The 72,089-nt window shown below is 37.9% G+C and overlaps 3 protein-coding genes and 1 long non-coding RNA gene across 4 annotated transcripts; 2 read left to right on the top strand and 2 right to left on the bottom strand.

Annotated features, from left to right (window-relative positions):
* Positions 1-37,687: 37,687 nt before the first annotated feature.
* On the top strand, positions 37,688-38,738 carry LOC128866922 (glutathione S-transferase 1-like). The gene has a single exon (XM_054107976.1). The coding sequence runs from the start codon at positions 37,758-37,760 to the stop codon at positions 38,424-38,426; it is 669 nt and encodes a 222-aa protein (XP_053963951.1). The 5' UTR covers positions 37,688-37,757; the 3' UTR covers positions 38,427-38,738.
* A 4,194-nt stretch (positions 38,739-42,932) lies between these two features.
* On the bottom strand, positions 42,933-43,522 carry LOC128866924 (uncharacterized). Its single transcript, XR_008454967.1, has 3 exons — positions 43,415-43,522; positions 43,077-43,354; positions 42,933-43,022 (listed from the first exon to the last, which is right to left on the bottom strand). It is a non-coding gene; the product is annotated as an uncharacterized LOC128866924 (long non-coding RNA).
* Positions 43,523-52,493: 8,971 nt separating this feature from the next.
* LOC128867084 (eukaryotic translation initiation factor 4 gamma 2) lies at positions 52,494-59,087 on the top strand (the record flags this gene model as incomplete). The annotated part of the gene is made up of 5 exons (XM_054108180.1): positions 52,494-54,320; positions 54,560-55,503; positions 55,585-57,250; positions 57,557-57,743; positions 57,874-59,087. Coding segments are annotated over 5 exons (4,803 nt in total), but the record flags the coding sequence as incomplete, so codon positions are not given.
* A 3,273-nt stretch (positions 59,088-62,360) lies between these two features.
* LOC128866921 (glutathione S-transferase 1) lies at positions 62,361-63,638 on the bottom strand. Its single transcript, XM_054107975.1, has one exon. The coding sequence runs from the start codon at positions 63,279-63,281 to the stop codon at positions 62,562-62,564; it is 720 nt and encodes a 239-aa protein (XP_053963950.1). The 5' UTR covers positions 63,282-63,638; the 3' UTR covers positions 62,361-62,561.
* Positions 63,639-72,089: the final 8,451 nt, after the last annotated feature.

Below are 72,089 nucleotides of genomic sequence, written 5' to 3'. Positions count from 1 at the left end.
GACCGGCCGGGTCGGTCTATCAGATCTTAGAGGGAACATTACAGTATTCGTTATCATTCAGGCAACTAGGCTTAAAAGAGACAAACGTCTGCCCTTTTTCCGAGCTGGAAAATGAAACTCCAGAGTATAACCTCTACGAATATGCAGCTCTTACAAGACGAGGACTCGCACACAGAGATAATACAACTCTAAATTCGTTATTAATGTGAAACAAAAACCTAAAGAGGTGTGCAAATTCAACAAGAGTCTTGAATGATAGACCCGCGGGAAAGCACAATAGGCCACTTTAGTGTCCCGTGAACAATAATAATAGTCTGGAATAATAATAGTCGTACTTCTGACGGCTCACAATGTCAAAAATGTAGGTAACTATTGATCCATGTATTATATAAAATACAGCTTTCAGATAAATTTCATAGACGTTCGAGAAAGCTGTTATGCTAACTGAGATAATTCAAGACTTGTTGAAAGGGCTATAAACCTTTCAAGCTTCTGTCCCGTCGATAGGAGGGCCATTTGACTGAGTCATCCATAGAACTTTGCAAGAATTTCCTTCTTGAGACAAAACAAATATTGAGCGGCAAACAGTTAGGAAAACGAGAAAGTAATTCTGGAAAATTGGCCTCCTCTTTTAAAACTACAAATACACAAAGGTATACAGAGGCTAACTTAATCATGAAAGCCCATTGCGATGCCATTAGTTTGGGCTCATATTTCTCTCTAATTCTCAATGTGGTGATACCATTTCGTTTCTTGGATAAACAATGAAATGTTATGGATGGTGTAAATTCCAAGACCGCCAGATATCCCAGTTAGTAACAGTCGAGACAGCGACGTCAAATTTTGGCAAGACAGAGGACAGAGAAAGTGTTCAACAATGACAGAGAAAGTGTTCAACGCTCTCCACCTCCTCCGCATTCTTGCAGCTGCGACAGAAGTCATTAGAGGGGCTTCGCGTTTGCTAATTCACCTTGCAACTCCCAGGAATGTTCAGGGACCCAGACCACGTTCATCGTGCACCGCTTAGTCAGCACATTTAAAATAATTTTATATTACAATAGATTGCCACTTTGAGTGAAGTACGCTGGCACTATAGAGATTTTATTTCACCTTGATTCTCAAAGTATGATAGATAGTGCTGCGGCAGACAGTTTTTTGACCTTCAACGCCCCTCTTTTATAGTTATTACCCCAGCAGTGGTCAGATAGCAACATACTTAGGTTCAGCTGCAGCAGTTCTGAGTGGATGCCACTTCAAACCCAATTATTTAGTCTTGGGCCGTCAGCGAAAATTTTATCCCATCTAATAATAATACATCTTTCTGGGATTCGTGTGAAAAAATTAGTTTCAAAACAGAATTGTGGAGCAGTGTAATCCAGCTCCCTATGTATTTCCGGAAGAGTCCGAGGATTTTTGAGTGCCCAAGTCTGAAATATTTTAAGTATTTTTTTTTAGTCTGATTGCGTTGTAGTTAGCCTGAAATTTGCCTTAGGTATATATGGGAAGAAGTCAAATAGAGTGGTAAGGCGACTTAACGGAGTTCAGACTCTCCTTTGAAATATGATTTTTCCTATCGCAGCTCATCATCCGAAAAAAAAGTAGTGTAGCAACATCGACACGTCTTACCGTCGGAAAAATTATATGAGTACCAGAGTGCCGACAACTTAAAAGCATTTTATTAAAGCCAGTATTTAGCCAAAAAAATGTACGAGATTACGAGCAAGATGACTTAAGCAAGTGACAGAAATTGAGGCAAGGAGGGCAATAGGGAGCGTATGATTTTGTCGGCAAGCCGCTGAGGATATCACTAAAGTTCTGTGAGAACAAACTAAAGAGGAGAAAAACAAATTAAACGAAAAAGAGTTGATCAGTGCAGTCGTGGTGAGCCAACGTTTATTTGTGGGTTGCAATGAATTGCCGCTTAAATGATTACAGACAAGCAAAAGAAAAAAAAGTATGCGATTGGTAAGCACGAACGAACGACTAAAAAAAGTTGCTAAATTAATGAAAAAAGTCAAATAGTATATATATATACAATGTATATAAACATATGTTGTATATACGTAGAAGTACAACAGCAGCCGCAAACGAGAGCAGGAACAAATAGCCGCGCGCAACGCTCAAACGCGCGCAGATGCAATCGCAAATTGAGCGGCAAATAAAATTCATGAAGTGCGTGCAGCAAGTTGAAATGCGTTGTTGCAATTTTTTCATCTACATACATTATTTTCTTTATTGTGATAATTGTTGTAGCTTTTTTTTAAATTATTTTCGATGTATCGCTTTATTCCGCGTATCGATGGCAAATGATAAGCAAAAGCGGCAGCCGTGCCGTAGCCATTTGAGACGGTCAAAACTGGTCTTTATTATTTCTCGTTGCCTTTTTTGCAAGCACACCCCCTTCAAGGGCCGTGTGGCACATCAAGTGCTTGCCATGTTGAGTTGCATCCTGCCGCCATGCGAACTAGTATATCCTGTGCCGCCTCATCGCGCTGCCGCCACCCGTTTGCTTTTCCCGCATAACCGCCAATGCTGCCTGCACGTTCTTCGACATTTTGCACCGAAGGTATTTTCTTAGTAGTTTATAAAAACATAAAAGCTACAACGCCAACAACAATAAGCATTACACCAACAACAATGGTGCACAAAAAAAAGTTGCAAAAAATTCAAGAAGCCAAAACTGCGGTCGTTCTCGGCGCACAACAAACAGAACGCTAACAACAGCAGCTGCAACAACATCAACAACACTATTGGCAGTGAAACAAAAACAGTGGCATCTGCGGAATGTGAAAAGTTCGTTCCCATGACTGCAGGCGTTCAAAGAGAGATACCGAAAACGAAACGAGAATTCTACTGACGGCTGCCGCGCGGATTCGCGAACTCAACGAACGCGGCGGCTGAGTAGGAAAATATATTGGCTGTTTTGCCTTAACCTTCCAATTGCCAGGCGGCACTTGCAGGTTTGTGTGTTTCTGTTAATTTTTACTCTTGCTGTGTTTGTTGTTGTTGTTGTACTTCAGTAGTTAATTTCGTCTCCATCACTTCTCAGCAGATTTTCTCCAACTGCTACTTCGAACGCTGAAGACTTTTCTGCTATATACAATATACATAAGTATATACATATAATACAATGAGTACCATACAGTGCATCCAAGGTGTGATCAAGAAGTGCATACAAAGCTTAAGTCTCTTCATCGATCGCGGTTAGAATTCTTCCTTCTCCTCTAAAAGAAGGACAGTCAGTCATTGATAGCACAAGTTTAAACTCTAATTCGTTGCACCATACAAGAATTGCGGTGAACAAAACAAGGCAAGATTACAATTCAGCATTGCGAAATCTCCCACAGCTCCCATCTTGTACGCCATTGCTGGGTTTGTGATTTGGAAGAAACTTCATCTCCAGATCCTTCAACATAGAGATGCCGCAACTGCCGACAAATTCAGCCTTCGCAATAAAACTAACGCACTGTAACTGAATGATTTTGCTGGTAATGGCAACATGATTGTTCTTGAGTTCAGAATGGATTCTGTGAACTTCATAGCTGCGTTGAGGAAATAATATAGAACTCAGTCACGCTGGGATAAACTGAATGCCCATAATATAGGTATTGTCGGTAATATGTGCCCATATTTCTCAGGAAACCGCAGAAAAGATGGAGCTCCATTTCTTCATGTGCTATTTCTAAAACCCTTTGGCCCCAATACGATATACGAAGGACTCAGAAAGTCCTTTGGACTCCTCGCCATTCAATTTCCAAACTGGTAGCTGTGTTTGCCGGTCATTTGACGATCGGCACACGCGTAAAAGCTAGGGTTACCATTTAACCCCGATTGCAGAAGCTGTGGGGACCTTTCAGAGAAAGAGACTGTAGAGCATTTCTTCTGTAAATGTCCGGGCTTGGTAGTTGGACGGCTAAAGTCACTGGACGCTACCTTCTTCGACAGCCTGAGGCAGTGCGCCAACCTAAATCCAATCAATCTCCTCCATTATATCAACAACTCCTGTAGATATCTGCCTGTTGGAGGTCTCATAATGCTAACAAAATGGCGCTCCAGTGCTACTTGAGGAGTGCCAGACTGGTACTTCAACCATTTCACCCACCCACCTACCGTGAGGTAAAGAATGAACTAAGATCATTTTCGAGAAAGCAAATGAAAAGGCGAAAACGCGGAATTAGAAAAGCTTCAGCAAAAATTGTAAAAAATAAAGGTATAACTTAAAGCTACGTAGGATATAATTCAAACGCTCTGATTAAGAGTGAAGATTAGAAGTCCCAGACCACAATTATAAATGACGGAAGCGACGTTCCTTCCTTAAACTATAATGGATGAAGATCATAAAGTTGGTCTAAAAACAACTAAGTGAAGAGACGAGCAATTTGTCGATAACAAAATATGTGCAAGTTGGAAGGCAAACGTGAATAGCTATTGACCAGACGCCTATCCATTACCCGCCGCACACACATTTTCATTATTTTATATTATATTTTATTATTTTTGAACTATTTTATATTAGTAAACCCTCGCTTCACTGCACCATAAATACGGTTTTGAGAGATGACTCGACTCCAACGCCACCTACTGAGTAAATTTTGAAACAAAATATTTTCCTTCGTGTGATTGGTGTATGTTGCTAATTTCAGCCAAACTTATTCTGTAAGCTTGAACTCAATTGGCTGGCTACTTTTTCAGTTAACCGGTCACAAACATGGGTGGAAAAACGGTAATATATTATTATTATTATTATTTATAGGGGATATATACAATATAACCCTAAGTTTATTAGCACTCTGGCTACTAGGGCCTTCAGTGAATTTTTCATTACTATATAATATTTGCGTTTTAGCAAAAAAAAGTGAAATACAAGCCACTGATTCCAGGTTCATAATTCCATCAGCTAATTGGTATGAAAGAAATCTTTGCACTTTGAGTTTTCAGGCCTTTCGGGAATATTCAGATATACATTTTTGGACTGGACTCATTTAAAGAAGCAATATCGATATCGACGGCTAAAGAAAAGTCGCAGAACTATTAATTAACGAGACCAGGATGAAATATATCCAGTCATCAAGTAGTTAGTGCATCCGGCGATACCATGGCTCTTGGTCGTTTTTAAAAGTTGCCTCAGGCTGTCATATATCCCTGATAAGTGGAGAGAAACCAATATAGATTTTATTATCAAATCAAAGAAGAACTTTAAATCAATGAGCTTGCCATCGTTCCTTCTAAAAGCTCTGGAACGTTTACTCGATCTGCACTTAAAAGGTTGATTGAACAGTGGTAACTTCTCGGCAGGTCAACATGCTTACACTAAGGGTAGGTCAACCGATGCTACCCCGCACTCACTTGTTGATACTATTGGGAAATATTTCTCGGTTAAAGAATATACTCTAGCAGCCTTCCTAGACATTGGGGGTGAGAAAATACTCTCTGGGAGAGAGAAAATACTCTTGGCCCTTTTTGAGGCTGGAGTCGATATGTCAGTTGGACTACTAGTGCGTAACCTACTAGATAGTCGGAAAATAAGTTCCACATTAGTTGCATATTGTACCGCTGGCACAGTTTTCAAAGGAACTCCTCAAAGAGGTGTTCTTTCTCCACTTTTGTGGAATCTGGCCGTCAAAAATTGGGTTTTGAGACTCGATGGTCGAGGTTGTGAGAAATTTCTTACACAGATGACGTAGGTCTAGCCAATAATGAGGGAAGAATGATGAGATGAGAGAAATCTACATTTATTTTGCTAGCGAAGCAGAGATTAAATCTCTTGGTGGGGTTGTCACTAATTCTATCATTGCTCGGTAATGCTGGGCAGGAAATTGTAAGGCAACAAATTAGCGAGAGTGGGCACTACCAACCACCTCGCTCTTGGTATGGAGGTTGGAAGTACAAGTAGCATTGTCACTTGTCATTGACAGATTGAAATTTACCGCTACAAAAGGATTTTGGCCAGGACAGAACGTTAGGCGCTCAAAGGCGCTACTCAATAGGTCAAGAAAAAATGTCTCTAGATTAGTTGCTTTGGTCATAGGCCGAGTCAGTGGCTAGGTCGACATGCTCAAAAATTGAATATATCTCATTTCAACTATTACAGAAGCTGCATGAATGAGAAGGAGAAAAAGTCTATCAGAGAGAGAGTCTTCTATGCCACTGTACCGTGTGGCATGCCACTAGGTTTAGATAATTTGGCTCATAGTTGTTGAATGATATTGATGACCTTAGGGATATAAGTGAGTGTGTAGCCAAGCCGTAACATACAGCTCTGCAAAAGAAAACTCAATTAGAAAAGTTTGCGGTTTTATTATAGATCTCACATTTCAGAGATAAAAATCGGCTAATTACGGCACACATCTTTTCGAGGTAACTTTTTTCAAGTTAAAATGAATTACTTAAATGTTAGGTGAATTTCATTTCGCAAACATTACAATCCTACGGGCATTACTTAAACTTTATTTGTAGTCATTGTGCGCCCTTGCTGCCATTATTTTTTATCTGCATCTCGCAATTGTTCAGCCAACAATCCCAGTTGTTATATCGAAATCACCGCCACTCTTTCAATCGGCCGCACCAGTCAGTGCGTGTGTGTGTGTGAGTGCGAGCTTTTGGTGTTGATGCAGCAAATCAGCGAACATCGATGTCGTTGCTGACTTTGGCTTTGTCTTTGCCCATTGCCGCAAAACATATTGAAACATTTTCGGATCTGCCGCAGATAAAACAGCAATTCGCGATTCTCGTCGATTTGCGCTTTGCAGCAACGCATCCCATACGAGTACACGTACAGGACATACGCATATTTCGGAATGTTGCCATAACTTCGCCAGTTGGAACCGCGAGATGAGTTCAAGTTTTTTTGCACACTACTACTGTTCTCTTCTTTACTCGCGCTGAAAGTTTTTTGTATTTTTTTTCGTTTTTTTTTTTTATTTGTTGTTGTCACATTAAATATACGCACATATATGCATGTGTGTATGTATATGTGTACGTTCAGCGGGCGTGATTGGTATTGTTATTGCATTTATTTGTTGTTGTTCGGATAAAGTATTACGTGTTAGTAGTTGATTCTATGTACGTAAGTAGTCCAATGCATACCTACTTCTTCCGTCCGCCTGCTGTCCACCAAGAAGGGCCAATAAAAGAGCTTTAAAAGGTTCGTGAGGTCAATATTAAATTGAATTGAAATTGGTTGGTAAAGTGTTCAATTAACAAAACATAACAAGTTAAAAGGATAACCAACTATCAGCAGGTTACACTCCTATAAGCATGCGTGCAGACCTAAAGTTGTCCAACAGCAAATAAAATGATTTGATTGCCAAAGAGAATTCGTTTCCCACGCTCGCACAAATATTTAGGTTAATGTTTAAAGCAGCCGAGAAATCTGCGTTGAACTTTAGTACACATTTTCATTATTTAAAATATTTGTAATACAAAATAAATAGGTTTAAATAGGAATAACAGCGAAATTATTGTAAGATTTTAAATCCAACAAGACATCTTCTTATTTTTGCATAGGCCTCTACGAATGCAGACGCTTGTCAGTGTATGCCCTTCCTAAGGAAAATGCTCCATTTATTCACTCTGAGTGACGATGCATGTTATAGGTATACCACAAAATTCTTTGAATTTGACTTTTCCATTGAGTTCATAGGAGCCTTTGTCTACTCATGCGTGCCAAATTGATTGATCTTTTCACTGATACTTTAAACGCCTTGAGTATCCTTGAGTACTTTGCACAATATCAGTAACATAAAGCAGGTCATCCAGCCATTTATTATTGTTAATATTATTATTATGATTATCATGAGGGGATTTAGCACTGCGACCTGAAAAATCTATTGTGCCCCCTTGTTGGATTCAGGGTACTTCTTGGATCCCCACGTCCTGCATAAATTGTAGAGTTTGCCCAATTTTATTGAGTTTTATTTCCTCCTCTGAGAAAATATGTTTACTCAGGCGTCAATTCCTTTTATCGAATCCATTATTGTAAAGAACTGTTTTCTGGAACTCATTTAGTACCTGCCCTTCATTGTGCCACATCCGCTATTTTTTTGTGCCTATGTATGAATTCTACCGCCAGCAAAATAACGAGCTTTATTGAAGATTTGTAGTGTAGTGGTATAGATTTTATTAGTAGGGAAAACCTAGTGGAGGGACCATTTTACATTTGGTACGAAAAACCGGCCGAACTTCACAAAGGCCACAAACAATTGACGACTTTGGTCTCCGGCCATACTAACAAATTAAATAAAGAAGAAGAAATGTAAAAAAAACAACTAATGGCAAGAGCAATCAGCAACTTTGCCTTGAGACTGGCAACATATCGTTTTTATACTAACTCCTAAGTAGACTAAATCTCTTTAAAAACGATTGTGCTGGTGTGATGTAGAAAGCCACATCCAAGGCCATGTTGCTAAGTGCAAAACAACTTTACAGGTGATGCCATTTTAAACGAAGTAGACATAAATATTGGGTTGGGGAAAAAGAAATGTCGTATTTGTGATCGAAATTTGACGCTTTATTTAACGTACTTAGAATTATCCGATTCAAGTCAAATATGCCCCGTTTTGTTCGCAAACTTGTTGCCATTTAGAAGGCAACTTCATTATCCCCTCTTTATAAAACACCCCCTCCTTATTTGCAAAAAACTCAGACAACCAGTTTTCGCAAGCCTCTTTTGAGGCCAACTTGGTATCACCAAGGGCGTTTTGGATGGACCGGAAGAGATGATAGTCACTTGGTGCCAGGTCCGGACTAAATGGTGAGTGTGATAGGACATCGCATCCGAGCTCCCGTAGCTTCTGGCGGGTCATCAAAGATGTGTGAGGACGAGCGTTGTCCTGGTGGAACACAACACCATTCATATTGACCAATTCTGGCCGCTTCTGGTCAATCGCCTGCTTCAGGGTCTGGCCATAGTTGAGCAGCTCATAGTGGATAATTCCTTTCCAACCCCACCAAACACACAGCAAAACTTTCCTGGCGGTCAATCCGGGCTTGGCGATGGTTTGGGCCGGCTCGCCGCTTCTCGACCACGATCTTTTTCGCTTGGCGTTGTCGTACGTGATCCACTTTTCATCGCCAGTCACCATCCGCTTCAAAAATGGGTCAAGTTCGTTCCGTTTTAGCAGAGAATCGCAAGCGTTGATTCGGTCCAAGAGATTTTTTTGCGTCAACACGAGTGGCACCCAAACATCCAGTTTTTTTTGGAATCCAATCCAAATGGTTCTAAACGGTTTTGTGGTCTACACCTAGTTCCTGACTAATCGAGCGAATGCTCACATGCCGGTCTCTTTGGATAATTTCAACGATTTTATCAGTCTCTACGACGATTGGCCTACCAGTACGGGGTGCATCTTCGACATCTACTACACCAGAACGAAATCGATCGAACCAACGCTGTTCTGTGCGAATCGTTACAGTATCAGGCCCATAAACTTCACAAATTTTTGCCGCCGCCTTCGTTGCATTTTTACCTCTAAGGTAGTAAAAACGTAAAATATGACGAATTTCTTGCTTGGTGGGCTCCATCTTGGACGCACTATAACTTAAGACTGCAACGTACGATCACAAACCTGTCAAAGAGATTGTCTGTAGTGCAGATTGTCGTCTTCAAATCGCCGTTTAGTGTGACCCGATGCAATAAGTACAACGCAAGATATGTTGAAATGTCGCGCTCAATTGATAAAATACGACATTACTTTTTCCCCAACCAATATAAACTGAGCAAATAAGGACAACATCAGTTAGAAAGTCATTGTTTTTGAGCTCTCTTTGTCATTGCGATGGACGATGGTTTTAAAATCAAAATTTTCAAGGAGGTCTATCGGGATTTTGTAAATAAGAAAGAATCAGCACAATTTTTGTGTGCCACATCTGTGAAAGGTAGTGACAAGCTGTGTGTTTCAAAAAACCAAACTGTTTCTTCAAGATATACTCTTTTTTCAAGAGATAACTAAAGGACTTAGTACCAAAAATTTCATTTTTTTCTGAAGAATTTTTTCCATATTAAAATTTATTTATGTAATTGATTGAAGCTTTGTGTACACGGATATTGACGTCAAATACTACTCCAAAAAATGTTTTTTTTTTTTCAATTATAAATCTAATTTAGATGGTTGCCGGAAGTTAAATAAAAATAAATAAATAATTGGCGCCTAAATTTCTGTTAAGCGTCTGCCCGATGTCGTTGCATAAATGGGGGGACCTACAATTTTATGCCGACTCGGAACGGCAAATGGTTTTTATGAGGAGCTTTTTCATGGCAGAAATACACTCGAAGGTTTGCCATTGCCTGCCGAGGGGCATCCGCTATTGGGCTGCCAGAAGTTATTCTTTTTCTTAATTGGCGCGGTAACCTCTTACACGATTTTGGCCGAGTTTAACAAAGGGAGAGTTAACTTAAAGAGAGACCAGAGTTCGCACTACAAAAATTGTAGTTGGCGCCTGTAAAACCCGGCTACTTAGTTTTGTAAAAACAATATTTTTAAAATCGGGGGCGTACTTAAATCGTAGGGAGAGAAATTCTGCTGTATAATAAGTTATGGTAGCAATGAAAACAATCCAGAACTTTTGGTCGAAACGCCTTAAGAACTTCACACTACATAATTTCTCTTCAAACTATAGACAGTAGGCCGGCCCCCCGGGGGAGTTCCAGGGGGTGTGACACTGGCATGGGTGGATCGGTCGTCCAAAGTTAGTGGGGGTCGGTCATACATTTGGATTCGATTGAAGCACTCTAAATGGGTCATGGTGAGATTTTTCAAAATTTGCCCCTACCCAAAAGTTCGACCCAAATTGGGGGACATCAGAATTCGTTTTAGAGGTATGGTTCCTTCGGCAAAGTTTCTTATTTTGATCCCTAGAATACGATTTTCACAGAGCAATGAGCGATTTTTAAATCGACCCGCCCTAATAGACAGATTCCATGACAAGGGGTCCAAGTATTTAGAACATTTTCGTAAATTTTTCTGAAAATTGGTTTAGTTGTTTAGATGTATTCTGTGTTAAAAATTCTGATATAGAGTTTTTTCAAAAGAAATATCGTTCGATCTTTTTAACACACTTATAATTTGTTTCCTTGTAATTTTTTAGGATAAAATTTATTTTTTAAAAAAAATTTTTAGAAAAAAGTTTAACATTTTTTCAATTTTTATTTTTTAATTTTGTTTTGTGCCACTCCCTCTCAGAATATTTTCTTGTTTCTGTTATTAATACTTTAGACTATGCTCAGTAAACCCTGAAAGTGCCACAGGATCGCATAATTTTTCGAATTATATTCAAATACCTGCAGGTAAATTAAAAAGAAATGTATTAAAAAGTTAAAAACAACCGAAGATAACTCTCACTCCAAATAACTCTATACCAAAATTTTCAACAATTAATAAATCTGAAAATACTTAAATTTGTTTATTAATTTTTTCGGTTTACTTCTTATTATATTCAAACCAACAAATAAACCAGATTTCAGGAAAATCCGCGACAAAGTCCAAAATACTTGGGTCACTTGACGTGGCATCGCTCTATACCTTGAACAGTAGTAACCCCAAACTGGAATGTTATCATCCGCCCTTGGTGTGAAGGGGCATGTCTTTGACACACTACGATTTCCACGGAATATCAGTTCTTATCTATTCTAGATGTTCAATATACATACATACAACATATTTTTATAAAATAACTTCGAAATCGTCTCACCAAACGCAATAGCTCCATAAATTTTGCGATATTACTAATAAAGGCTTCCTACATATTTTTAACCTACATTAGTCGATTATGAACTTAGAATTCACAAGCAAAAAATCACCCAACTGACAAACTTGTTTTTCTCGAGAAACAGAAACAAGCTACGCAAAAACCACCAAAAGTTGAGATACCAAACATTAAATATTTCGAAATTAATTTCAGTTTTTTCTTACTAAAATTGTCGTCGCCGGCAACCTAGAACATGCCGACGATTTCATTCGCGGACAAGCTGGATGACCGGATATTCGATCGAACGTGCGGATGATGCATTTAAGATTCTTCCGATTGGTCATTATTGCCGTAAGGCATTTGATGCAACAACAACCTGCCGCCTGTCAACCATCCACACGAATGCTGTGCAATCGTCACTTGCGCGCCCGTGCGATGCTCTTCGTATTGCAATCACCTTTTGATTGATCTACTCTTGACAATGGCATGGAAAATGATGGACAGTCATACGCGTACACTTGCATTGCCCCTACAACTAACTGCTGTGCTTAGAAAAGTGCTGAGTACTTCATTCAGTTGCGGTTTCTTTCAGCCATTGCGTCGATTTGCCGATCTTATCGTTCTTGGCGTTGTTTCTGTGCACTTGGCAGCAGATGCATTCACAGAAATGCAATAAGTAGGTACATAGTTACTCCAAGAAAGCCGCAAGACAAGTTGTTATTGGACTCTCAAAGCCAACCAGATTTTTTGTCCGCTGTTTGCTTTGTGCTCGGTCAATAATGGCCGACGTACGCACGACTGCACTGCCGTCGGTATTATTTGAAGTTTACAGTGGTTGAAATAACACACAAAATAATTATAATTAAAAAGAGAGAAATTAAACTGCAAAATAAGAAGCAAGGCTTCTAGACAACTTTTTTATCTCGGCTATACTAAGTGAATGTTGAAGCCGTCGCTCTGTGATGTGTGGCAGCAGATGTTCCGGCGGTACGTACAAGGCTGTGACTAGCACTGAAGTGATTCTGCACACTTCCTGACGGTCTCAACATGGACACTACTTTCTGACCTGATAAAAGTGCTAGTGGAAAGCAATTCTAGACGCAAAATCCGACAAAAAAAGTTGTAAATAAAATTTCTTTTAAGACGCATTTTCGCATCAATATGTACTTACGCATATTAGTCTCACTTCGATGAAGGTATAGTAGTAAGGTTGAGCTCAACTTCAACCACTGTTTCTCACTCTGAAAAACATGGCATACACGAAACGGTATAGCGAAAATATCTTCAATTTGTAACGACCACTTATTTAAATTTCGATACCTGTCATGGCACCCTACACACTTCATAAGCTTGCCTTGTGCTGCTTAATGCAACTGATTCTCTAAATGTCATTCCTGCTACTGTGATTTCGCCGACTGGCAAAGAAGTTCAAAGTTCACAGTGTCATATTCAAACCCGACGGAACAGGCATTTCAAAAAGCGCTATTTCCTATCTGACCGTAATATTTGTAGTTAGCGCTTTACCTGTGCCCTCTCGAGTCTAGCAGCGCCTCTGTGCATACCCTTGAAACCTCACTGCTTAGAGGCGGGTTGGCGTCAGGGTTACTGATGAACAGCAAGCGGACATTCACCATGATAAGCATTCGTTTGGCTAATCCGTTGGTTCCGAAGATCGTTGAAAATAAGTATGCAGCCACTTTTATATCTCATCATACGTGTCGGCACCGCGTTAAGCTCATCCAAGCCGCCATTTTTACGAGGGTAACCATCGCTCGTAAATTCCTCAATGTATTACACCTCAATCACAAAGGCGAGGTGCAACGAGCATAGGGAATAGATTTGTTTTCATTTGGAGGTGCAGTGAGTAACAATTGCTCAAATCAATAAAGATCGCACTTGCCGCAGATATCACCGAATGTAGACACGCGCGAAATGAGAGGGAAAATATTAGCTAGCTTTGTGCTAAATTTTTGCAAGCCTATCTCGATCATACAAAGTGCATTGAAAAGTAATCGAAAAATACATTTCTAGTGTATTTTGAAAAGGTACAGACTTCTTTGATGGACTGTCAAATTATGATGACATTTGGATGAATATAACCGGAGTTATTGCATTCGAAATGACAACATGTTTGTGTTATCGGGACTCGAACTAATAGGTGATACTCATATTCAGTTTTTTTTTTTAATTGTTAAAGCTTTTGGTGATAATTGTTTATACATAGTTTGTGACAGGATTCGTCGGTGGTATAAACCGTTAGGACATAAATGGACATAAATGATGAGCAGCATATGGTCACTGTGGCCATCGCGGATTCCAGCAAAACTATACGAGAGCCCATAAAAAACAGCTAAAATAATTATTCAAATTTTTTAAAAAAGGCTTAACTCCACAAAACGATAAATGTGTGGCATTCTTAACGTTGCCCAAGTTGTTCCGTAAAAGTTGATTCAAGTCAAAAAACTGCTCAAAATTAGAAGGGGAACACTTATTTAAATCCACAGACCAAGCGCTAAAGTGCACAGTGGGAGGATCTCTTACAAGTCAGCACCGCAAAACAATTCGTTTGGGGAAGTTAAATGCGAAGACGATTACTTTTACCAATCTAAAAGCAATGTGCTTAAAGAGTACACAATGCATATGCAATTTTGACCTTATGAAGGGTGTAAGTTTGTACTTGCAGCTTGTGTAGGATATTCGCCATCTCATCGATCGACATTTATGAACGAAATTATTACCAGTGTTGCCGTTTTCATTTCGAGTGGAGTGTTTCACTTCTTTTTGGAAGCTCAAATATACCAAAATAACAATCGTTATTTTTTGCGGAAATTTTACAAAAACAGCATTAACAGCTTTAAATAAGATTTGCCTATTAAGACTTAATATGAGCGCTCACGAAATGCAAAAAGTTAACACAAAAAGTTAAAAAGTTCACATTTTTATAAGAATTTCTTTGCTTTTATGAACTTTACTTCCCTAAGCCCTTTTTTTAATTTCTCTTCGCTTAAAAATTTTCAAACGGTAACAGTGATTGTGCCTAAACATCAAGTTTCAACTGCCAATCACTCTCCGTAGTTGGCTGCTTTGGTACTGTGTGACTTTAATCTTTTCAACTTAGAAATCAACCCGTAAAGCCTTTTATGGACGTCCTAAAATACATAGCCGCTGACGATCTAAAGCACTCATTTAACATTTTAAAACATACTGTATTAAATCAGAATCAAACTATTTTGTGAAAAGTTGCCTTTTAAATTTGTTGTTTTTGTTGTCTCCAACGGTTATAATCGACTTTTACTTTAACGGATTGTTGTATCTAATGAGACGATATCGGTTTGCCGCTGAATTTAGAGTCATATTTTTTATGAAAAGTATAACTGATGCTACTCGTGAGACGATTGGGCATGTAGCTACCAAATATCTATTATCCGATACTGCCTTACGACGAGGCCCCACAATGAGCAGCTGAGCGTTGTAAAAGTGCCTTTTTTAATTTTAATTTAATTTAATCTGTCTTTCGACATTTGTTCGAATCCTGAGCGGCGCCGCTCAACAATCATTAATGTTAAAGAGGTGTCATAAACATAACCATACAAATCAGCTATTCCAACCAATGCTATGGGCAACACTGCATTCGGTTAATGGCTTCAAACCATGACGCCATAGTCCGGTGGCTATGTTTTAAATTTAAAATTTCTCCCTAACCGCTGAGCGTATGAGTGGAGAGGAGACCGCGTTAGCTTTATTATTTGTCCGGGATATTTAGATAAGATGTGGGAGTGGACGGTTGAAAATCGTACATTCACAATCGAAACGTATATCAAGGTCAATGATTCGTGTGCAACTCCTCGTCGTAGATTTTGTTCACGTAACAATATTCCACCTTTACGGGGTGCCCAAGTGGAGATTGGATACGAATGTTCCGTTCAAATAGCCAACGTCCGAGGGCAGCCGAACATTCGAGAACAAATGAAAATATGAACTCGCCGCTACAAGTTTGCACGATAACCCGCGTCAGTAGTGCGCAAGACAGTGGCTGCCCTGGGACTTCCCAAACTATTGTGCATGAAATATTAAGGAAGAAACTTAAACTCCACCCCTTCAAAATTCAAATCGTGCATGTGCTTAAGTCTAATAATTACAACTTGCGTAAAAATGTCTGCGAGATAATGTTGAAGCAATTTCGTGCGGTAAACACTTTCTTTTGGAGTGATGAAGCCCACTTCCATTTGGATTCAAGTATAAAAAAGCAAAATTGCCGTTATTGGTCACCCAAAGGACAAAAACCATTATTAAAACATCAACCGACACTTCACAGTTCCAAAGTGACGGTTTGATGTGCACTGTCAAGCAGTGAAATAACTGGACCATATTTTTCTTTTTGAAAATAGTCGAGGACAATGTCTCTTTTCGGCGCAAACTAACCGATTATCTTATGCTAATAATGCGAGAACATCCTTCCTTCAGTAAACATAGCAAAATGACGATCCGATCCGATACTGAATGATTTCTTCTTTAACAAACTGGTAAGCCGTTTCGAGGTCAACATTTGCATGAAATAATCTCAAACATTAAATTATATGGACTGTACTATCGATTGTAATAAAAATTGCATGCATTTTTCTGAATTTTACGTGTGTTTTTTTTAAACTTTTCTATAGCTACCGGTCTTAGGTATTAGAGGTTATGAATATGTTAACGAAATAAAAGGTATTTCAAAAGACGCGCCTAGATGTTGTTTTAAAATAAAACATATAAAAATTTAGATTCTGTCAAGTCTCCCTATTTTTTTTTTTCAAAATACGGCTCTTAGCACTCTTATGTGAAAAATTACATCATTTAAATGTCCACTATGAGCAAGTCTACAGGCTGTCAAACGAGAATTAAAATTTCAAGGATGCGCTCAGACATTATCGTATTGAGCTCACCAATTTCGATCCGAATGTTGAGTTTCAGTTCTACGATCCTTGATGGCTTATTCACTTAGACTTCACTTTTCGAAAAACCAACAAAAGTAGGGTAGTGGATTTAGATCGCATGAAGTAACACCATTATGTCACCATTACGTGAAATTTATCGACCAGGAAGCTTAGATCGAAATAATGCAATGTTTTCCCATATTATGTCAATTGTGGAAAACCAAAAACCACACGAAACAGTACATTTTAGTGGATGTAATGGCAAGCCTCCGAGTGTATTTCTGATATGAAAAAGCTCTTCATAAAATACATTTGCCCTTCGGAGTTGGCTTAAGGGGTTACATGGGTTTCGTTGGTTCAAAAAATCGATTTATTTTTTTTTTGGCTTATTAATTTCTACAACATCTCAGGAATATTATCCTAAATTTTCAAGTCGATCCGAATAATAAATTAGGAGATATAGCTTTTGGAATGTGTGCGCTCCAAGCCACTTTTATTGTTACTCAAAACTTTAAACGCGTTTTTCTCGGAACCGTGTTTTCAAAGTCGGTTGTCAAATGTTCTCGGAAACTACTCAACCGATCTTGATGAAATTTTACACAGGTGTTCGAAATACAATTTACTCGTGCTTGAACGAAGGATTTTTTTTTTTTTTTTTTTTTCAATTACAATTATTAAAAAAAAAACAAAATGTGAAGCAAATTTGACCGAAATTTTCATTTTTTTGGAAAAATGTCTGCCAAAATTCCAATTTTTACTTTTTTTTCTTTCCTTCGTTCAAGCACGAGTTTATGGTCTTAACTAAAACACTTATTTTTGTTTGAGCCTGTCAGGAGTTATGCTGACAACGCGGAAGCACCTTTTTTTGGAGGGGTCACCGGAAATGACGTCACAATGGAGGAGTTTTAATTTTTTATTTGAAAATTTCAGTAATTATTCTTTAAATATGTATCTATAAGACAGAAAAAAGTTTGAATTAAATAAATAATTTTTTACATAGAAAAAAAAATATTGAAAATAGGCCTTTTTTTACCCGACGAAACCCATGTAACCCCTTAAAGCTGTAGGTCACTCCATTTGTGAAACAACATCAAGACGCACGCCACAAATATGAGGAGGAGCTCGGCCAAATATCCAAAACGAGTGTACGCGCCAATTATTTATTTTTATTTAATGATTTTTTCTAAAATGACTCGAGGATTTTCTTCTCCCCAGATTTGGCGATTTTGTTTATTGACAAATCCACCGAGAGTGAAATGAGCTTCATCACTCAAAATGATTTTGCGTGAAAAAACAGCATCATGTTCAAAAAACCAATTCACGAAAGGTCTGCGTTGATTATGATCTGTTGGCTTCAATTCCAGTGTTAATTGAATTTCGTAAGTATGCAAATGCAAATCTTTATGTAAAATCCGTCAAACAATAAATTCATGAATGCCTAATTGCTGAGAATGTCGAGATAACGACGTTGAAGGTTTTTCAGTAACACTTTGCGCTACAGCAGCAATATTCTCAATACAACATCCAGTTTTTGATCTGCCAGTTCTTTTTCTATCGCCGACAGAACCATTTTCTTGAAATTCTTTCAACAACCTTTGAATTTTCGACTCATTCAGACTATTATTTCCACCAAAAAAATACGAATTTTGCGATATATTGTTCTTAAAGATCGACCATTTTCATAATAAGTTTCCATAATTTTAAAATGAAAATGGTTAAAATTGTAGCCAATATCTTATCGAAAATCAGTTTGAATAGTCTTTTAACAAATTCATTCAACAAAAGAGTAACAAAAGCAAATAAATTACTTGTATAAAAAATTAGTTCAACTTTATCTATCCCATTACTAATATACTCGTACAGTATTTGCTTACTACCTGGTATTTTTAAATACGCAAACAGCAGAATTGTATAAGAGATATTACTTTCCTTATATGCACTAAATATTTTATTTTTATTCGTTAGAGCATTAATTACAAAATGTTGACGATAACCTAAATGTCCTTGCAGATAAACACGAAGATACATACATACATACGTGTGTATGCCTATCAGAGTGGATTTGCATTTTATGGCAACCCTTTTAATGTTACTCAAATAAAAAGTAATGATTAAATACCTAAAGAAAACGGAACGAATGGTCGGCAACATTTTAATTAGCGCTGACATGTCGTTTTATGTGTTGTAAATATGTGTAATTAAATATGTACGGTTCACAGTTGAGTGACGATCGCAGATTAGGGATCTCTAGCTACAACAAAAACATACTACCTAAGAATACATACATATACGTGTGTGTGATTGTATTAGCTGCGCTGCAATGCGCTTTCGCCTAATGCAAACAAATATCAACCAGGAGCATCGTAAATCATATTGGGTCACCATTTAAGCCAACAAACTGCATATCACAAGCGATGAGATAATAAAGAATGGAAAATATTAAATTTATTCGAGTGGCAAAGTGAACTGCGTTGCGTGCAAGAATAAAAAGGATAAGTTGGCGAGTATGAATGCACTTGCATCAGCATTGGCGATTGCGATGGCGACGCCGATGGCACCAGGGTACAAACCGCGATGGTATCCTAAACTATTAATTTTCACTACACGCCTCAAACAGCTTTGACCATGTCAACACTTTAACTCTTTTACTGTCCCTCGGTGTGCTTTAGCTTCGGCGCTTATGGTAGACACATACATATATTTACAAATACGTATGTATGTATGTATGTACCTAAACTTATGCCTGTGTTAGTACGCCTTTTTGGTAATAAAAATTCCAGACGCTGCTTATCGTGATCGTCCTTTTTAAAACTGTCAGCGTATACAAGTCAATGCGCAGGACATTTCGAGCGCAAAGGATATCCATGTGACTGCATGACCGTTTGCTAAGAAATGAAAATTCAGCTTAATGAAAAGACCATAAAACAAAGGCGAAATTAAGTTGGTGGACCCAAAGGAATGTTTATTATTTTATATAGACAAAGGCATAAAACGTGTGTGGGGGATAGGGGTAAAGGAGTCGACATATGTATGTGTGTATATGGTTAAGGCAAAATAAACGGGTTAAAGCGACGAAACGCCTCTCTCAACGCCTGTAGTTCTAAAACTTCCCCACAAATTTATGCTCCTTGAATGCAACTGAAATACACCTTTGCTGTGTGGAGAAAAGGGTTCACAGGTAAGTGAATAAGTGCCGTTTTATTATTGGGTAAGCAAATAAACCAAGATGATAGTACAGTGAAAGAGTTAGTAAGTACAACAAAGCAAGAATTTCTTTTTTTTATAATTCTTCTAAAATATTAAGTGTTCAAAAGGCGGCGTGTTCAAGGAAGCTCGCGGCAAAGTCAAAACTTTCAAATATTATACATCAAAAGCATTAGTTGCGTTGAGTTCCAAAAACATACAAACATATGTATGCAGAAGTAGTACTTGAGGCATTATTTTGTATTTAGCATGAGCATGTATGTACTTACAAAAGGAACTCAGCTTTAAATATTTAAAGCCATGCCAGCCACGCCGCAACAGCTCGCGAACTTAACAGTCAGTCATCCAGCCGGCACCCAACCACTTATGTGCGCTGAAAGAAAGTGAAATTAAATAATTTGTCTTTTTAATTTTGCAATAAATTCTCAAGCGCCTCTCATACCACACCATCTAGCGCAGTACAACGCTCATTTACTCCCTCATTTGCTATACCTATAGTACATCCATACGCATTGCCAGAGTCCTGTTTTCTTTCTTATGCTTATACGCGTTTGAAGGGTGTAGCGCAGTGGCATCATCACCAGCAGTATAAACAATAGCTTGAAGTCATCAGTGTCAGCAGCAACGTCCGCATCCACATCCGGATACTATTATCACCATCATAGTCATCTAAGTACAATAGTAATAGCTGAAACCAGAAGCGTGCCGAAATCACTTGGAAACGGTGCACAGTGGTTTGCTGCTAACGGATTTAGCTTAAAAAAGTAGAAGCAGTATACTTATATGAGGTACAACAATAACAAAGAAAAATATATAGTAATTTTCCTTGCATAAATTAAAAGAAAAGTAAGCAGCAATTGCCGTTTGGTTAACGATGAAATGGCCGATGGGACTCTTAGTGACTTTCTCTGCAGCTTTTCAGGTAAAACTTACAAAAACCAAACATGACTAGAAACTCTGACCAAAATCAGGATTTCAAGAAATATAATTTTACATATTTGCATACATATATTCTTTATTTTTACAAATGACACCATGCAACAGTGCTTCTCAAAAATTAGAAAACTGATAAAGGTGCGATACTTTTACCCAAGGGTTATAAATCTGTTTATTTAGTTATTCACCATCCCGTCAGGACTTTGTTAAGGGACCTCAAAGTTTCAGTTAAAACCCAGCATTAAAAAGTAAAGTAAAGTATCCAAATTCTATAAAATTATATGACATAGGCATATAGATATCAAATTAAAGAATAATGTCTATGCCAAAAAATTAAATTTTTTTTTTAGGGTTTTTTTTTAATTTTTGTTATAGTCATGTGGCTATCAAATGAAAGAAGAACTTTAAAATAATTCAAAATAAGCTTTTTTCTTTACAATTCTTAACAAAAACTAAAGAAATTTTTTTTTTGAAATTCTTGTCATAGTCATGTGGATATCAAATGAAAAAAGAATGCCAAGATTTCATGAGATTCTATGCTAAAAAATGTGTAAAATATTTTCTGAAATTTTCATCCTTCAATATCGTTGAAGAATTTCATAAAATATATTCCCAAAAAAAAAATTGTAATAAATTCTATTATGAACCGGGTTCACAACCATAAGTCAACTAAGAGATTAATGTTAGTCAACCTCTTTTAATTTCACAGTATCAATTTGACTAATGGTTGGCTGTAGTTACATTCACGATGTACAGAATGCAGAGGTATGGCCAAGTTCAGACCGTTAACCGACTCTCAGCCATTTTGAAGGAATCAGCTGATTTGCTGATGTGACCGGAGTTATGACAGCGATTTGTTTACGAAAAAACCGAAATTGTGTTGATGATATAAGAAAAAAAAACGTAATCTCGTCTTCTGTTGCTTCGTTACTGTCTCAGCAACGACTGATGGGACGAGAGTGAGAATACGTGGGAAATAAGCGGCAGGATTTTGCGGCCGAGTCTCCGGTGGCGTGGCAGTCGAAGTTATGGCCTTTGGTGACGGTCAAGCATTGTTTGACAAGAACTTTATATGTGTGCGTGTCGGGTGCTTGACGCTAATATCTAAAATTTTTGATTTTTACCGACAACAAGTATGTGTGACACGACGCCACCCGACTGCACTAACACATACAAAGCTCAGTCAAGCATGCTGTATCGTCACCAGAGGCCATTAGTCTCACAATTTTGCTTCGGATGGCATAATCTTGTAATCTATTATTCTTAACCCTTTGCACTCGGAATGCCAGCACTGCTGGCATGAGCATTTATTTCGGTAATTCGAAATGCAGACTCTAGATAAGATGTGAAATTTTATAAATTTTCTCAATAAATTCCTGTAAAAATTATATATTTTAATGTTTTATTTTTTTAACTAAAAACGCATTTGATGATGATAACAACAACAACAACAACAACATTTTCGATGATAAAATATATATCATTATCGAGTTGTTGGAAGGAAATGTGAAAATGGTCTCCGAGTGCAAAGGGTTAACACCCATTCGTTAACCAATAGTTAAAAGCAGTTGGATACTGAGGGGCACCGACAATTTATTCTTACTTATTAATTAAAGGTTGATTATTTAATTGCTGATGATCGACTAGTTGCGAAAATCAAAAAAATATTGTAAAATTAAAAAAACAGACCTGTTTTACCTTAATCACTTATACTCATATAGCTTCCCAAATACTCAAGAGCTTCCGAAAGGAGTGAAAAATAGCACCGCATAGTCAAATTGGCAATGGGTGTGCGAGTTATTATGTTAGTTTTCCATTATTTGCCGAGGGGAGACCGTTATTAGAAAAAAACCCTTTATATCATGTGATGATAAATTCATAAACAATCCTATAGTGCCTTTGCGCGATGAAGTTACTCCTGTGCTAAAAATCTGTAGGCATTTCAAGATAACTATTTTAGTTTGGGGCACTCGGGGCATTAAACATAACACGGAAATCTGATATGAAGCTTGCGGATGATAGGGCTGGTGCGGATGTGTGTGGGCCCGAACTTTAATAGATCGTTACCCATGGGAGCGTATGTCCCATTTGAAATTTGCAGATAATGAGTTGGGCATGAAGGTTATGACGGCAACGACCAGGTGAACTGCCTAGCGAAATTAGGCGCTATACAAAAATTTCATGGTCCATAACGTTTTTGTGGATTCACCTAAGCCCACATAAAGGAATTTATGAAAGACTGGGAGGGCAAGGGATGCACACTACACTAGATGGAGAGTCCAGATCAAAGACATACTAAACAGTTTCTTCAGAGCTTATGAAAAGAATCAAGTTCTTATATTTAGTTCAGTTTTTAAGAGCGTTCGAAAGATTTAATCAACAAAGTATGAGGAAATAAAAAAGAAAACCAATGAAACTTTCTTTTAGTAAGAAAGATAGATACACAAAATTCCAGGAGTTGTAGTACCCGAAGATTAATAGAATAACTGTGATGCCCAAAACGAATGAACCACCTAGTCATTCTGAGAACTGAATGAGTCAAAAGTAGCAGTAAACATAAATATAAATCAAAATAAGTCACTTTTTTGTGTCATTAAAAAGAATCTAGAACTTTTGCGGCACTTTTTAAGAGTAAGAATATCTTCTACTTTTTGTCTGAGGTTTTCGTCTACAAACATCTAGTGGGGCAGTTTATTATTGCGTCTCTTATAGAAATCAAGTTTAAGTACATTTTACCGGCCCTAGTTACTGGTTGGCTTGTGTCTTTACTTTAACTCTCTGCCAAAAGGGCGCAGCAATGTTTGCTCTTGTTATCAATTCCCAAATTTAAAGAGGAATAAGAGAGTGTGGTACGATTCTATAAAAACCTAAAAAGTACTAAGTTGCTATTAACGGCGTTCTCCTTATCTTCATGGGTTGTACAGTACCACCCATCAACTGATCCCGAAAAGTACACGCCGTCTCTAAATAAACTCCCCTTCTCGTTTCTGGAAGCAGGCGATGGCTTTTGAATATACGTTTAATAGAAAAAACGTTGAATAGAAATAGTTTTCTATGGTTGCTAGCTACCCGGCTGGTCACAATCGAGGACGATGTATATGCATATCTGGTGTAATCGTCCGGCCTTTGTATATGCGACGTTTAAAAATCAAGAATTCGTCTACCAACAATTTTCTGACTTTCAATAAAGAGTTTAAAGATTATTTCGGTGTGTCAGCGACGTGTTACTTTTATATAAATGATCTTTTACGTCACTATGTGATTCTGTTCTGCTAAATTTTCTTGGGGGTATCAAGGCATTTTCATTTACAATACATTTTCATCATGCTGAAGTTAAGCAGTTAGAAATTATTAAAAAGTACTACCAAAATTCGGCTGCCCTAGCCGAATGGGTTGGTGGGTGACTACCATTCGGAATTCCGAAAGAACGTAGATTTGAATCTCAGTGAAAGACAAAGTGAAGAAATAGCGGTCGCCCCTCGGCAGACAATGACAAGCCTCCGAGTGTATTTTTGGAATGAAAAAAAAGCTCTTCATAAAAAATATCTGCCGCTCGGAGACGGCTTGAAACTGTAGGTCCCTCCATTTGTGGAACAACATCAAGACGCACACCACAAATAGCAGGAGGAGCTCGGCCAAACACCCAAAAAGGGTGTACGCGCCAATTATATATGTATATATATTTACTACCAAAATCCTGAGTCGGTAGTCGCCACATTAGAAGCGCTTACGCATAATAAACGTCTCACCGATAGGCTGTGTGGCAAAATGAGATTCAAAATATTCACTATTGAATATTCCTGTCCTAATAAGGTCCGACAGCGAAGTACCAAATACTCGCAGAACACAGTTTCATAATTTCAGTTCAAAATAGACTAAATCACTCGACTCCATTCCTTTCACAAAAATTGGAAATCTCTGAGTTTAAATTTTTCGGGAATTATTTCCGAAATTGTGGCCTATTGATGATTTTAACCGCCGAAACTGCTCCGATTGAGCCATTTGAGGTTACTTAATATTGAATACCTATGTCCTGCTAAGATTAAAAATTAGTTCATCTCATTTCTTCTGATTTCTCTTACTGAAAATGTGTTAGAACCCACACAGTTGTAAGACAAATCATTTATTTATAATAATATTTGTTAATGGAATGGAAGGAATTATTTAATAAATGTTAGCATTTTACCAATAAAATTTTCACTCAAAAGCCTAGCGAAAAACACTGTACCAATTCTTACTCTTCACAGTCTACTCTAGCAACACCACAAAACATACCCAAAACCTTCGCCTTTTGCTACACCCAACAAAACATATTGTATTTTTCCAACAAATAAATATATGAATAAGCAAATGAAAGAGGGCGATTCATTATTTGGCACTTGTGCGACCCCATGAATGTAAAACACAAATTAAAGATGATATGGCAATCATCAAGAAGTATTTTTATTAAATTCACCAAACACCCGAAACGTTTTGGCACAAAATAATACAACAACAACGCCGTACTGCTAATGGTATGTAGATTTATATACATATAGTTATATGTGTCTGTCTATCTGCCTGTCGATCGCCCATATAAAAATTTGCGCTTAAAATTACGCGCGAAATCTATTCACCCCCCTTTTGCTCAATGGGAAAACACTTCAATGACACTCTCATATAATCATTTACAAACAAATTTCATCACCACCCCAATACGTCCGCTCTTATTATTCGTTTTTTTGTTTTTTAATATCCTCGGTTCTTTGTTCTCCGCTTTTGTGAATATTGCTGTCACGTGGAAGCGTTTAAATAGTGCAAAAGACCGTTAATCCTTGTGTTGAAAATCGTATTGTTGGCAAATTACCATCATCCCTGCGTTCGTGCGCCTTTCTCCATAAGCATTGAAGACCGTCTAAAGACGATTACATACATTCATATATGTATCTGTGTTTATATGTATTGTACAAATCGCGTACTTGTACCCGAACGTTTACAAATGAAAGGGTGTCAGCTTAGCTGACTTTTGATATTACCGAGGATATTATTTACAGCGAAACATATTACAACAGCCAAGAAATGTCAAATGATTTTACTGAATGCATGAATGGGTGAAATGGAGTGTAGCATACACTGAAAAAATCACGTTGTCATATATAATTTTCGAGAGCTTCAGTGCGTAGACGAATAGTTGTAACCGTGTATAGTGCAAGATGATATCAAACTGTGATTTTCTAAGTTAAACAGCCAAGTTAGTTTATTGTTAAGCTAGCCTACGAGGAATTTACTTCACCAGAAGCAGGAGTGAAGCATTGATGAAATTCAATTTGACATTTGAATTTGATGTAACAGCTCTACGTAACGAGAACGATAAGGCTATTCAAAATTTTGTAGAGAATAGAAGACTTTTATTTGTACCAGCTTTTGTCTTTAAGATATAAAACTTTCAATAGGAATATTTGCTCAACCAAACTCTGATAACACAGTCCTGCGAGGGTGAGTTTCTAGAATGGCTGTACTTGTTTCTTGTAGTTTTTTATGCGCTGAAAACGAATCTGACCTTCAAAATGCTCCATCACGTCAGGATTTTTGGTAAATGAAGCCTAAAAGGTCAAAAAATTGCCATTTTAGCCATTTTTGATAATTTTTTTTGGGATAGAAAATTTTTTTTTCAATTTTCGACGAAAAGGTTGCATAGTACAACTCTTTAGCTTTAAAACCCATTTTTTTAAATTTTTGTACGATTTTTTAAAAAAAAGTTATGACATTTTGAAATTAACAGTTTCAGTTACGTATACGTTGGGTATGACGTCTATTGGCGTAACTGAAACTGTTAATTTCAAAATGTCATAACTTTTTTTTAAAAAATCGTACAATAATTTAAAAAAATGGGTTTTAAAGCTAAAGAGTTGTACTATGCAACCTTTTCGTCGAAAATTGAAAAAAAAAAATTTCTATCCCAAAAAAAATTATCAAAAATGGCTAAAATGGCAATTTTTTGACCTTTTAGGCTTCATTTACCAAAAATCCTGACGTGATGGAGCATTTTGAAGGTCAGATTCGTTTTCAGCGCATAAAAAACTACAAGAAACAAGTACAGCCATTCTACAAACTGAAAAAAGTTAAATTTCGCAGGCCTGTGTAATTTGCGTAGCAATTCGTTTCCGAAATTCACGTTTTGTGCATTAAACTCAAGTAGCACTTTGTCTTCTTCTACTTAATTGGCGCGATAGCCGCTTACGCGATTTTGGCCAAGTTTAACATAGCGCTCCAGCTGGACACACCAAGTGAAGCCAAGTCCTTCTCAACCTGATCTTCCCAACACAGAAGAGGCCTTCCTCTTCCTCTGCTACCACCAGCTGGTACCGCATCGAATACTTTCATTGCCGGAGCTTTATGTGTATGTCATCGTAAAATTCATACTGCTCATCGTTCCATCGTCCACGCTTTAGCGCCATACGTTAGGGCGAGCATTATGAGCACTTGGTCTACATGTGGAAAATATTCATCCAGTAAGTGGTCATATTATGAGTGCCGCAGAAGTCATCGCCCCTGTCCTCTTTTTAGAGAAGAATTTGAAGCAAAATGTTGGGCTACACCCAACCAAATACCCAATTGGTGTAGAAGTTGAAACCACCGTTTGTGTTGCGAATTGAATGGGCTAAAAACAACTGGAAATTCTACAGAAATTGTTTGGAAAATTATTGCGGGGTGAATAGGTACGCCACTCACGAAACCCCAAAAAACAGCAGGAGTGATAGAATATAATATTGCGCAGATTGAAATAGAAAAATTAGAGTATTTGCGTTTGAAACCTACTGAGGGCACGAAACACCAAAATGATAGAGAATGATAGCATCTATTGTTATTTTCCTGACAGCATTGTCAGGTGTAAAGCCCGGCTACTTGACTACCGCAGTGTCTTTCTAGCTAAGTTAATAGCTATAAGGGTGGCTAAGTTGTAAGTCAGGGACTCGCCCGTCGTAGCATAACCGATCGCTATCTATTCTGATAATCAACCTGCCTTTGAATTTCTACAGTGCCAGGGCGCATCATCCAAAGTAGCAACCGAATGTAGAAATATCCAAAATGAGCTGGCTTAGCGCACACAAAGACATTCCTGGAAATTGCATCGTAAATAAGCTTGTTAGAAGGAGAACTTATCTTAAATCAATTTCGCCCACTATGTGGGCATCGCTTTAACTTCAAGTAAACTATCGGCAGGCAGGCAAATAGTAAAAGAATCACGGAGCCCACTTGTGAGGTAATAAGACAAGTCTGATCTAGAAGAAATGAACACAGAACTAGACCCCTTATCAAGCTATAGCGACCTTCCATTAGTACAACAGTTCGTAGAATCGCCGAGCAGTACCTAATGAGAACGTATACGAAACGTACGGGGTTTCCCTCCAATAACTTCTGTTGCAGCTGCAGAAACGAGAAGAGATGGAAAGTGTTGAAGACCTCCTCTGTCACTGTCCCGTCCTTGCCAAAACGATATGTCGCTGTCTAAACTCTTACTTTTTTGGATGTCTGGCAGACATTTTATATTTCGTTTTAGACGAAATTGTTTCACCAAATTGGGAATTAGAGGCTGATCTTTAGCCCAAATTAGTGGCATCTCAATAGCTGGAGGCCTTAGTGAGCCCCCTCTCAGCCCTTGTGGCTAGTGGCAATCACCCAAACCTAAATCTAAAAACCACGTGTTGTCCTCAAACTGAAATTTCGAATGAATTTAAATTCGTTTACGACTGTTGTAAGTCAGCTTACGGACAGCATTCGAATAAAAAGCTTTAGAAATCTATATCCCGCTTTAAAAAATTTTAAATTTTTTTTTGGTCAAATACAAACAACAAAAATAAGTAATTAATTTTTTGCATTCCTGCGCTTTTGGGAATTTCATTCTCTTTACTATAATTGAAAATTTTGGCTGACTCTATACAGGGTTTGATTGCAAAGTAATGAGCCTTATTTTTTTAAGCAGTTTTATTAAACCTTTTGGGCTTATACAACTAATATTCTTCAAAATAGGACCCTTGAGCGTCAATACACCGCTGATAGCGGTCTTTTCACTGCAGGAAACATTTTTTAAACTCATCCGCCGGAATCGCGTTCAATTCGGCTGTCATAGTTTTTGGGATCGTCTCGATGGAGTCGAAACGCCTCCCCTTCAGCTTTCTTTTCAGGCGCGGGAACAAGAAGAAGTCCGGAGGGAACAGGTTTGGGCTGTAGGGAGGGTGGGGAAGCACGGAACCCCCATCTTGGCCAATGCAGAGGTGCAGAGAAAGGCGGTGTGCGCCGGCGCATTGTCGTGATGAAGGGTCTAATTATTGACGAGGTTGGGCCGAACCCGGGCGACGCGGTTTTTCAGCAGAAGGAGCACTTCTTTGTAAAATTCCGCGTTTACAGTGCTTCCTGGAGGTACAAACCCCTTCACGAACCCGGTTCACATCTTCGTCTGTTTGCGTCGTCGAAGGTCTTCCAGATCGCTGTTCGTCTTCGACGTCCTCCCGGCCTTCCTTGAACGACTTGTGCCACCGTTTTACCTGGGCACTGGACAGAGATTGGTCCCCGTAAGCCTCCTTGAGTAGCCCAATAGTTTCGGTACTCGTTTTGTTTAGCTTTACGCAAAATTTGATCGAGTAACGTTGCTCCAACGATCGCTGCATTTTCGCCACTGCAAAATCTTAACACACTTTTAAAACAGCTTTCACGCGCGTTGACTGCACCGCTGTTGCCAGCGAACTGGGACCGGTTTCTAGTGGAAGGGGAAGGTCCAACGATCATTTTCCCCCACCAGCCGATTCGGTTGATCGCTTGGTAGACGCTCCACGCGGGAAGGCTCATAACTTTTCTATCAAACCCTGGTTTTTCCCAGCTTGAATTTCTCGCTATTAAAAACTGGTCTATAAAAACACAGTGTAGCAAATATAAGTGAAATTTTTTACTGTGCATAAAAATCTTAAACGGACCTGGCTTAAACTGTTATGCCAATGTCTTTTGCCATTTTGCTTCGATTTTGTGCGCAGAAAACTTTCCGACCCTTGATTTTTGTAATCGTTATTATTGTTGTTGCAACCAATATAAGATTTTGAAAATGGCCGTGGAGAAATGAAAAATGACAATTGTTAATAGTCACGACCGAAGCAATGCGCTGCGTTTACCCAGCAGCAATCCAAGGATCTGAAAATTGAACGACAGAGTGATTGAGCAACTGAGCTATAGACAATATTGTGCGAGGTCACCTCATCAACCGTCGTGCTGCCACTGAATGCTGTCCAATGGGGGTAGTTGGGTTGAATGATGCTTTTCCTGCTTCGGCTTATGTTGATACGTATTGCTGGTGGACAGCCAAAGCGATTTCGCATGCTGCCGGTCCTGTGCTTTACTTTTGGAAGATGGAGATGAAATGAATGAAATGTGAAATTAAATGATAAAAGATGCTATAATGCGTCGAACACACGTACAACAACATACGAAAGCAAAAACGCTTGGAGTGAAGGTAGCAGTGGGTGAGGGAGAGGGATACGGCACATGTACACATGCGAGCATGGACCACGCCAAAGGTCGGCAAGCACCTGTTTTATTAAAAAGCAAATCAGCGTCGACGAGCGGCTGGGCTGTGCAGCGGTGCAGTCAATGTACGATAAGCTGAAGGGAAGTGCTGTGAAGACTATGAGCAAGGACATTTGTGCTTCTATTTAAGTTTAGCCAAGGGTTTGGGCTGTCAAGTGGTTGGTCGTATAGCATAATAATTGTGCATATTTGGCTTTTTAATAAAACCGAATCGTCATGGCATCGCTTCATCAACACAGCGATCACCGGGTGTTTGGCGTGTGCTAAATGTAGTGAGATATGTATGTAACTGTGAGGGGTGGCATTTGGTCGACTCGATGAGCAATGAAATTTAATTAAATTTCTAAACACTTGATATTCCAGTCCACGCATACGGCATATGTACACATGTATGTGCATACACGTACACAAGGAGATGCATACTCGTATAGATATATTATATATATAAGTATGTATGTAGTAAATACTTCAATGCATTCAAACAGGTTTATTGTAAATTTTGAGTACAGCAAATCTTTGTTTGGACTCATTTGAAATGTTTAAGGGTGCGCGAACACGTGTGCTTTCTACTTATTTATGTTTTCTTACAGCAATGAAAATTCAAAATAATTTCATTTCGAGGTCAGTTTTGGTGTAATTATTGTTGTTTTTTTTTTAAATTGTGTGTGCTTATTTGCCCGTCGCAAAATTACAAAATAGGCCTAGTGTATCACAGCAAACTGCATACTAGTTTGATAAGGCTTGGCACCTTCAGATAAAGAGGTTTTCCAATAACAGGTGTTATTTTGAATAGCCCGCTATTTCGGTAGATGTCTCTTTTGAAGCTGCCATTTTTTGATATTTGACAAGTAGAAACTACGCCATTAATAAAAATGCAACGATGCACGCTTTAACAACGCATTGAAATTATTAAAATTCACTATAAAAATGGTGAAAATTTGGCAGGACGGTTCGTAAAATTCGAACATTTTTCGGTCATCGTGAAGCATCTTGTCGGACCGCAATACAGAAATTGGTGAAAAAATTCCAGCTGTTGAGACAAGTTAGTGATGTGAAGAATAAAAGCCGTGCACCTCGCTCAAGAACAGCCGAAAATATTGCTGTTGTAGCCTAAAGTGTTGAAGAAAACCCTGGTTTGTCTATTTTTCGTCGTACTTTGGAATTAGGCATTCCACAAACGTCGTTACACCGTATTTTGCATAAAGATTTGGGTCTTAAGGCTTATAAAGTTCAGTTAACACAAGAACTCCAAGAACTCAAGCCGGCCGATCATCAACAACGTCGTGACTTTGCTGATAGGGTCGCTGAAATGCATGAAAATGATACGGAATCCCATCGAAAAATCATCTTGAGTGATGAGGCGCATTTCCACTTCGGTGGCTTCGTCAACAAGCATAATGGTCGGATCTGGGGCTCAAAAAATCCAATAGTTATTGTTGAAAAGCTACTGTGAAAAAGCGGTCAACTTCGATTATATCTGTGATTTTAGCGACATTTTCTACGACGGGCCTACATGTGCCAGGTGCATCTTTAACATAAAAAATGCCTAAACGGAATCGACGAAACCGAAATTGCACGCAAACAGCTGTTACAATATCGGCAACATAAACAGCATTCACAGTTCCAGCGGCCTGGCTTATATTTTCGTCTTTATCAAAGAAAAACTATAAAATGTACCGAATTTTCTCTTTGTTGACTTCCATTCTTAAAAACCCTGTAATGGAACAAACAAAAAACAGCAAACGATTTTTTTATGTCACCTTGAAAACGTGCATAAACTTTAAATTTTATTTTACGAGATATCGATCACTACAGTCATCTGCCGAGATAATGGATTTCTTTTTCACCAAACTAATATTATTTGAATGCCTTTTTTTATTATAATCTAATAGATATTTCATGGCACTTACTTTTTGAATATGATATCCGGCATATGTTCACCGCGACTCCGAGTTGCATGGTTTATGCGATCAGTTCAATACTTGACTACTTTTTCCCATAAATCCGAATGATAAATCTAAATGAGCCCAATCAGCAAAGATGCGACGTGAGCGATGGTCATATGGCGTGAATTCTTGCACGAGCTGTATTTTATAGGCACGTAAGAGGAGATCCTTAGGTAAAATTTTCCACGTAGTCGAAGGACAAAGGCCAATAGTTGAAAAGGACGACGCTTTATGAGCTTCGCGAACAGATTTAATTTTTTTTTTTTTCAAAGTCAATTTCCACAAATTGGAAGCGTTGGTATGGCGATGATGACTTACCCAGAACACAGTTTGCCATTTTCAGCTGTCATAGTTGTCAATGTACATAATTCTCATTCAGCTAGAAAAAACACCCGATAGTATGTACTTGCCCTAACTACTATTAATTCGGACCCTTACGATTTCTTCTCATATACACAAGTTGAAAAATATAGTTTTTTTATAAAAATATAGTTCATACTACAACAAAAACCATGTAATGCAAAATTTCAAACTTTGTACAAAATTGTTTATACCTACTTTCAATTGTTTAACCAGAACTTTTAGAATTTTTCCGGGTCTGCCGCTTTATTGTTCATTGAATTTTAAGGCCTCTTCTTTTCGCCACTTTTCTGGTCGCTATCTTTATGTTCGATTAACTGGACGAAAAAAATCCAAGGGGAAGCAACAACAAAGTTATCGAGCAAGATTCGCCGCTAGCAAGTATGGCCATACCTCATTATACTGGTATAATTCACAATCTTACAAACGCATGTAATTTAAGGCAGCTCTATTTCTGCGTTGCCAATATACGAGGGCGGTTCGGTAAATACCCGTGTTTGATAACAGAAGGCGTTACTGAGGGAAGTTGGTATTAGCATCGAGTGCTGCCGTCTATCAGACTGATTGATAGGTTAGTTGGGTTTTGGCAGCTATTCGAGTAAGACGAGTTAGGAGGGGGAGTTAAAAGCAGAGTTGGATGCTGTCTATGGGAACGCTTCGCCATCTATGGCCACAGTTAGATATTGGTTCTACGAGTTTAAACGTGGGCGAACATCCGTTTTTGATGAGGAACGACCAGGACGCCCAGCAGACGTGGTTACCGAGGAAATCATTCAAAAAGTCCACGACATGATTCTCGCTGAACGACGAACGAAAGTGCGCGAAGTAACAGAAGCCATAGGTGTGTCGACCGAAATGGTAATTAATATTTTACATGATAAGTTGGCGATGGAAAAATTGTCGGCCCGAGCTTGACTTGTTTACAGTAGCACAGAAAACAAACTATGTGACATATCACGCTGAAATTTGCCATGTAAGCTTATAACAGTCCTACCATCCAACGAAAAATTTATTTTTGCCATATGTCATCCGCGGACCGTTTTATTGATAACGTCTCGTTCATATTTGAGCAGAAGGTAAAGCTAACTTCATTACATATTATCTCAGGCCGATATATTTTAAGGCTAATTGGTGTGCCCTTCAAAAATTGTAGCGAGATTTAAGGCGAAGTGAAATTAACTGATTAAATTTATAGGAGAGCAGCTGGTTTTAGTTTATCGGCAATACAAACCCCGAAGATAGTTATTGGCATGAATTTGAGAAAAGTGAATTCTTACTACAAAACTGAAGCATCTGAATGTTGCACATAAAGTAATTGTTTGGTTTTGCGAAAATTTCCAAACAATCATCCGCTCTCCAACTAAAAAATTAGCAAAATAACGGCCGCCGTAGCCGAATGGTTTGGTGCGTGTCTACCATTCGAGAGTGCGTAGCCTCGAATCCCGTGTATGTAACAGCAAAATGATAGAAAAATTTGTTTCTAATAGCGGTCGTCCCTCGGTAGGCAATAGCAAACCTCCGAGTGTATTTCTGCCATGAAAAAGCTCCTCATAAAAAACCATTTGGCTTTCGGAGGCGGCTTAAAACTGTGGAACAACATAAACGGTTCACTAGACAGGGCGAGTTCATAATATAGAGACTACGATCGAAAATTTTATTTTTCAGAATCCCCTTAATATTTCTTAAAAGTATACACAAAAGTGCGTGATAATCACAAATGTAGTCGATCGATATTACATGGGTTTTAGGCACATACATACATATATACGACATGTACAAGATAAAATATCAATTCGTCATGCTGACTTTGATAACGAAGGCAGTGCGTATGTGATTTTAAACGATTAGTTTATAAATATTTCTTCGTTTATTCCTATGCATATGTATTTGTATAGATACTCAAATTCACGCATATGTATAAGCAAGAGCCTCACGATTGTTGGGGCTAATGGGGGTCAATTGAGAGTCACATTATAAATTTCTAAAATTTCTCCGTCGGAAAAATCACATCAAAAAGCTTCTGCTACTAAACTACCATTAAAGTATGTAGTAGTACATATTTCAATGAGGGTTGGGAGTTCTCATCCGACACGCTGATTTTATTTTCATTGGGAGTTTCTTTTTCACAAGGCGGGTTCCAAACCTAGAGCACATCACACGCACATCACATATGTTAAGTTTGCTCCCAAACTGGTATTCGGAAGATACCCAGAGTGGTTGCCTGTACCGCAGCCTTCTAAATATCGCGCACAAGGTTCTATCGAGTATATAGTGCGTAAGACTGAAGTCATCGTCAACCAACAGATTGGACCTTATCAGTACGACTTTGGCCCTGGAAAGTCCTAAATTAACCAGATATTCAGAATACGCCGGTCTAGGAAAATATCCATGAAAGAAGAAGAAATACAAACCATAATTTCGTCAATTTTAAAGCTGCATTGATATTGACATCATCAGAACGCGCTGTTAGTTCTGCTTTTCTATGCTAGATAAAGAGGCAAAGCGAATGAATCTGTTGGTGAACAAGGGCAAGACGAAGTACCACCTGACATCAAACAAGAATCTCTTTTGCCAACAAGTGCAACTTTGAACTAAGTTGACAATTGAGTAGTAAAGTCCTCTTTCGACGAGCAAAAGAAGCACTTTATAAGATTCTAAGCATTCCCGCCCTATTGTATGCCGCAAAAGCTTGCACGATGACAACATCCATTTAGGCCTTCTTTGGAGGGTTTGAGAGACCAATTTTGCGTAAAATTTTTGGACCTTTGCACAGTGGCGACGGCGAGTATTGTAGGCGATGGAACAATGAGCTGTATGAGCTTTGCGGCACATCGACATAGCACAGCGAATAAAGAATCAGCAGCACCGCTGGCTAGTTCACATTGTCCGAATGAATACAAACATTTCGGTTCTGAAAGTATTCGATGTGGTAGCTGCCGGTGGTAGTAAAGGAAGGGGAAGGCCTCTTTGCGTTGGAGATATTTAGTAGAAAAGACTTGGCTTCATTTGGTGTGTTCAACTGGTGTTGGCTAGCACGAGAAAGAAACGACTGGAGCGCTTTCTTAAATTCAGCCAAAATCGACTTAGCGGTTATCGCGCCAATCAAAAACTCAGGCGAGCGAGAAAAGTTTGTGTTGATGTACTTATACAAGGTGGTGCAAAAGTAACCATGCGATGTTTTTTGGCTGTAATTAAAAAAAAAAATGAAAAACTTTGATTCTTCTTGTGGATTATTTTTATTTGGTCTTTTAATTTTTTTTACATCAAGTCGAGAATATGATGACATGTAAATGGCCGCCGCCACAGTTGAGTGTCATTTGAGCCCTTTTTATGGCATTTTCCATCACTTTGGCCAAAACTTCCGGCGATAGGTCCTCACATTCTTGACGGATATTGTCTTTAAGAGCTGGAAGAGTCTGAGGCCTGTTGACATAAACCCGCGACTTCAAAAAGCCCTAGAAAAAGAAGTCTGGAGCGGTCAAATCAGGCGATCTTACTGGCCAGTGCAAATCGCCAAAACGGGAGATTAGGCGCCCGGGAAATGCATCCTTCAGCATATCGGTTGTGGCACGTGTTTTCCAATCCCAATACATCAAGTTGCGGCAAAAAGAACTCGTTGATCATTGCTCTGTAGCGCTCACCATTCACAGTAACCGTTTGGCCCGCGACGTCTTCGAAGAAAAAAGGTCCGATGACTCCTCCAGCAAAACCAGCAGACCATACAGTGACTTTGAGCGGGTGTAATGACTCTTCGTGGGTTACACGCGAATTTTCAGTGCCCCAGAAGCGTAAATTTTGCTTATTTACGTACCCGCTAAGATGGATATGGGCCTCATCACTTATGATTATTTTTGATGAAAAATCATCTTCCTCTTGGTGGTGATTAAGGATGGCTTGAGCGTATGTTAGACGCGATTGGCGGTCAGCAGCTAACAGCTGATGCACCGTCTGGACTTTGTACAGAAACATCTTCAAATCTTGTACCAAAATTCGCTGTAAAGACCGTCGACTGATACCCATTTGCGTGGCACGTCGTCTGGTCGATATCGACGGCGCTTCCATGACATCCTCGGCTACAGCTGCAATATTCTCTGCAGAACGGCTACTCCGGGGTCTGCCACGCCTGGCAGCATCTCGTGTTGTACCAGTGTCTTCGAGGCGAGCGGCTAAACGTCGCAGTGTTTCACCAGTAGGCGTTGGATGGCGAGGAAATCTGCGACGAAATTCACGATGTGCCAAAGTCACCCACCATTATTGGTCAAATAAATAGTCAGCAATATTCCGCGTTCTGGAGCAGTGTAGCGTAACATTGTTTATTAACGTGTATTTCGCATGTGTTTACTACACAAATGTCAAAACAGAACTGACATTAGGGGCCAATCGCAAAATTTATAGCATGTTGTGATAGGAAGATTACTTTAGCGCCATCTGTTATAAAACAACAAATAATAGAAAAGGTTATTTTTTTCAATTGCAGCCGCCTTTCGTCAGGCAATAGCAAACCTCTAACTACATATCTAACATGAGAAAGCATCTTATAAAAATAATCTGCTATTCGGAGATGGCATTGCTCGACCAAAGGCTACCACCGCCTGTCTAGTGCATCGTATAGACGATGGCGTTCGGTGACTACACCGCACTTAGTGGGCTTGATGCACTGCTATAACAACAATAACAACACGACATCGAAGACAATTTTTGTAGGGGAGAAACATCAAGACCAGCCACAATTTGGAGGGGGAAAACGACGCTCACACATAACCAAACTGCATTCTTCGCTTTGAAAATACATGAAAAAGTTCCACAACAGGTTAAGGAGTTAAATGTCAATACAGTTTGAATAAAGTTAATCCCCTTGAAAAGTTTCTGGGTCCGCCATTGCATTTATGTAGGTATTATATATTTGTAAAAGTGAGTGTGTGCTAATCGGTTAACATACATATCTCACCGAAAAATGGTTAAATTCTAATCGAATGTTATCTCAGTACTCCACTCACTCAGCAACAATCCAACTTTAGACACTTGCATAGATAAGTAATTATTAATTTTACAGGAGCCGCAATCAATTAGTCGTTAGTTCAACGTCAACGTACGCATATCATTTACCTACGTTCATCAATACTCGTACTCGTATTTACGGAATTCGACAATAGCAATGGGAAAAATAGTTTTGTATGCCATAGGTGGAAGTGCGCCGAGTCGGGCCGTTTTGCTTACACTGAAAGCGTTAAATGTGCCTTTTGAATATAAATTTTTAAATTTATTAACAGGAGAGAATCGTACGCCCGCATACCTTGCCATTAACCCACATGGCACAGTGCCAGCACTATCTGACGATGGTGAGATACTCACTGATTCACACGCTATTATCACATATCTAGTTGACAAGTACGGCACAGATGATTCGCTCTATCCAAAGGATCTAATCAAGCGTGCCAAAGTCAACCAGTTTTTATTCTATGAGGCTACTGTGGTATTCGACCGCACTTTTCTTAATATAAGCAGACTGATTTTTAATAAAAACAATGTGATTACATATGCCAAAATTGAAGCCATCTATCAAGTCTATGAACGACTGGAGAGTTTCTTGAAGGAACACGCTTACGTGGCTGGAGATCAACTAACAGTTGCGGATTTCTCACTAATCGCTACAATAACCACTTTGTTCAATTTTGCCCAACTTGATGGTGGCAAATACCCCAAAATTGCTGAGTGGGTGAAGCGTTTGGAAGAGTTGCCCTACTATGCCGAAGCGAATGGCGAAGGATTAAAGCAATATAGTGATTACATTAAGTTGATTGGCGGCTTTAAAGTATTGCGTTAAATGCGATTAATTTTTGTACAAATGTTAACGAAGAAACATACTTTGCATACTTTGCGTACGTATGGATGTGTTTTCGTGTACTTGTATGATTTCTAAAACAGTCGAATGTAAAAAGTTAATCATTGCCGCTTAGTGTTAAAACGTAAATATTTATTTGTTGTAGTATTCAACCTTCTATATACTCGTATGTATGTATGTATGGATGGATGTATGTATGTATTTAAATATTTTATATGTAATATTTCCAGGCAATAATATAAATGTTTGAAAATGGACTAAATAAAGTATGCAAGGATTATTGAACGAAATGCTGTTGCGGACGTTTTTAACATTATTTTCCGTTCGGAACTTGAATGAATTGTATTATATGCATGTATGTACATATGTACAATATATATATACAGTGAGTGACGCTGAAAATGTCAATCTTTACTCTTTTTGATTAGAAAAAGTGTAATTCGTATTCAAAATACAAAAAATAGTTTAAATAAAAATTCCAAAACTTAAGAAAAAACAAAATTTACATCGTAAGTTCAAAAATATAGTATTAATCCGAACTGTTTTGGGTGTGTTTTTTTCTTACTCGATAAATTTTAGTTTAAAACGTTTGAGAATGAAAATTAGTTTCTCCGAGAACCTAAAGCCTTACAGCTTCTAAGCATTAGGGAAACTCTAGAAACTTCCGATTTTGGACGAAAAAGCGCTATCGTTGGAAAGATGGAGTCCTGCACTTTCCAAATATACTATGCGTGGCCTGCCCGCATGACAGCACTGTCTGCCACAAATATGCTCAAGACTATAAGTCGTAATCTCTAAATAACACTGTACAGGGTCCGGGACTCGAAGTGGAACCAACTTTAGACCACTCGCGCAGCTGATGCACGGACATCAGCTGTCTGTTAGTTGGCTAAATGACAGTCTAGGGTGTTGTTTACAAGCGCGCGGAAACATTTTGCCGAGAGTAAACGCGGCCGCCGTTGTCGAATAGGTTGGTGCGTAACTACTCTGCGGCCATCACAGCCAGGGTTAGCAAATGGGTAACTACCACCCACAAGCGAGCTTAGCAGGCTGAGAGAGGCAGCAGATGGACAAAACTGATGTTACCTGTCATGTCCGATCGACTGTCGCAAACCCTTCTGTCATTAAGCAGAGGGGAGTGCAGACGGCTGGTTGGACTGATGACGGGCCACTTTCTGTGGGCAAAGCACATGGAAAGGTTGGGCATCTCAGACAGTGTACTCTGCCCAGCTTGTGAAGAGGAGGATGAGACGGCGGACCACTTCCTGTGAGTCTGCCCCGCCTTCGCTCGAATCAGGTTTGAGGTCTTTGGCACTGATGTATTAAGAAGCGACTATCTTGGCTCCTTGGCACCACAAGATCTACTCAGATTTATTCGGAGATCGGGTAGATTTAAAGAAAATTAAAAGGGAATCCAAGTGTAGTACAATGGACTCAATTAATGTCTGAGTGCTGCACTTGCTAGTTGTCCCGACAAAAAAAAAAACAAAAAAAACCATTCGCAATTCACAGAGCGAACGTCGGTTCGAATCTCGGTGAAACACCAAAATTAAGAAAAACATTTTTCTAATAGCGGTCGCCCCTCGGTACGCAATGGCAAACCTCCGAGTGTATTCCTGCCATGAAAAAGTTCCTCATAAAAATATCTGCCGTTCGGAGTCGGCTTAAAACTGTAGGTCCCTCCATTTGTGGAACAACATCAAGACGCACACCACAAATAGGAGGAGGAGCTCGGCCAAACACCCAAAAAAGGTGGACGCGCCAATTATATATATATAAACGCGAAAAAAATCAGTAATGGGTTTCAGACGTAATAATGTGATTGCATTATATTTGGCCGGAAAAGCTCGAGCACCTGAAAGTAAATAAAGTTTTTGTTTATCGCACCATTACTTATTACAATGATACTGGAAGCATCGCGAAACGTCATGGAGGTGGTCATCAAAAGCTGAAAGAAAATATTTGACCGTAGCATCCGCCGCATACTGAAAAATGATTTCAAAGTCAAGCCTGACAAGATCCAAAAGGCGCATGATCTCACACCAAAGCAGCTACAAGTCAGACTTGAGAGAGCGAAGGAGTTGCTTCGCTTGGCCGAAAGCAGTCAATTTCCGAACATTTTGTTTTCTGACGAAAAAATTTCTCCCAAAACGATATGATTTATTTGACCGACCGTTCATATGAGAATTCGAGCCATCGACTGGCCACCAGGAGGCAACATCCGCCACAGGTAATGGTTTGGGCCGCTATCACCGAAGATGGGCGCTCTTCAATCGTTTTCATCGAGCCTGGCGTCAAGGGAAATGCGAAATATCGGGAAAGTATAGTGGAGGTTACTTTGAAGCTGTGGGCAGACAAACATTTCGGTGGCAGACCATGGACTTTTCAACAGGACTCGGCACCGCCTCATAAAGCTCGATTGAACCAAGAATGACTAAAAAACAACGTTCCGAGCATCATAACGTCCACAGAATAGCTCCAAAATTCACCAGACGCGAATCCGATAGATTATTCTCTTTGGGCCATCTTGGAGAGCAAGGTCCGAACTAAAAGATTGACCCGTCTTGAGGCGCTGAAAAAAGCCATTGTCCGCGAGTGGGTCAAAATACCTGCAAATGACATTCGAGCAGCTTCCGATTCGTTTCTGGACCGTCTCAAGGCCATAGTCAGGGCAAAAGGTTGTCATATCAAGCAAAAGATAATTAATTCTTAATTTAAAAGTAGTTTTCGAAATTAAATTTATGGCCTTTTTAATTGGTTACACTTCGAGTGCCGGACCCTGTAAAATAACGTATGGTTGTGTGTTTGATTAATAAATAAATAATTAATAGAATTCCCTTTTACTGCAGTATAATAGAACACAAATTCTTTCTTTTACAGAAGTTGTTGTTGTTGTAGCAGCATAAACATTCCCCATACATGGACGGAGAATGCTGCTGGAGTGACAATCCTTGGCCGGATTAAATCCAGGTTGTTTCGGTAACGTAAAACCGACTGCCGTGGAAAGTATTTTGTATTGATTTCCCTTGAATGAGGAGTCACTATTCCACGCTTGTTCTGTATTTTTTTCTATTATCTATGCTAGCTTTTTTGTTTTCATATTTGTGTTTGTTTTGCTTTTATTATCTATTGAGTATCTATAGGACTTGTTCGCTGTCAATTTCGACCAAATTTTACTACTTGGCATGCAAATTAAACTTATTTTACAATAGTATCTTTAAATTTTTTTATAAATAAAAATTAAAGTGAAGAGATGCTTGTTAAACTCTCAATTGAAATCAGATAAAAGAAGTTTTTTCTAATAGCCGTTTGTATGAAATCCTCTGTGATCTAAAAACAAAAATAGAAAAAAAAATTTTTAATAAAAACAACTTAAACCCAAATCACAAATATATATTTTGATTTCGATTTTCGAAATGAGAGATGTCCGCTTCTGAAAAGAATATAAAAAGAGTTCATAAAAATGAAGGAAAAACAAGAATATTAATACATACATACATACAAAAGAAAGAAATTATTTTCATCAAAATTTCTTCAGGAATTTATTTATTTATTTATTATTATCTATTTCAAAATTTTAATCTCATTTTCTATTTCATCTTCAGACGATATGGCCAATGGCTTCGGACACAATTAACACACAAAGTATTAATATTTGCCAAATCTTCAGCATTAATGAATATTTCATTATCTAAATTAAGATAGTCTTCCATGTCAACTTGGATTTCGGAAGCTCATCTTCTGCGGTCCAACCGATACCGTTATTGGGCACACCTGTTTTACCAATCCCAGCTTTAATGAAAGAATTTTGTATTGTTTGTGGACTCACTTGCCCCCACTTGACAACTCCATAGCAGAATTTGTCTCTGCCATCCAAAACAAAATGTGTTTAAAAAATAATGATTTATACATGAACTTAAACACCCTGGCTTTTTGTGGATGTAAAATCCCGCCAAACACATCTCAAATTCCAAAAAAAAAAAATACATGAACTTACATATATTTTTTTATAACGCCTTGGTCGAGGGGCTGACAAAATGCTATTGTGTTTGCTGGGAGAAAAATAGCTTTAACATTTTTCATTTCAGATAGCGGAAAAAATCTAAAAATTCTGGTTCAACAGTTGAAAGCTTTAAAAATGTTGTACAAAGTTTAAAGCTTTGCATTATATTATATTATTTTTGTTGTAGTATGAACTATATTTTTATGAAAGTCGTAGTGAGTTTACAATTTTGTAACATGTGTACACGAGAAGAAATTGTAGGGGTAAATGTATTAAAGTATAGTTTTTGCTTTCTAAAAGAAAAAGATGCGTTAAATCAAAAGTTCGATAGAATCTGTTCGACAGCACTTTGCTTTTCGTTTTGCCCTTGCGCTGCTGTCAACCGCAACAAAACATAACAATTTTAAAGTTTTTCTGATTTTAAATGTTTTTTTTATTTTATACTTAAAATATCTATATTCTTACATTCATATAATATATAGCATTGATTCTTAACTTTCCTTTCCTATTAAAATATAGCTGGTAATTTTCTACAAGTTTTAACAACTGCAGGTACGCATCGACGACAACGCCAACTGGAATGGATTAAATTAGAATGGTTAAAAAGATTATTTATTCCACGAATTTACCTCCAGGACAATTGTATTTTTTTTTATTGGGCCATCCCTTAAATGACTGGAAGCGCTTTTCATAAATAATCCAAAAATTATCTATTGGAATGATCTTTAACAGAGTGCCTGATGTGGGCCTCCCGCTTGCTATTGGTAACCACCACTTGCTAATATTTTCAGTGTTGCTGCTAGTCTCATGTTTGGTGCAATATATGTACTTCTCATCTCTTCTCTTAATTTTATTTGATTAAGTTCGTACATAAATATATCTTTGGTCAGCCATATTTTGTTTGAAGCTGTGATATTGAAATTAATTAATAATGGGCCTTAATTTCTACAATATTAGTTTAACTTACCATCCCCATAGGATTTGACCCCTCTGCTATCCTTATTCTATTAATTGAAGAGTTTTTCAATTTTTTTTATTGTCAAAAGACTCGTTATTTTTATTTATTTTACACAGCTTTTGGCATTTACAAAACGCTTTCAAAACACTTCCTAAACTAAGAAAATGATAGACTAATATCGATATATGAAAACCAAAGCTGTCGAGAATTGGATATCGAATTGAAGTATCAAGACGTGAGTGCTAACTATCGAATATCGGAAAGCCATCCCTGGCTTAGGCAAGTATACATACTTGTATTAACAACGTAAACTAATAATACGTTCACATATGCATTAATCACTTATAAATCCACCAAATTAATCTACCCGTTCACATATGGCAGATTACCTGCAAAATTGACAATCAGCTGTCAAAACGAGTTTTCTTCATAGAAATTATTTTGGTTGTTGTTGTAGCAGCAAAAACATTCCCCATACTAACATATGGGAAATGCTGCTGGGGCGACAGTCCATGGCCGGATATAAATCCGGGTCGTTTCGGTAACGTAGAACCGACTGTCTTGGAAACGAAATTATACTTCAAAATATACTTTGAACATAAGCAAACTATTAAGGAAGTAATATCCAGTTATAAAAAAAAAAAAAATTATTTTAGTCGCATATTTCGGTGTTTTTGGTTTCTTTAATTATTATTAACGATATGAAGAAAATACAAGGACAAGGAATAACTAATTTAATTGCGCAATTGGCTGCTAATAATAAACAGTTGGACGAAGCCCGTAGGTTGCAAAAATTATGGCAGCAATGCGCATGGGATATTCTATATTACATTTTATAATATGTAATAAGAGAGCAAAACGTTTATGGACACTCGCTCTTTTCAGTAAAATGAATCCATAATTAATAATATTTAACAAAAATTTTATTAGAATTATGTTTACAGACCGGTTTTCTTGTCGGCATCCTTCCATTTAGTTTTTATTTTGATGTTTCTCCTTACATTCGTAAGAATAATTATCGATAACACAGAAAACACTGGGTTGTATGTCAAAAAATATCGTTAATATCTAGGATTATTTTATAATCTCAGATTTTGGGAGAGAAATTTTGTATGGGAAATCGCGCTTTTCAATTACGGATTTTGAGTTAAGCGCGAAAAAGTAGATCATCGCTATGCTCCCACGGTACGTAATTCGCAATCTAAAAAATTGCTAAGTAATTCGCGAAATACTCTGCTTTTACCTCGCATTCTGCTTATTGTTCTTGTTCTCTGCTTTGTAGAAATATCTTTGGGATAAGTATTGGTAAATAATCGACAAGTTAAAACTAAGATTTCACTTTATTGCATACCGAAGATTGTATTGATTTATTCCTTGCATTTTCAGCTGAAAAAATTGCGACTTCCCAAGTACCACGACGTCTGTACAGAAAATAAAGAAACAAAAATAAGAGGTAGAATAATTTCCTGTACTGACACCACTTGATTGGTAAATTCGCCAAAAAATAAAGTGAATTTTCAGAAGTCGCCACCTTCTGTATTCTCTATATCGTAATTCTTTTCTGTTCTCAATGCCAAATAAAATTTGCGGTTAAAAGCAGTAATTATCGATAAGTACAATTACCATCGATAACGATAGCTCGGAATTTATAGCATAGTTTCCAAACTTCCAAATTTATGAAAATTAAAGCGTGTAAACAGCTTTATATGCTTACTCGCTGAAATTGAACGAACGAGTTGCATAGTGATGCTTCTTTTTCCACTACACAGTTCTGATTAATTTTGGTATAAATTTGCCTAAGTACATTTTATTTAACTTTTTTTACGAAAGTTTTAAATTCTATTATTCTGATGCTTGCTATTAGGACAATATCTACTCTTGTTTCGCCTATGAAATGCATCTAATAAATTTTAAAGTCTTGCTTGTGACGTTTATTAGTAAATATAATCATAGATATTTTATGTAATTACATAAATAGTATTTAATAGGTATTGATGTCTTTTGTGCCAAGTTTTCGGTATTTTCCAGTTAAAATGAAAGGCCCAATTTTACAACCTTATACTCAGCTTTAAAAATTCATTACAGTTAAATAGCACTGAAAAATCTGGCCCTTAAAAAGTTTTACTGCAGAGTTAGTTCCAGAACATTAATAAAAACTTTAATTTTGTGTAAATAAATTATTATTTTGACGAATTGTTTAAACTTTGACTTTAAGAAATTTTATTTCTTCTCTATTTTAAAATTTTATTTTCGTTCATTGTTCAATGAAGCCTGCATTTAATGCTTCCTATCCTGATCTTAATTGTATATGGAAAGGAAGATTTAATTTCATAGCCTATTCAACAGAGACCTCAAGAGTCTCAATTTATTGTACTTGTTTCACCTTCATGTTTTTTGTTGTTGTTAAGAATACGTATGTTTTCACTTGTGTCAATAATCAAATAGTTTTCGTTTTCAAAATCTCGCAGTAAATACTGAATTTTTGTTTGTTCTGTTTGTCGCCCTTTCGAATTACATTTCTTTCTAATAAATAATACATTTCATTGCAACTTGTACAATTGAAAAAAAGTAGTAAGTGTACTTGCCTTTAGACACCCCGACGCACTCGCTCGTTTCGTTTGCTTCGCCAGCAAGTTCGGTGACAAAAGTTAATTTCTTCGTTTTTGCCTTTGCCTTGGCTAGTGAGTTTCAATTTTTGTGCATCGGTTTGCAGAAAAATAAATTTTTATAAGAAACGGTAAGTTAATAAATTATATTGATTTGTTGATAAAATTCAAAATTTGTGTATATATGAAATGGTTTTCAAAATTAACAATCAAAGTGGGCAGGATCTCAAAGGCATGAGTTTTTCGATTCGTCTGCGACATACATACATATATGTAATACACATTTGAGCAAGCGAACTGTGGAGATTGTCGGGTTTGGCAGTGTACGTGAAATCGATTATCGGCAGAAATTTCCGTCTACAATCTAATGAAGTTACAGATGTTGAAAATTGATTTTTTGTATAAAGATTTTTTCTTTAGAATAGAATAATTTCGGTGCATTTAATCAACGCTGCTAACGTCGCTGCTTTAGTACTTTAGCCTCGCAAAACAATGCCAATGAATCACACGAACGACGTCGCAATCAAGATGGCGACGTTTGGTTCATTTGCTTTGTCGCGCTCCCCGTCACATCTTCCATTTCTGGTATACATACATATATTCGTACCTACACATGCATACGCACGCGTGTGACTTTAGTTTTTGTTGTAATTTCATCTTTGCATTGGGACACATGTACAATAGATATACCATGTACATATGCTGCGTTTAGCTTCATTTGTAGGGTTTTCCGTTTTCAATCTTTGCAGCGCGAGACTCATCTTGTTTGTCGGATATCATAATGCGCCATTTCATATATCAAGAACTGAGACTTACACACGTTATATGTACCTATTCGTCTGTAATTCTGGTCATGTAATCGATGTTAGGGAGGGCAACAACGACAAGTGAATTTAGGCGTTGTTTGACCTTTTGTAAAATGTAACTTTTTGGTGATATATGGAAGCAATATAATTACAATTTTTGGCTTTCCATTTTTTTTTTTGTAATCCTCAATTCACCGTTGATGCTGAAAAACTCGATAATTCCATAATGTACACAAGTGTTTTATAGGGGAAAGTAGGTGCTGGGGCTGAGACCGTAACAGCGAGTATGGCGGCGACGATGACGACGGAGGCAGCGGTAGTATCGTAGCAGCAAGTGCAAAGTGAAAATTAATCGCCGCTTTGCGCAAGTAAAAAGAAACTGCGACGACGACAGAAGTTTGAATTGAGGTCGAAATCAATTTAAAGCTTTGTAGTGACCGTCAGTTTTTATATGTATTATAAATACCTATGTATGTATATAGGCAGACATAGGCGGAACCTTCGTAATTTTAATCTATTATATTTTGTGAAGCTTTCAGCATTTTTTGTATTTTCGATGTAGAATTTACAAAGATATTAATGACTCCAAATAAGAGGTATTATCGAGAGTGAAATAACAGAAACTCACACACAAATTGCCCTGAAAACGCGCATGTACACAGGCACTGTTCTACCCGTATTTTATATGTATGTATATACTTGTCAATCGTACCTCTGCGTTTGCGTTGTTATTATTCATCTATATATCTACATATAAACTATAGACATACATTGTATATACATCTGTGATGCATTTCTTTGTGTTGCTTCATGAACAAAGAAAGTTCATAACGAGCAATCAACTTTGAAATATCTATGTACCTCGAAAGCTACCAATTTTTGTATATGACGTCATGGTAGCAGATTTACTGATTATAAATATGTACATATGTATATCATTTGGGACAAAATTCTACACAAACCAACCAATTTCTCATTAAACAGAATGTGGTAAAAAAATGCACCTCGACCAGAAGATCCATTAAGCTCTTTATGCCATGCTTCACAATACTTCATACAGACCCTGCAACGAATGTAGTTATGTGCTTATCTTTTGGTCACACTCAACCACGATGTTCATAGTCTGGAGGATGGTGGTGTTGGGCGCATGAGGCACATGATATATTTATAACCCTCATAAGTACATGGTAGGTAGTCTTCTTGGGATTATTATCTTGCTGGATGTAGAAATTATTTCCCAAAGAAAATTTTCTGCAAGCTTCTTTTTAAAACATTGAGAAATTTTTAATGTCAATAAATACTACTCCACTAGGGTTGGAGGAGGAGTATTCTGCAAAGAGCTCCCCATGAAACTCAAATTCAGGTTACCGGATCACAGCAGTGTGTTCCAAGCAGAGGTGGCCGCAATTAAAGAAGCAGCTGACTGGCTATTTACTTGCGTAATAACTGTTAAGAAGATAAATATTTACTTCGATAGCCAAGCGGCAATTAGGGCCATAGGCTCTATTGTGGTGCATTTGAAACTGGTCAGGGAATGCCTGGTCTCTCTCTCGATTGCATCAGAATTCTTCGATATAAAGATAAATTGGGTACCTGGGCTCAGTGACATTGCTGGAAACTGCGAAGCCGACGAGCTGGGCAGACAAGGGACCTGTGCGGTAGTGTGCCCGCGAAAGGTGAGGATCGGGATCCACTTGACAACCTGGGCTCTACTCCTGGAAGGATATGCTTTGCACCAACTCAGCGAGCGCTGGGCAAGTACACGAACGTGTAAGGTCGCGAAGTCCTTCTGGCCACGTTTGGATAGGAGGCGTTCCAGGGATATTCTGAGGATGACAAAAACTCATCTCAAATTTCGTGGGCATCCTCACGGGCACTATCGATTCCTTTTTGCGTCAGCTGTATGGAGGATGAGGTGGAATCATTTTGTTTTTGTTATTGTAGCAGCATAAACATTTCCCTTACCTATATACGGGGAATGCTGCTGGAGTGACAGTCCTTGGCCGGATATAAATATGGTTCGTTTCGGTCACGTAGAACCGACTGAGGTGGAATCATCCCAACACCTGCTTTTTAGCTGCCCAGGTCTCGCGGGACTAAGACTCTAGTATCTTGCTTCTGATAGAGCAGGTCTTGATAACAACAATCTGATGAACTTCATCAGCAGCATAAAGAGGCTAATACAACCGCAGACTAGTCACCGTTTATAGTCCACAAACACTCAACCTTCACCCCTTTCACTTTCGTCCTATCGTCCTTTTTCCTTCACCTCTTTTCCCCCCTCTTGCAATGGTATCACAAAGGATGAACCAAACTTTTTTCGTCCAAGTGAGCCCACTCTCTGGGCAACCATTACTAACAACCCTAACCTAATACAACTCCACCATCATGTTTCATTATACTTATAACACTTATTGCATTGCTTTGAGTTATTCAATTTTATCTTGAACGTACATGATGCACTGAATGCGCTTTTGTGATGATAAAACGAATCTTTTGTAGTAGTATTATGTGGAATTTAAGGAAGTACTGTCTAAGAATAATTTTGTCTTCATCTATATATAATATGTATAAGAAGCTGAAACATACCTGTTTTTAACGAAGCCTGAATGTGCAAAATTGCAAATGGTTGAATAGTTTGATCTCGTTAACATGATTTGTAAAACATGAAACATTCCCCATTAATTTTCGCGAAATGCTGCTGAAGTCGGAGAATTATTGGAGGGATATAAATCGGAGTCGTTCCAATAACGTAGAATCGTCTGTCGCGGGCACGATCAATTCGGGTTACATAAATTGATTGTTTCAATCTCACTAATTGTTGAGTGTTGAGATCAGAAATTATCGTTTGACCCAGGCCTACTGTTGTGCTATTTTTGCGGGTTGCTCTTTAACACGCTGCATTACATGTTTATAAACCTACTCTGTATTCTTCGCATTTGATCGATAACAACAAATAAAATATGAAAAAAATTACGTAAGAATTTATAATTTGTTGGGTTTTTACTCTTATGTACAGTGGTTGTCACGAATTGAGCACTTCATTCCAAGACAACATTCTCCCTATAGTTTTTCTTTTTAGCCCACTAAATCATAACTATAATTTTTCTATGAAAGTAGAAACTCTCCTAAGAGTCCACATATCTAATGTGATATTGCGTTCCAGACTTCTTCTATTTGTGTTCACTTCACTCAAGTTACTAGGTTTTACTGCCTTAATGTGCTGCTTAATATCGCACCAAATGTTCATAATGGGATTAGGATACGTTTGTTTGAGAAGTAACTCATCAATGAGCTCTTTGGCGAACAGAAGTGTGGATCTTTCATTATTTTTTGTAACAAGTGTCTTGCATTGCACGATGCATCCGCGAAAATTTTTTTCATTCGATCGTCTTTTAATTGTTTTTGGATATATATGGAAACCATATATTGATGGCTATTCAATTTTGGTAGCACTGGAGGTTTTAAATGTGCTTCCCAATGATCCTCACCTTTTCTAGGAGTGGTTTTTCGTGTTCTGGGGCGTTGTCCCATTTTGTGGGTTCCCATATTTCGTGATATGTTTAAGTGCATTATAAACCATCTTTTTAGAATATCAGACTATCGCGAAATTTTAGTAATCATTTAGTTCGCTAGCCAAATGGGTTAGTGCGTGATTACCATTCGGAATTCGCAGAGAGGTCGTTGGTTCGAATCTCGGTGAAAGCAAAATTAATAAAAACATTTTTCTAATCGGTCGCCCCTCGGCAGGCAATGGCAAACCTCCGAGTGTATTTCTGCTATGAAAAAGCTCCTCATAAAAATATCTGCTGATCGGAGTCGGCTTGAAACTGTAGGTCCCTCCATTTGTGGAACAACATCAAGACGGAGGAGCTCGGCCAAACACCTAACAGAAGTGTACGCGCCAATTATTTATTTTTTATACATTTACATTAATATGCATTTAATAAACTACATCTATAGGTAAAATCCGCCAAACAGTCAATTCATGAATGCCTAATTGTTGAGAACGTCGAGACATCCATGTTGAAGATTGTTCAGCAACACTTTGCGCAATATTCTCAACAGAAGTTCAGTGTTTGGTCTGCCAATCCTTTTTCTATCCTCGATAGAATAAGTTTCTTTACATTTTTTTACCAACCTTTGAATTTTCGACCCATTCAGACGATTATTATTTTCACACACTTTGCGATATGATCGACCATTTTTGACTTGACAAATGTCGCAAATGACAAAAAAGATAGCGTCTATTCACTACAGACATCTGATTTATTCGAACTAAAATTATAAAATCACTTTTGAATAAAAGTCACCTACTGACTAAGTATGTATGCATGTAATCTGAAATTGGGAATAAACTGTAAAAAAGTAAAATTAACTTTCAGACTTTCAATATCGTAGATCCTTTTTACATTTCACGTGCATATTAAAGGATCAAGACTTGTTGGAATTTTAAATAAATTAAAATAGGTTTTGAAATTAAATATCTTAAGAAAACACATATTTAACTTCAGCACTTTTCTGACTCAAGCAATATTGAAAGGGATTGTTTCGATGTAGTTTGGACATTTAACCTAACCAAAATCAAACTTAGGTATATTCTGTTCCGATAAGATTTCTAAAGAAAAAATAAAAATGTGTATATTTTTACCGAGAGTCTGAATATTTTAAAGATATTTATGTTGCCAATAAAGTACTCGATCTCGTAGAAATTTGGCAAGCCTGAGCAATCACAAGCATTCTTTTAACACAAAGAATACATACGAAATGTCTACGTGATGAAAATACAGTAAACAAAAACTGCAATAAACGGTGGATGTGAGAAATAGGAAAATAACGTAAGTTAGGAAAATAACGCAAAAAATCGCTTAGCAGCAGCAGTAGTAGCAGTACAATCAGCTGCGACAGCATCAGCAGGAGCTGGAAGAGTAGGTAGATGTCGGACGAGCATACGAAAGCTTTCGGATAATTTTTGTTTGTGGCAGGTATACTTGCAGGCATACTGGCAAAGTGCAAAGTGGAATGAGCCGAATTGAATATGCATTGTTTTTGTTGGAATTTCGTCGACGAAGTTAACAACTGGAATTATAATTTTGACGGACGACCAGTTTATCATTGCTTTCCGATGTGAAAGGCGCATTGGTGTTCCGGTTTCTACAGTTATACGATAGTGAAAATATTAACATAAATGAAATTTTACATGCAAATTTCTACTGCCGTTTGACGGTTTGTTTCCTCAACGATTTAAGTTATAAATATACCTAGTACCTACAATTATTTATGTGAAATATGTACATTAAAGCGTATATAATATTTTTCTTATTATTTTAAATTGATATTTTGTAACAAATACTTTTTTATTCTTTATTGCAGGATATTTACAACCACAAGGCAATTGACTTTGAAGAAAACTACATTCTTTTATAAGAAAGCTAAGTTTAAATTATAATAACTTTGAAAGATATATAAATTGTGGAAATCGCATAACTGCGAAGGAAATAGTGAAACTTGTAATCATATTCAACTTGTTTGCGTCTTCATTCGTTAAAAATTTTACGTTATCGGCAACCGTGAGTGTGTGCGTGTGAGTTGAGTGTATCGTTTAAATCTCCAGTCACTCAGTTGATCAGTCAGTCAGTGAATTAGACAGACAGTCAGACTTAGCAGTACGGCTGAGCGAAATATTTTGTAAACATTCAGAGCATTTCCTTATCAAAACCAATAGCATTTTTGCCATATCAAAGCGCAACGGCGGAAAGTAACGTCAGCAACTGTCGTGGTAGCAGTAACGCGGATTTAATTCTTTGTACACGTGTCAACCAAAAAGTTTCCACCATTCCTCATTCAACGTTTGGTGGTCATTTTTCGCAGCCTTTCGACGACCCAAGGCAACGTTGGGATCCAACCAGCGATCTTTATTCAGGCACCATAGCGCACGACAGGAACGTGAAAGCAAGCACCATTGAGGGAGGCAGCAGCACCGGTGACACCAGCATCGGCGGCAGCGGTTTACACCTTGCAATAACGGCTCATCAAACTGATATTGAGCGTTTTCACGACAATTCGAGTAACCGAGGAGGAGGAGGAGGCGGCGGCGTCAGCTGCGGCGGCCAATCACCGCCCACACCAACGGTCGGTAAAACCCTATTAAATACAAGTCCAAATCTTTTACCGATTACTACCGCATCGGACACTTTCAACAACTTGAAGAATTTAGTAAAGATTGATAAGGGTTCTAATCCAACGAACGGCAACACCAGTATTGGTGCTGGTAGCTATCGTCCGAAAGGGAATAACGTCGGTGGTTATAAAAACACTGGAAACCTTGGACATAGTATTGGTGGGTCACCAACGTCCGTGGAAGAGCGCGGTATAATCTCCAACGGAAGCGGATCATCTGGTCCAAGTATCGGTGTTGGAGGGCGAACTGGAGCAGGTAGCGCTTCGGGATATATTGGTACCGCCTTTAATAGGAACTCCGTCAAAATTCGACAATACGATTCGGACGTAAGCCCACGACCTCGACGAACTTACCAGGGTGACTCGTCGTCGTCGCGTTACTATAACAAAAATAGTGACACTTTGGGACAGGGCCCCAAATCATCCATTGGATCCGGCGGTAACGGCACTCTTGGTGGTGCTGGTATTGGCCATGGCATTGGACGCGCTATCATAGGTAACGAAGGTAACAGCGGACGCGGCTCTTACAACGCCGACGGAAGCAACAACAGACGATACAACAATCAAGGGTCTACAGATGGCAGTTATAATGGTGGTAATCGTAATTTAAGCAATTCAACCACTGGCGGCGGCAGCAGCTATCGCCAACAGCAGGGCTCTCGTTACGAAAACGGAAATGGACAACAGAGGTCATATGGTACCGCATCAAACACTGGGTACAACAACAATTATTCAAGCAAGTCGGGTTACGGACCACGTAACGGTTATAATGATGGAAATGTAAGCGTAAGATCAAATCATCGGGAAGATTACGGCAGCAGCAATAATTATCGTGATTACGACGACACACCGCGTTCACGTTACAACACAGGCAATAATACAAATAGTCTAGAACGAGGTAATAAAGGGCGTTATAAGGCTTCTGAGCAAGGTAACGGCAACAGTAACATACCGTCTGCTCTCCGACAAGGCGGTATTTCAATAGAGGATCGTTACGAACGCGCACCGGCTGCCGCTGAAGGCGGTAGAGCCTATAACAACCGCACACCACCAATACGCGGCGGAAATGCATCAGGATCATCTGCAACAACAGGAACCGGACCAGTACCAGGAGCACTCTCATCAACACCATCTTCCGTAAATTCAGCTTCATCGTCGTCGCGTGGCATATCGCCAAATTCGGCTGGTGCCGCAATCGGCGCACAACATCCAACACCATCTCCCACACCACCACCACCAGCTGCGGGTCGTTGGGTACCACCCTCTTTACGTCCACAGCATGGACTTACTCAGAGTGAAAAGAATGATGCCGTCTTCAGAAGGGTGAGTCAGTTCAAATATCGATGAATTATTATATTTGAAATTATCGTGAATTCCATGTGAACAAATCGTTCTCATATATTGCTATAAATAATAAAAAAATAAAGTATGAAAATTCGTTCCTGTATTGTGGTAATTTGGCTCACATGGTATTCACGATAACGCCGACCATTTTTTATACTCATTTTTAGTTTAAGAGTTCTTAGTGGCAAAATAAATTATCTCTATACCTTGGTGTCTAGGTTCGTGGTATTCTCAACAAATTGACTCCAGAAAAATTTCAAGAACTTAGCGATGAATTGTTGAAGCTCGATCTAAACTCAATTCTCATTTTGAACGGTGTTATATTGCTGATTTTTGATAAAGCCCTAGATGAGCCTAAGTACTCGTCTATGTATGCACAGTTGTGCAAGCGTCTATCAGAAGAGGCCCCATCTTTCGAAAAGGATCCAAATAGTTCGTGCACTTTTCTACGTCTACTGATCGCTGTTTGCCGTGATAAATTCAATAATCGCTTAAAACGCGACAACGCCGACGGCGATAATAATAATCAATTTAACAAGGTACATCGACCACAGTCGCAAGTCAATGTTAGTGAAAATGACACCGATGAAGAAGAGCGCCGGCACTTGGCCAAGCAGCGTATGCTGGGTAATGTCAAATTCATCGGTGAACTCCACAAATTGGACATGTTGTCGAAGACTGTGTTGCATCAATGCATCATGGAGTTGCTCGATAAGAAGAAGAAACGCTCTGCCATGCCGCAAGAAATGTGCGAGGACATGGAGTGCTTGGCACAGTTGCTCAAGACTTGCGGTAAGAACTTGGATTCAGAACAGGGCAAAGAGCTGATGAACCAGTACTTCGATACTTTGGAACGCCGATCAAAATCGACTGACTATCCGCCACGGATACGCTTCATGCTGAAGGATGTCATCGAATTACGTGAAAACAATTGGATACCCCGTAAAGTGGCAACCACTGAGGGACCCGTGCCCATCAAGCAGATTCGCACTGACGATGATACAATTATTCGTACGCCGTTCGCACAAAGGAATCGCGAAATGCGCAACAACGATCGCGACGGTGATAGCTGGATGAATCGCTTCCACATAAATCTTCAGCCGGGTTTCAACGACATGTTTAGCAGTTTGAGTGTTACAGGAGCATCGCCTATCGTTTCACCGTAAGTATTGCAAATTTACAAACCAACTATATTAAGCCAAATGTTGCATGTCATCATATTAAAAATGTGATTCTTTCATAGGTTTGGTAGCAGCAACTCAAATCGACCTTACAATGGTCGTGATCGTAATCAGGGGGGACGAGATGGCAATAATTACAACAATCGTTACAATAAGCACAACAACCAAAATGGTGGTCCCGGTGGAAATCGTGAAGAGGGACGCGGTGGTGGCCGCAATGCCCATAATATGGGACGTGATGCTGATTCATCTAACTCATCACAATATGGTAGTGGCGGTGGCAATCCACTGTTGAATAGCAAAGAATTAGCGCCAAGGTTCAAACGGAATTTAATGTCCACAAATCAAGATCCAGTCGAGAATCTTCAGATGCGACCAGCCGCAAACTCGCTTCTCTTTAAAGCGGCTTCACAAAACCATAAACTGCCAACGATGTTGCCAATATCTACACCACCAAACAGTGGCGGCAGTAATTTCGGTAGTGGAGGCTCTAACCGTAGTGGTGGTCAAAACAAAGATCAACTATCTAATACGCAATACCCGCTTCTTGGTACACCCACTTCACATATTAATAATCCAGCTCGTCCTTCATCGACACCTTCCGCAGAGTACGATAGTGAAAAAAGTTCTCAACCGGCCAATTTAGGCTTAATCATTGATAGAGGTCTGAAGGCAACTTCTTCTTCTCCAAATTTCGGTGCATCGAACGCGGTGAGTGGAGAAAGGGGTATTAAGGCGGCTGGCGTTGCCGAAAACAATTCGGAATTTTTAAGCGTGGCAGATGCTGCAGATAAACGCAGCTCGACGTCCGTTGATCCGCAACAGCTAGTCACTAAGCAAGGGTCTGTGGAGAAAGCTGCTGGTGCTGTAACAAACAAACAGAAAAAGGATAAAGCATTCAACAAAGAAGAGATTTTGAAAAAAACAAATGCATTCGTTAAGGATAAGTTCTTCTATGAATCTGAAGAGGAAGAGGATGTAACAATCACTGAAGACGAACACAATGACAGTGGTGTGGCCAGCTCCAATGCTAATGATAGCCCTTATTGCAAGCAATTTAATGCGCTAGTAGAAGGTTTCATGGATCTGAAAGTGCCTGAAAAATGCATGAAAGATGTTTGCATTAGTATCATTATGGATGTGCTTGAAAAGGCCGAGGACAAGTATTTGGACCGTGTAGTCGCTTTCCTATCCGCAGTGCACAAGCAATGCAATATCAAATCAAACATCATACTGGAAATTTTCAAGCAAGTAATCAATAAAATGAATGAGCGGGAAACTTTGAATCCACGCATTGCTACGCATGTTGCTGGACTATTATGCCGCGCCGTCGCCGATGTGGGTTTACTCAAATTGACCGATATTGCTAATTACACCGATAATGGTCAGCATTATCCACTATTCCTGCTTGTGCTACAGCAGCTGCATAAGTACATTGGCAAGGATGCATTAGCTGAGAAGTTCCGCGCCAGTAAAATCGATTTAATGAATAGTTTACCAGAGGTGGATCGCAATAAGGCGCGTTTGGCCGAAATATTGGACGATCGCAACTTGGCCTTCTTGTATCCGCTACTCAAAGTGCAGGCAGAGATGTGGAAGCAATTGACTAGTGATCCAAATCCCGCAGCTTTCTACAAATGGATTAAGAGCAACGTGGATGCCAAGTTCTACAAAGATGCTGGCTTTATAAATGCACTCATGACAGTGTTGGTGAAATTTATCACAAAAGTGAGTACTGCATTTCACATATTTTGTGTCGTTTCGCTTATGCAAAAACATGAATCATAAACGTGTAAAATTTAAAAGCTAGGAATTTAAGTTTGAAAATTTATTGCTCTACGAAAATTAGAATGTTTGTTTGCTTTGTATGTACGTATGGTATTCTGAGTTTTGGTATAACAAAGAACATCCAAAGGTTAATTAAGCCATTAACTCAAAATTGGAAAATTTCTACATGCATTCTTCTGACACTAGGGGGACGATGTGCATAGTAGAAAATAAAATAAAACTACTAATTTATTTTTAATTTTGTAGGAAACCACTTTGGCCGAAGATGCCGACATTAAAAAACATCCCGATCGCGCGACCATTGAAAAGGAGGAATCACTGCTACTTAAGTATTGCCAAATTTTGCAGACATTCCTAGGTGGCAGCAACGAGCTGCAATTAATCGCTATCCATGCACTACAAGTTTTCTGCTACAATGAAAATTTCCCAAAAGGTAGGAAAAAAACAAATATGCAATAGCAAACAGCAACTAATATTGGTATAAAAACAGTATTTGTTTCCTAGAACGTTAAACGTAATTGTTGTAGTGAAAATATTAAGGCTTTTCTTACTTACATTTTAAGGTATGCTCTGCCGCTGGTTCAAATATCTCTATGAGGCGGAAGTTATCGAGGAGGAGACCTTCATACTGTGGAAAGAGGAAATATCAGACAAATACCCTGGAAAGGGGACTGCATTATTCCAAGTTAACAACTGGCTGACTTGGTTGCAAGAGGCCGAATCAGAGGATGACGATGACTGAATTTAGCAAATCCATTCACGCAATAAACAAAAATATATATATAAACACTAATTAATAACCTCTTAAACTGATAGATAACACACCGAAAAACAAAAAAAATATTAAACAGTATAAAGAAAATATAAAAAAACCAAACGAAATGAATAAAGCGATGAACAGTTCGTTTAGCACATTCTGAAAACTAACACAATTCCAAATACAAATCAAGTAAAAAAGTGAAGAGAATGATGCATAGAAGCGTCAAGAAATCGCATACACGCTAGTTTCAAAAAATATAAATTAAAATTAAAAAAATAAATATCTAGAAAACTTGAAAAAAAAAATTAAATATCAAAGCGACAAAAGATCAGGCTTCTTAAACTGGAGACGAATGAAACGAAATGAATGATAATTTTTAAACGTAAATTTAAAATACTTATTCTACTCCATTTACCCTTATTTCTCGATACTGCAACAATGCATTATATACAATATATAAAAACACAAAAACGTTTAGATATTTACCAATTAAATTAATTTTCTTAAACTTGATCTTCAACGCTCAGTACTTTTTTAGCAAATTTATTTCAATATCAACTGAATACTTCGACTTTATTTCTTATTTTTAAACTCAAAGAAAAAACACAAAAAATGTAATAAAAAAAATACTAAATGGTTTAAATCGTTGATAAATAATTAATCCTTTCGATGGAATTTTGAGAGCAGTTGGTTGCGTGGCTAAATAGGCACAAAAAAATTAAATAATAATAAAAAGCAAACAAATCTATTGTAATTGAACCAATCTGCTGCCACTTTTCCCGTTGTGATCGATTTATTAATGCTTAAAATGGGCCAACATACAGGTTACTACGGGCTTGCCAAATTAGCATAAAAGTGTGATAAATATCGTAAAAAGAATGGCCAGTGTAAATGAAGTAATAACAGATGACATGAATGTCAAACTAATGTTGAGCAAGAATATTTAAAAAAGATTATCCGATTTGAACTTTCAAGAAAAATTTGAAATAAAGCGAAATAACAGCTGCCGCAAACAAATCTGTTGTTTATTCTTCAAGGTTTTTCAGCATGGCGGGAATAAAGTTCATTTACCGCAATAAAATATACCCAATACATTTTTAGTAGTACCCCTGAAGTGACAGTCATTGTTGCAATTGTTGTAATAGCATAACAGTAGTTCAACAGTACTTTGTAGGATATAAATCCGGGTCGTTCCGGTGATGTAGAACCGAATACTGTTGCTGCAGCAGCTTCAGATTCCTGTTTGGACAGTGAAACCATCAGTTGCCAATCTCATCTAATGGTTTGAACGCGTGTAATTTTATGGAAAGCTTTGAATGGGTCTTGGGAAAGAGTTTTATTATTTTTTTTTTTTAATACATATATGGGAAATAACATTAAATTATTATTTTACAATAAAAGGAGCACTAGCTGCCAGGACTTACGGCTCACTGCTCTAATAAGATTTTTTTTGACTAGAAAAGTTAAGCTATTAGTTACTTTTTGGAAAAGATTATTAAGCACTATCGACACATGAATAAATAAAGAAATTATTTAATGAGGGAAGTGAATTCAAAGGATATACGGAAGCTTATTTACATACATAGATATTTAAGGTATGGTTTAAATCAATTTTTATTTAAAACTACTATTTTACGTTTGCGAACTAAACTTCATATCACTTATAATTTATTTGATTATTCTTCATAACGGACTGAATCTCAATCAACCTGCTAACTTCAATCATTGTGATCAACAATATATTAATTAGAATTGTGAGGTTTAAATCTTTTTGATTGTAGAGACCGCGTTTACACAGGTCAAGTTTTATTGCAGCAACTCATGGCCGAGGAGAGGAGAGAGGTACTGAGTCGCTCGTGCTCAGGCAACTTGCATTCTTCTCAATGTTGTTGGTGGCTGTAGACTGAAAAGTAAAGCAATTGCAAACAACGAAGTTTTGCCCTATATGAACTACACCGCCAACAACAAAAGAGAATTGCGAAGTTGAAGCAACAGATAAGTAAAAGATAATGTCTCACGAGCACGAGACACCCGATTGTCTATGGGCTCAACACGGAAACTCCATGTGAATGACGCAAACTTCTATTGTCTGAAATTATAATTTGTTGATAGGTAACGCAAAGGCCAGAGCATGGGGTTTTTAAACTAGAATTGCTGCTGCGCTAGTCATTGGGATGCGTGGCATCAAACATCATCTCCTTTGTACTTTCTCTTGAATGCAGTCATATTGATGACAGCACGTAAGCTTTTGCACGTTCCATCTCGTGCCATGGCAGAGTTAAAGTGAACGTATTTAGGTTGTTGATTTAGAGAAATGTATAGTTTATAAATAAAAATTAAATCTAAAAAAAAACATTTTTGCGCTTTAATCAGGATACATCTATTTCGGAAGTCGTCAAATGTTGCATATTTTTTCCAATAAAATATTTAAACATTGCATAGGCATGTAAATATATATGGAAAATAACAAAAATATGCTGTGAGCAATGAAAATGCAAAATAACCTGTTAATTTTTATGATTTTGCAATATCGACGGTAGGAAGTTTTTTTGCAAGAAGTGCAATTTTTTAACAAATAATGTATGAAAGGACACTTCGTTATAAAAAATGCTCACAAAAGTTGGTTCTACGTTATCTTAGTGGTCCGGGTTTATATGCTGCCAGTTACTGTCACCTCAGCATGCATTCCGCTAACATTTATGGGGAATATTTATGTTGTTGAAACTAAAACAATAAAATATGTTAAAATATATATTTTGACGATTTTCCGGTTTTTTCTTTGGTGTTTTCCAAAAATTCTGTGCTTCTGAACCAGCCTTGTATTGGACTTAACAAAGCAATAATCATCCAAACCGATTACGCCGTTCTCGCATTTTTGGAATGCGATGCATCTCTTTCAACAAATTTGAAAACGGTTAAAAAAAATTATATTGGAAGAAATAAAGCACTCCCCATCAACTGCAACATATACGACAACGTTTGATCCAGCTCTGGAACTCTATTTTCGGTAAAGCCATGAGAGCTCTCTCCAGTTTTTCTATTACTTCTTTTCGGCTGTTAAGACACATTCCCCGTAGTGGTTTTTTGACTCGCTCAAATCGAAAAAAAAATCAGAGGTAGTCGTATCAGGTGAATTCGATGGCTGACTCTTTTCTTTTTTGACTCAAAACGACGTGGTTTGGATTGAGGGTCGAGCCAATAAACTCACGTTTCGTCACGAACAATAACGTTAGGTCCCGTAATGATGTTTTTGCTGAAAGTTGGGTCAGATTCAGCCTTGGAAATCATGCCTTTGGCGATATCAACACGGCCCATTTTTTGCATAAAATTCAGGCCCTTTGGGATAAAGTTTGCTAAATACAATGTCCTGAACGGATCCATAAGCGATGTTCAACTTCTCTGGTTCTCTGATGGTTAACTTTCGGTTATTTATCAACTTTTCTTTCACTTTATTGATGTTTTCATCAGTTTTCGTTGTGAACGGTCTGCCACTACGTTTTTCATCCTCGATGGACTCACGAACTCTTCTGAAGCGTTCATGCCACTCGAAAGCAGTTTTTTTTAAGTATCTTCACCGATACAGTTTCCCAACATTTCTAAGGAGCTTGCGCCATTGAATCCATTTTAACGCAACATTTAATACAAACTCGCTGTTATAAATTCAAAGCAAAGGCGATAATTTTGGTAGGAATGTTAATCACGGAGCTCTAATCAGTTGACTTAGAGCGGCGCTGGCGGTTGGTCCGTGAACTTTTTGGTCAAGGTGGTATTAAAAATAGAATACAGAATTTGTGATGGAAAAGGGTCAAACTGGGAACATTTTTAAAAATGAAAAAGAAAAAAAGTGGTTGAAATCGAGTGGAAAAACCAGCTAACAAAAGTAATACAGAAGTGATTCTCGGCTGCCAGGCTATAAATCTTAAAAATTTAGAAGTCAACAACAATCGTTTAGGATATTCCAGAGTGGAGTGGGGAAACAACTCTTCAAATGCCGATTTAAACCACCTCATCTAACACCCCTCCCCCTGTGGCGCGTCCTCGCCCAAATATCACAATTCGCGGGTCTACTATTAGGTGACCCCGATATTAGCATAGTGGAAAAGCAATCTAGAAACGACCTGCCACCGTTGAAGGCTCGTTTAACGATAACAACAGAAGGAAGAAATGCTTCCTAATTCCTTATTGCATGTCGTCATCTTTCACAACGACAAAAGTCATTATAGTTGAATGGCACAAAGGGGCTTGGAAATGATGATGACGATATGTAAATATAAATATTTATGTGTATACATTTGCTTAATTTATTTTAAGCAAAACGAGTTCATACATATGCCATACAATTTACTCGGTTAAAAATAAGCTCACAAATATTTATTTACAATTCTCAATTAAGACAAATGTATTATTGCATAATGACTACTTAACATTTTTAACGACCATCGCAAAAATCGACTCTATGATTCATTTTAGTGCATATCTCACACTTGCCACTCACTGCTTGCTACTTTTGATATCTTCCAATGCCTTCTTCCACAGCTTCTCATATTGCTTTGGCAATTTACTAAGAATTAAATCGGCATACATCTTTAGACCTGCCCCATTCGCCTCCGCATAGTATGGCAATGATTCCAAACGTTTCAGCCATTCAGCCAATTTCGGCCACTTGCTCTTATCGACTGACACAAAGGCCGCATTGAATGAACTCACCGTCGAAACGATGCTGAAATCGGCAATTGTCAAATTCTCCCCAGCTACGTAGGTGCTTTTGGCGAGAAATTCCTCCAGCATAGTGTAGGCATCGCGTATTTGATCGAATTTTTCTTTTGGCACCTCAGTGACATTCTGGTAAAAGAGTGGACTGGTAATTTGCTTAAGGCAGGTGGCAAACAATGTGGCTGCTTCATAGTATAGACGCTGATCAACAATGGCGCGTGCGTGAAAATCTTTCGGATAGAGAGCATCATCCTTGCCATACTTGCGCACCAAATAGGCGGCAATAGCATGCGAGTCCACAACTATGTGTTCACCATCCTCTAGAGCAGGCACTGTATGTTGGGGATTCTTCTTTAGGAATTCCGGTTGGAACTGATCTTTGGAAAAGAGATTCAATTCGCGAAACTCAAAGTCAAGATTAAGTGCTTTGAGGGTGAGCTGCACGGCGCGAACGGGTGGACTTAGTTTAGTGCCATATAAAACTAATTTGGACGACATTATTGGATAGTTTGTATCACTTAAAAATCTTAATTAATTTCTCTGATATCGGGTTTATTTAAAAAGTTTAGCTTCTTCTGCTGACGTTACTGCTCTTTAGCGTTCGCAGCGTAATAACTGACTGCATAATCGCAATCGTGCAGTTTTATACATCTTTCCCGCTAATTCTTCCAGACTATCGTATGAGCTGAGAGCGATATGAGCTTTGGGAATACACATTCTGATGATAAGATATACTCGTTGGTTTAATAATGACGTCAGATACTTGCTTTGTTAGCGACACAGTCGCAAAATGTTTCTTAATTTACTTTAACAAATGATATCTGATTGGATACGAAATACTTTGCATTTTATTTTTAAATTGACGAGACTACAGTAACCTTAGCAATTGATCACCTGTGCGTTATTTCTGTCATTCCTTAATTAATTTTAATTAGTAAAAAGTATTCTACTTGACGTCGTTATAGGCGTGTATGTACCTATGTGCTTATCACCAGTTGATATGTTCGTAAAGCTGTAGATAGGTTGTTAAAAAAATTATTTAAGTGAGATAAGCAAGTATGTACATACAGTCTGTGTAATAGAAGCGTGACCGGCAAAATTCAAACTTAGAGTTCGGTTCCGCAATACGCGTTGTGCAGTTTGTTAGTTTTGAGAGAAATTTAAAAATCGTACTTTGTTTTTACAAAATGAGTTCCACGTATGAAAAATGGTTTGAAGCAGTGCTTCTATGTATGTACACACCCTAAAGGTCCAAAAATATCACGTACATCTGCAGATATTGCAAAATATTTGAAGAAATCGAAGACGTTCATAAATAAATAGGTGCAACGGTATATATACATATATATTATATATAATTGCCGCTTACACCCTTTATCCCTACAGTTTTATGCCACTACGGGCAGCAAATATTTTTTGTAAGGAGCTTTTTCAGGGCAAAAATCCACTCGGAGGTCTGCCAATGCCTGGTATACCGAAGCTAAAAGCGTTAAAGATCACTGATTTGTTTGTAACAAATCCGAATTTGTCGTGAAGTTGAGATTCGAGAATGTGTGCGTGGACCTCTAATTCAGAACGGAATTGGGCAAAAGAAATATTCACGGCAGAATCCTGCATTTGTGGCGAATAATTGCATAGGTCGGTCCTGGTGTACTGCTAATAACCGACAACTTCAAAGAACTGTTTAGCATCCAGTTAAGGCGCGAAAAAGGATTTGACCGTTTATTTGTGTTTACCGCCAATTTTAATGCAGTTTTGATGAAAAAATATACCTAAAAACATTATTACTGTCAGCTGCGAAGACAACGATTCCAAGCATCGAAGCCGAAGGTGTATCGAGTGGAATCGGCAAAATGGGATTGAAATGTTGGATTAGGCTTCACAGTCGCCTGGTGTGAGTTCCATTGAAAATGTTTGGGTAATAGTTAAGCAAAAACTCAAAGGAAGACCAATAAGGGCAGCCGAACAGTTATCCAGGCAAATTCGGCTGATTTGGAGCCGATTACCTCCACAACTTGCGCAGAAATTTACACAAAGTATGACTAAAAGATGTGAAGCCATTTTAGCAGATGGTGGTGACTATTTATTAGGTGCGCAACTAAGTTCTCGCTGTTTTTTTGATGAAAATACCACTTTATTTTGGAAAAATGGTTACAAGTGAATCATTGAAAGTATTGCCCATCGCTGACTACTACTTTTTTCCATCTTTCTGGTAGATCTCGTATACCGTCGCGGTAAAACTGTTCATCTTTTGAGGCTATCCACGGATCAAGCCATTTTTTGATGTCTTCATATGAATGGAACTGCTGGTCAGCTAGACCATGTGCCGTCGATCGGAACAGGTGATAATTGGACTGCGAAATATCTGAAGAATATGGCGTTTGGGGTAGGATTTCCCATTTCAGTGTTTCCAGGTAGATTTTAACAGGTTTGACAACGTGAAGCCGAGCATTGTCATACTGTAGAATCACTTGTTCATGCCTCTCCGGGCATTGCGTCCACTTCTCGCGCAGTGCTCGACTCAATCGCATCAATTGAAGTCGATACCGATCCCTAGTGATGGTTTCGCTTGGTTTTAACAGTTCATAATAAATAACACCAACTTGGTCCCACCAAATACATAGCATAACCTTCGCAGCGTGAATATTCGGCCGAGGCGACGACGTAGAAGCATGGCCAGGCAGTCCCCATGACTTTCTTTTCTTTGGGTTTGCTGTAATGAATCCATTTTTCATCACCCGTCACGATGCGATGAACAAAACCCTTCCTTTTTTGTCGCTGGAGCAGTTGTTCACAGGCGAAAAAACGACGTTCAATATCTCTTGGTTTTAACTCATAAGGAACCCAAGTCCCCTGTTTCTGAATCATTCCCAAAGCATGCAATCGCTTGGAAATGGATTGGCGGGTAACTCCTAATACTGAAGCAAGCTCTTCTTGAGTTTTACATGGATCCTCATTGAGCAATGCCTCCAATTCAGCGTCTTCGAAGGTTTTTGGCCTCCCTTCACGCGGACGGTCGTCAACATTAAAGTCACCGTCTTTGAAGCGACGGAACCAATCTCGGCACGTTGTTTCACTTAAAGCAGCATCTCCTTAAACTTTTTGTATGATAGCTCTCGATGCGCTTCAGCCGCCGTTTTTTTTTCAAATGAAAGGGGAAAAGCAACACTTCCCGCAAATTACGATTATTCGGCACAAAATCAGACATTTTCACAAAACCAAAAGTATATGATACCAAAACAAAATCACTAATGTGTCGAACCAGTTTGTTTACCATATGTCTATGCTTGGTTTATGACGTTTAGGTTATGTTAGAATCGTCTAGCACACACTGCTGGCGGCATCTATTGACAAACAGCGGGAACTTAGTTGCGCACCTAATATTTTATTGAATAATTTATAATAAATAGTATAAGTCCATGCAATGCAATTTGTTAGAATCGAGTTGGTTAAATAGTTTCTAAGTTTTGGCGGTCACACTTCTATTAGATAGACTGTATGTTTGTACATTTAAATACATCAGCTAGATTTTCTATAAATGATGATTGTACACAATTTCTGTTTAACGCTGTGTTGTTGAGAAATTATAATAAAAAATAAATACATAATGACTGATCAGAATCATTAGAAACATTTTTGATTACAAAGAGAAAAAATGGTTTGCAATAAAATAGTGCGCCAAACTATTGTAAATTAATAAAATTTAATGGAATAAGTTTAAATAATAATAAATTTGTAGAGATAATAACAAAAGTTTTATAAATTTAATTAATTGAAATTTAATTTAAAAATGATCTTAATTCGCTGATGGTCGTGCGCATAGACAAACGCACAGATATGGCTCATCCTGGAGATTCATTCAACATCCTGTTTATTTTGATATACTTACACATACAAATGTAATTACAATAATAACAGTGCAACATATAACAACATTTTGATTATTTAATTTTTATTTTAAGCTTTAAAAAATTCAACAAGCTTTTATCAAAATTCCAAACTTTTTAATCAGAAATTTTCAGAAACTTTCGCGTATGCACCTTTATTGCCTATTTAATTTTCATATATATATTGTATAATATTGGGGCTCAAACCCTTTTTGGAAGTTTGGCCGAGCTCCTTCTCCTATTTGTGGTGTGCGCCTTGATGTTGTTCCACAAATGGAGGGAACTACAGTTTCAAGCCGACTCCGAACGGCAAATATTTTTTATGAGGAGCTTTTTCATGGCAGGAATACACTCGGAGGTGTGTCATTGCCTGCCGAGGGACGACCGCTATTAGAAAAACGTTTACTATCATTTGGTGTTTCATGACCGGAGGTTCGAACTTGCTCACTTAACATTCGGCTAATAATAAAATGCAGATGATTTTTTTTTGCTAATTTTTTGGAGTTTACTCCTTAAGAAACGATATATAAGGCCCATGGTATGAAAAATATAGGTAGTAAAATCGTGTGAATCACCGGAAGTGTACGCTGACGGAAGTAACGCGTTGCCCTTTTTCTATATTCTAGTGAGAAAAAGCACTGCTTACCTTGTGGCGCTACTTTGTTGGTGCAAACTTGTAGGAAATATATTTTCCTTGTGGGTGCTAATTTCTAGTGAGAAAAAGCACTGTATACCTTGTGGCGCTGGTTTGTTGGTGGAAACTTGTAGGAAATATATTTTCCTTGTGGGTGCTGATTTCTCGTGAGAAAAAGCACTGCATACCTTGTGGCGCTGGTTTGTTGGTGCAAACTTGTAGGAAATATATATTTCCTTGTGGTTCCTAATTTCCAGTGAGAAATAGCACTGCCTGCCATGTAGCGCTTGGTTGTTGGTGCAAACTTGTAGGAAATATATATTTCCTTGTGGTTGCTAATTTCTAGTCAGAAATAACACTGCCCACATTTTGGTGCTTATTTCCGTTTCCTTCTAGTGCTTGTGCGTTCGTTGAGAACCTACATATACCAGTGATATCGTCTGAACCTTTGGAGGAGATTGTCTTCAAAAACCCTTACAATGGTACATCTGCCAATGAACTACCGCTTAGACATTTGTTTGAATACATTGATGGCTCTACGTCTGAAAGCTTTAACGGTGAAATAGAGAAAAAATTGAAGGATTGTGAGAAGCTTTCTTTCGTCAATTATAAACCAATTATATTCACACTACCAGATATATCCAGTGAAAAAGATTTAAGTACGGATCAAAAATACCTATTTGATATTTGTAGTGCTATTATAAGTGGACATTGTATCGACAGCTTAAAAAAGAAAAACCCCAAAAAAATTGTTCATTCCAGGTGGCTTACTATAGCGAATAGAATAAATAAATTTATATTTTTCCAGTAATATAGAAAAGATCTTCATTTACTCCTTTTGCATATTAAATATATTTTTAAATATCACGGTAATCGTTCTTAAGGAGTAAACTCCAGTCGCGTGTCGGAGCTGACACACACACCTCTTTTTTTCAAAGTTAAACGTTAAACGATTTATGATGGCTTAACAAACCTTACTGAACAGAAATGTCAACACAGTTTGTCATTCTAAACTACCAAATGTTAACGTAACTTCTGAGGGGTTTGAAAATTGAAAATTTTGAAAAGGTCGAGCCAGGGAGCACCAGGAGATTTGCTGGCTACTAAAACACTCAGGCTAAAAAGCCCTTTGTATTTAAAGCTCTGGAAATAGGGTAGAGAGTCAAGGAGGGAAGGAGAAAAGTATCAGGAAAGAGATAGGAAAGAATAGAGACAGAGATAGAGATAGTTATTCTTGCGAGAATTTTCCAGATTCTTTGGCAAATCTGTAAATATCCTCCAGTTTTAGAGAACGAATATTACTCATTCTCACGACATCGGAACCCAAAACTCGTAGCCGTGCTCTAGCAAAGGCAGGGCACTCACAGAGAAAGTGCTCAGTGCTATCCGCCTCCTCCAAGCACGACAGGTACATTGGCTACTCAATGATTCCAATGGTGGTCACATGCTGATCCTATGGGTTGTGTCCTGACCGAACGTCTTTCTTTCCAAGTTTTAGTAGAAAGTTTGACAGTTTTCTGTTCGGACTTGTCACAAAACACTTTGCAGTTCTGCACCGTTCTAGACCGGACCATCGCTCTTTATGTAAATTGCATACATAATCACTGATCCAATTCATGATACCTGCGGAACTATTCCGATTGTTGGCTCTGGCCCTTGTGAGTGAACCGCTGATCGACGGTTAGCCAATTCATCGGCAATTTCGTTTCCTTGAACACCGGTGTGACCTGGAACCCATATAAGTACACGCCTGTTTTGTCCAGAATTAAACTTCTTCTTACATTCTTGAACAATCTTTGAGGTTTGCTTCGCGTTCTCTAGGGCCTTCAGTGCAGCCAGACTGTCACTGATAACTCCAATCTGTTTCCTGCTCCATCTCCTCTCGATGATCCATTCGAAGTACCATCCGGCTCCAGGCCCTATTTCATTCTTGGACCCATCGGTAAAGAAAATATCCGTCAAACCTCCCTGCATGAGTTCTGGATTGCTCCATTGCCCACGCAATGGAAATCTGACATCAAATTTCCTTCCAAGTTTACCTTCAAAGTTAAAAATATTGCTAATTTACCTAAAGTTAATAATAATAACGATAATAATAATAATTATGTAATACTACATGATAATAGTAATTTAGCATATACGCGCAAGTGGCTACCTCAATGCAGTTGTTGTATTTTTATGCATCTAAAAATGTACATATTAGGGATGCCAATATTAGCGGAAAATTTTTCGTAATATTTTTAAATTAATTCCAGGATCCCGGGATTCCCCTTGAAGGAAATATGAGTAAAAATTCAATAGCTGAAAGCATTTAAAGCATAAATTTACCCTGAAATAAAAACATTTCAAATTTAAGACAAAATGATTTAAAAAATCACATATTTAGTAATATAGAAAAATCTTAAAGCAATAACTTTTTTAAATTGTTTTTAAAAAATCACCTGATCCAGGAACGTTTGTATCACAAATCAAAATGCAAATACAAATACTTTCGAATGTAATAATTAATAAAAAATAATAATAAAAACTAAAACAAAACCTCTAAATAAAATTGTATACTTAGTGTAAGTAATCGTATGTATGTACATATATGTATACTCATATGAATGAACAAAAATTTATTTCTTATTGCATTCAAAATAAGTACGTAAAAACGGTAAAGCTTTTAAAGTGAGTTTTCTAATTTTGACCTGAATCCTTTCCATAAAAACCATCTTTCGGCCTCAGCACTTGTCGCTCCCTATCTCCACCATTGCAAAATATTTCAACTTCTTTTCTCAGTGCGTCGCATAAGTTACAAGTTTTTCGATTTAAGGTAATTTGCATAGATTGATTTAATAAAAATAAAACTAAAGTCTAATGCGTACGAAGTTTAATTGCAATACATAATATCATTTACTTCAATAGTGTCATAACTCAAAAAACAAGATTTTTTAGTTAAATACGAAAAAATGTGCTCAATATCATGGTTAATATTGCATAAAAAAGTCTTTGTGATTAGTAGAAAATTGAGCGCGTGAGATGAAAATGTGCCGTTATTTCACTTGTTGTGACGCGTTATTTTTTTACAACGGCATCGACACATTTCAGTTTAACTTCAGTCGTCGTCGTGTAAAGATGATTAGTTTTTCCGAAAAAACGATATATTTTGAATTACAGTGATTTATGTGAAAAGGTAGTTATATTTTTCGTGTTGCTAATTTTTATGTAAACTATATTATTTCGTGTTGTGACTGTACTGCTGAAAAATGTTAGTTCCTCATAATTTGCGCAATACAATATGTGACGTTGTTGTTGAAAAAAAATTAATTGCGTAATTAGATATTTTGTTTTGTGACGTTTTTTTCGTGAAAAAATGGGCTCTGTAGAAATAACGATTTTGTTTTAATAAAAAATATGTCATTATTTACGAAAATTGTATCCGCTATAATGTAAAACACCTTCTAATAACGCAAAATGATACGCTGTTGCTGATAATAAATGGCGAATTTCGACTTTTTTTAGCTTACTCGGAAATGTCGTTATCCAAAAATAATTGCGCACTTTCTTTATCATCGTTGTCAGAAGATAGTGACAATTCCTTAGCTGATGTGAGAGAGCTGCCGGTATAAATGTTCAAATAAATTTAGCGAAGAGAAGAGAAAAGATAAATTTTCCTCATATTGGGCTCTTGGCGATATTGAGAAGCAGAGGCAATTTATTTCCAAATGTATGGAACTCGTCGAGCCCAAATACCGCTATATGCATTTGGGTGGAAAAAGAGCTCCTCGACAATACAATAATGCCTTTTTTTAAGATTTTTGACAATTCTATTCGCGTCTGCAAATTATTTTTTAAAAACACTCTTGATATCAATGATCGACCAATACGAACAGTGATAGAGAAACGAGAAAAGCAAGCACAGAAAACTTGACAAAAATATTGCAAATGGAATAACGGCATTTATTGAAACAATACCGAAAATCGATAGCCATTATACGAGAGCAAATACGTCTAAAACATTTATTGAGGGAAGCAAAACAATACCAAGCCTTTATCGCGACTATGTAGATGTATGCAAAGAAAAAAAACAGCCATTTTGCACATATATTTCGTTTTATAGATCCTTTACGAAAAACTTTAATATTTCCTTTTTTACCCCCAAAAAAGATGACGGTCGATGAAAAAGCGAACAACAAAGCCGTTTATGAAAATCACTTGCATGAGAAAAATTTGTCGCGAGAAGAGAAAAGTAAAGACAAGGAAAGACAAAATGCATTTGTGGCAGTGTATGATTTGCAAGCAGTCATGCAATTAACAAAGGGCGAAGTATCTGCCTTATATTATAAATCTAAAGTAAATGTGTTCAATTTCACCATATTTGATATAAAAACAAACAACTGTCAATGTTTTGTTTGGGACGAATCCAATGGAAAACGTGGAGTTAACGAATTAGGAACATACGTTTTTGAATACATTAAAAGTTTGGCAAAGACTGATGAAGATGAAATAATATTTTATTCCGATAATTGTGCTGGACAACAGAAAAACAAGTTCATGGTTGCCTTGTATTTATACGCCGTTCGCTACTTGGGTATAAAGTCCATCACCCACAAGTACCTCATCAAAGGCAAGTATACACCACTGACTCATTATTACTATAATTCGATCAGCAAAGAAAACAGGCCACCCATTCTTAGTGCAAGAAATGTCTTATGGAGACTTCTTTGACATCAAATTACTCTCTAATGACACGGGTCCACTGAATATGGGAGAAATTAAACTCTCTAAAGTGAAAATCTTGAA

Source organism: Anastrepha ludens, chromosome 6 (genome assembly GCF_028408465.1).
Source record: "Anastrepha ludens isolate Willacy chromosome 6, idAnaLude1.1, whole genome shotgun sequence".
Taxonomy (NCBI): Eukaryota; Metazoa; Arthropoda; class Insecta; order Diptera; family Tephritidae; genus Anastrepha; species Anastrepha ludens.
Note: the sequence above shows the minus strand (reverse complement) of the source record. Positions and strands in the feature narration are given on the sequence as shown.

Bases quoted from the DNA above. Each gene is read 5' to 3' on its own strand.
- LOC128866922 (XM_054107976.1), top strand. From the start codon at position 37,758: ATGGGAAAAATAGTTTTGTATGCCATAGGTGGAAGTGCGCCGAGTCGG.
- LOC128866921 (XM_054107975.1), bottom strand. From the start codon at position 63,281: ATGTCGTCCAAATTAGTTTTATATGGCACTAAACTAAGTCCACCCGTT.